Raw genomic sequence first — 71,707 nt, 5'->3', positions numbered from 1 at the left:
TATGTCACCTGCCATCAAATGGTAATTCACAGTGCGGTTAAAAGAGCCTTAGAAAAAAAACACCAAAATGTGTAGGACTTAAATAGTCTCAGATAATTTGGAGTTATTTTTCTTTGTATACTCAATATACAAAGCGGCCTGGTGCTAGGCGGGTCTCAGGTCATCTGTACCCTCAATGCTGAGCCAGGAGCAGAGCAGACACAGGAAGTAAATAGGCTCCACAACAAGACACACCGGAAAGATATGAATAATTAGAGGGAACCAGGAACAAGACAGAAGTAGAGAGCCCTCTAGGTGTACAGATAGTGACAGTACCCTCCTCACCCCCTTCAAGGGCGGCTCTTGACACCCAAAAAAGAGCTGCACAACACTGGGGGGAGTTAAACCTCATTTAACTGAAAGGAAACCTCTGGGAGTCCACGGCTAAGAGCTACCCCCTCCTCCGGGGTAAAAAACCTTTATTGAGTAGAGGAAGGGGGGGGCAGACTGGGCTCCAGACAAAAAACCAGACTGAACACGTAAAAAATCACACACAACAAAAAATAAACCCTGATGGAACAGGGGAACACATAAAAAATGACTGACAACAGATAGGGAGACCAGGGGGTGTGGGAGCCCGGGACAGAGGCGGAACACGCAACAAATATAAACCCTGACGGAACATGTAAAAAAAATATCTCAAAACAGACAGGGAGGGCAGGGGGCATGGAAGCCCAGAACCAGGAGTAAAAACAAATTCCAAAAACCAGAAAACAATTTTTTTTAAAAAAGGTCTAGTGTAGGCTCAGGATTCTGTCACGGATGTCAGAAGGGCATGTCGTAGAATGACTAGGGGAGCAGTAGAGACCCTATGTGTAGCAGTAAAAGGGGCAACACAGAGGTTAGCCCAGGCTCAGGGGGTCAGATGATGTCGGTATAGAAAGCTATGCCCTCATGCCACGGACGTGGGGCAGCCTGGTGCTAGGCTGGTCTCACGACATCCGTACCCTCAATGCTGAGCCAGGAGCAGAGCAGACACAGGAAGTAAATAGGCTCTACAACAAGACACACCGGAAAGACATGAATGATCACAGGGAACTAGGAACAGGACAGAAGTAGAGCGCCCTCTAGGTGTACAGGGCGTGACATTTTCATTCTTTATGTAATAACATGGTTCTACAGCAATTTTAAAGTGACATATCAGCAATTTTTGGGCTTATCAAATGTCTTAAACAGATCTGTTTCATGATCAGCCCTTTAAATTCATAGTTGTCATTCACGGGAACAAATTATAGTAATGGCAAGAACAACTGACAGTAAGTCAGTGGAATCATTCATATTGTCTGTTCATGTCCAGTTGACCTTGAGTTGTTGTAATCGGGTTTTTGAGGATTCTGACTAGTGTGTTAGTGTAAAATGATGAGCTCAATTTTTTCACCCCCAAACTAAGATGTATTAATGACAGCCACAGCCTCCACTAAACCATTGATACTCATAAAATACATATATTATCAATCCTGATTGTGTTTATGAATCATGAAGTGATAGCTGGGATGAAAGGGATCAATGATCGTTCATTGCAAAGTACTGCAAAACTAACAGGATCTTCAGCAAAAATGCTGGTGGTATTTAAATCTTTTTTTTTAGTTTTTAGTAGGGCGGGGAGAGAGGAAAGGAGGTGCTCTGTGTGTGTCTGGAAAATGTTAACATGATCTGTCAGCAGAATGAATTCCCGTGTTTTAGAGAAAGAGGGATGTGCAGATTGATGTGTGCGTGTGTGAGGGGGGTTTAAGGAACTGTAGACCAACCAATTCTGCAGCTACAATGTGCAGATGTTTTAACCTAAATTCCACACCAAAGTGTGAAGTTAATGCGCATCATCCAAGACATTCGGAAACTGCCGAACGAGAAACACGAGCACAATCCAACCGCAGGATTAGCCCATCAAAATGTAGCTCCCTACTCTCTATAACTGGTAACGCAGTTATGCCGGACAGATATGAGAGTTGCTGGAGTGCTCCTGAATAGACACTCCTCTTCTATGAGCTGGGGTTCCACATTGGCCGTCCTCTTGCCAAAAGGTAGGTTTGTTCTTTCTTACAGCAGAGTGTTAAAGGAAAGGCAATTGAAGGCTCAGATCTTCTCTCTCGTACAGTAAGAAAATAAAACACGAACTATAGCACAGAGGTTAGAAAGAGAACGTAGGATTTTTTAAATGTGGTGCCGCAGAAGTATTCTCAAGACCAGCTCGGAGGGCCTGATACCCAGAGAAAGGGTGCAGGGGATTATGGGAAGTGAAATAACCCTGACCGAAGATCTGGTGAAAGGGAGACTTGCTGGCCATGTGTCCAGAGGCCTCAGTGATAAACAGGCTAATACACTGCAGGAGTGGATGACCGAGGGCTGAAGAGACAGAGCATTGGGCAGTAACTGGGAACATAGCAGAGGTGCAGAGGTCGGCAGAGGAGAGACAGAGCCAGCTGCTACAACGTACAGCCTTTGTATCAAACACAACGCCGCTGGAGAGTAGTAGATTGTGGAATTTGTTGAAATATGTGAATCAAAATCACATCAAACACATATAAGGAAGAAGCAAGCACAGAGTGCCTTAGCCCTCTGCTCTGCAGGAAGTCTGGCATGCACTGGGCAACAACATCAGACGGCAACTAGTTCCTGTCAAGCTCCTTCTAAATAAGCACTGCTACTTAATCAGTTTCCAGACCTTCAATATTGGTTTGAGTTACTTGCTATATCTTAGATATACATAAGCCACAATAATAATATAATCACAACAAAAACTTGCATTGACCACTGGTATACAGTATGTGTGTTCTCCTGTAAAGTGTTCAAATGCATTTTCAAGGAAGGAATTATAAAATATAGCCAAACGTTTGGCTAATTAGCAATAATTTAATAAATAATGGATAGGTCGTATCTTGACTACAGCAGGCCATGGGGAGTGGCCTCTTTAAAACATAAAACTAATTTAAGAATTTGGAAATAGAAACCTTAATAATAATAATATGTCTGCCGGTCGGGCGAATAATCAGTCTGCTTCGGTGCAGGTTGCAGGGTAAAAAGGCTGATTAGCTCTGAATAAAAGGAGGGGCAGCAGACACTTTCAAGTTTTACAAGCCGATAAGAAAACACCTAATCAAAAAGCTCTCGCTTGAAAGGCACCTCCCCAGAAAGAAAATTCAAAAAGGAGGACCAGCTTGGCGACACTACTGATGAGCAGGAAATAAATCACGTTTATTGACTTTAGTCTGGTGATCAAAGAGTCCACAAGGGGCTGGTGCCCATGACAACAACAACAAAGATTTAACACAATTTATCCATGTTGGAAGAATCCCCATCTGATCAGCCCTCAGCTGTAAATAACCAACATCAACAGGTGGAGACACTTTCTCAGATAATTGTTTCACACCATTGCAGGGGGAGGATGTTTTCCCAGCCTGTCACTTAGCAACAATCAGCCATCAAGGAAAAGACTTTTGTTGGAGGTGTTGTGTTAAAAAGCTGCGCTCTAGAAAGCTCAATGCTATCAGCCTCCGCGATCTGCACACCCTCCCCCCTGCGGGCCTGAGTGTGTTATCAAGCGCCGGGATCAGTTTCGGTCTTCTGTGCCTTAATGGGCCTGCATCGCTCATTTCGAGAGCGTTTTCATCACCTTGAGAGGGAAAGCCTGGGCTGCAGAAATGGCAGATAGTATCTGCTTGGTGATTAGCAGGCTCGGAGCCGACAGACAGGAAGCACGGGACCAGCTCAAGAGCGCCCCCAGTGGCAGGAGTGAGAGGATCCCATTGTAGGAAGACATTTTAAGCTTCTGCAGCCGAACATATTACAGAAAATAACGGGAATGCGCTCCCCTAGCCACTCAGCGTTTTCATGGAACACTTCTATCCTCTCTTCGTTCCTAAGAAGGGAACGTTGATAAGCATGGATTTTAGATTAGATTTATTTGACGTATAACTCATGTTTTGGCAAAGTGTGCCCCCAGCATATTTTTTCTTCAAGAGTAGAGGGGGTGGGGGGACAAGAAAGAGATTATCCAGAAAATATCTCGCAACTGCCAAAGAATTTTAATATTTTCATGCCCTCAAATGGGCAGGATGTCCGCAGGAGGAGGAAAAAAAATAAAAAGAAAGATGGGGGTTTGAGGGCATTTTGTTTCATTTAATTACATTAACTTCCATCAGACGGAAGGGTTTGTGAAGTTACTGTCGGATCTGTCTCCTCCATATGTAAACTTTGTGCTCCATGATGACAGTTCAAAAGCCACAATCTATATTCGCTAAATCACAGAGACTAAAAATGAGCAAGGCCATGAAACAGCACAGCAATAAATATCTTCAATGCTGCATCACAATCGACCAGCTCTGCCTTTCTTGTGGGAGGGCCACCACACACAAAACATAAGCATAACGACTCGGTTTGGCTCTCCATACCTCTGAATTTACTTTTCATATTCCGCTGACAGAGATCGATTTCTATGTACAGTATATGACAGCTATTTATAAACAGGCGTAGAGGCACTAGTCTGGATTTGCTTTCAGAGGCTCAGTGTGCTCTCCAGAGTCGAGTGTGTTTTTGGGCATTCTTTATGACCATGGGAAAAGTGGAATTTTCTTCTCCTTCTTTTTCCTCTAAGGCAAACAGCTTCATCTATTTTTTAGGGGCAGGAAGTGTGTAGAACTAGCAAACAAACCACTCCATCCCACTTCTGCTTCATCCCCCACTCACGTTCGGCCTCACCTGGGAGACACACAGCAGCCATTCTGCACCTGTGGCCTCACTGGGCACAGCAGATCAGATGGAGGTCAGGGGTAAGAGTGGCACCTAGTGGTCCAGCAATTGCAGTAGTAATCTGTTTCTTAGAGGTCTCCTACCCCAGTACTGACACATTGTTGCTTGGCAACAAAAAAGGACTGTTAACCTTTTTTCATTAATCTGTGAACCCCTATTTCCTGTCTGTGGATTATTTTTGCATTAATTGAAACTAATAAAACTAAAACTAATACAAAAATCTTCAAAAGAGCACTATGCCAGACATGACCGTGCTGTATCGTTCACCTAATTTACACCTTGTCTATAGCAGCACACAAGCTGCATGTTCCCTAGGGGTGCTGTTCGTTATCAGCGTATCACTTTGACTAAGGTCTTCTGCCACATGATGGCCTAGGTTTAACTGGACTCTCTGCCTTTAACCTTTCAATCCCTCTTTTTTTTTGCATGTTTTACATGCTATTCAATTGTATATACAGTAGGTGACATTCTTGAAAAGTGCTCAGAAATGTAATCACATTGTTGTAAAAATGATTATTGCTTTTGTCAATGTGTTCTGAAGCCAGCTTCTGTGTTCTCCAAGAAGGACGATTCAAATGGAGCTTCTATTTTCTGAACTCATAAATTCTGAAAAACTATGAGTTCTAGACTGGGAAGAAATCACACCTTTCAGATTCATTCAAAACAGGAATGAATGAGCAAGCTCTGTTTTTTAGCAGTATGGAGAAGCAGTCATGATTCTGGACCTGTTACTGGAAGACTGTGGATTCATATCCCAGCAAAGACACTGCCGTTTTACCCCTGAGCACTTTATTTCACCCAGATGGCTTCAGTAAAATACTCTGCTGTATTTGTGTATCTGTATAGTGTATCACAGTAAAAAGGGACATAAAAGTCGCTTTGGATAAAAGCGTCAGCCAAAATAATTAGTCATCAATCGTAGCCAAGGATAGCTTTCAAGGCGAAGAAGAAAAGAATGAAGCTGTTTTTTAAAAACTATTAAAGGCAGCGAACTGAGCACAATCCTGATCTGATCATTTTCAGCAAGAGGAACACAAGGGCACAAATGGGAATTAGTTACAGTATAATCATCATTTGCGCTGATGCTAGGAAACACGTGTTCCTACAGTACAGAGCACATGGCGAGAACTAATGTCCCAGGCATGCTGCGGAGGATCCTTCAGATGTCAGCGAGACTCTGTTAGAGTCATTGAGTGCCGGGTGGCCAGCACTGGTCTGTCAGAGCTCTGCCCAGCACATTTTATAGGTCACCATTAAATCAGCAAATTGTGGGGACTCAGAACACATAGAGGTTTTAGAAATCAATTCACCAAGTTAATTGGATTGATGTTGTCAGGGTTGGTCAGTTCTGGTTAAAAAAAAGGGATCTGGCAATTTTGTATCCAGCAGTTTCCAACGCAACAAATCTGTCTGCTTAACTGGACAGAATAGAATTGTTTCAGGTTTTTACAAATCACTGGGTTGCGAGTTACATGTACAGCCAGACGGATTGGGCTCTCAGGAAAGCTCCCCCTGATTCAGTTTACAGGAGAAACACTGCCCTTAGCTCTTTGAAAAAATGCATCATTTTCAAATTGAATTCAGTAGAGTCCCATTATATGTGCTACAGAATCTGTACCACAGGACTGGGCTCTCCATGGTTTAGTGTCACACATTGAAAGTGCTTAACGTGGAGGGTTAAAAAATATCGTGATACGTGCTGGCTTAGCGCTCGGGTACCGAGTCATAAACTCACACTGCTTTAATTAAGGTATGCATGACTTTTCATTCGATTACAAACTCTGCGTGTCTACATTTAGCAAGCAAGGGTCAGCCAAGGTCCCCCGAGCTATGCTGTGTACAATTTAATACATTTATGGGTCTATTAGATCTCTATATTGTTTCATTTCCCCTGATCTGTGTTAAAGCTCTCCCATTACATTAATGAGTCCCTAGGTCTAGCAGTGCCTCTGAGGGATACCTCCTTCTGGATTGAGAAATCCAGGTGCTTAATACAGACTGCTGGAACACATGACCCATCTGGTGACAAACTGGCACAAACCCCACTTTCATATCGGCTGCTCACCAGTAATGTTACTTCTTTTTTTTTGCCTGGACCATCCAGAGTCAAGTCCTTAGCTGCATAATTTCTTAACCATTCAACTTCTCGGTCGTCCAAAAAAACCTGAACGTTTCTGCAGCCGGTTTTGATTAGCCACGCTATTTAATCCAGTACAAAATGAATAAAACACAAACCACGTCGGAATTACCGAATTCCTCTTCGAGTGCCTCCACAGCCCCTTGGCTCCTGCACACTGGTCTGTTTCAGGCTCGGTCTTTCTTTCTGAGATACTGCTACTACTTGGCTGCACCTTGACAATTACCCTCCTAATCTGTATTTGCAACTAAAACATATTGCATATCAACCCCGACCCAAGCATTATTATTAAGATGATGAGAATGAACAGCCTCTGCAATAGAAGCACTTTCCAGCTGTTTATGCCACATGGAGTTGTTCAATAATTTTGAAATAAATCTTCAAATCCCCTCGTTAGAGACTAAAGCAAGGGAATCAAAATCCTGAAGGAGCTGCAGACTCTGAACCCTAGTTTATTAATTGGTCTAATTATTCGATTAAGAAAAAAAAAATGTACCCATGCCAGGACATTGTTTAAACAGCAGATTTGGAAAGACTTTGAAAAGCCATTATTAAATGCGTCCAGTTAAGGCACCAGTTAAATTACCTGAAAGCTTAAGTACGAACAGAAAATAAGCAAATGTGCCGCCTTATGGGAGAAGGAACCTTTCCTTATCCCCCGGTCTCTAGACACTTGCTGTTTATTTGATCTTTGTAACACTGGCGTGGGAATGGGAGATGTTTGGACTTATGGAAACAGCCCAGTCTGTGGTTTGTGAAAGGCTAATAAATGCACATTAAATTAATGCCAAATTAAAGACAAACCTTACAGCAGTAATTAATAAAATATTAATTCTTTATTCTAAGCAACCACAGCAAGTAGCCTAAAATTCGTCTGGTTTCACACACTTGGGTAAAAATACACCGTAACAGACCTCTCCATGTCAAATTGATTTGCCTTCTCTGACATCGTCTTTTTTTTTCATGAGGCAGATGCCACGTTTCTGCCATGATCATTTTCAGAACTACTAATTAGCTGGTTTTCAAAACAGCTATGCAAATAGGAGCAGACATTTCCTGGGCTGGCTCGTTATAACCAAGGCAGAATAAATCTAGGGAAATTCTGTGACAAAAGGACAATGGACTGTTGCCAGTCTGTTTCTTCAAAAGAAAAAAAAAACTCAGCGTTTTAGCCTCCTTGTGCTGACACTGTTGTGAAAGAACAGCCTCTGCTGTATCTGAATCACTGTTTCTACTCTTGGAGTGTAAAATACAGGATAATTGGCTTTAGTGAGATTTCACAATGCCTGATGGAGTGGGAATGCAAGCACCAGCCTGCTCTTCTTTGACATTTCCATGCATGAATTACAGGAGATTGATGAAATAACAGCGAAATTCATTGAAGAAAAAATCAATTTCTGCGTAATTGTTCCTCTCATATGCATTCGAAACATATAATCAATGACGTCCTCAGATGTGGTCATTATTACAAAAATAGCATTTAAGTGGAACATATTCAGACTACTGCTCTCAAAACCAGAATGTTCAATATTAAGATCCGGCTATTTGAATAGCTGAAGAACAGCCCAAACCAGCATGATTATTTGAAGTTGCTTTTCAGATATGGCCATTTTTAAAAACAGCATCACCACCTGGTAGTTTGAGGTCCTTGAGGTCTTGTCAGAACTCAGCAGCTAAATACTGTTGGTCCTTGTCAGTTCTGGGAAGGGAGGTTTTGAAGCAAACCAGGCAGCTGGGGTCCCACTAGGTGGCGCTCTTCATTCTGAAAGTAGCCAATATAACGACAGGTAACAGAGTGCTTTAGTTGATGTTGAATTAAGGGTCTGATGGTCATTAAATCATCATTGTTCATGAGGGCTGGACTGTTATCCCTGATATACTGACTAAATTCCACTCTGGGCTTGCAAACTCCATGCTCCTTACAGGATTCTATCTTAATCCAGCTGCACAGGTCTCCATCTGATCTGCTGTGTCATATTGGTACTGGCGCAGAATGACCGCTGTGAGTCTCCCAGTGCGGCTGCTGGTACAGAATGATCACTGTGTCACCCAGTGGGGCTGCTGGTGCAGAATGATCTCTGTGTGTCTCCCAGGTGGGATTGCTGGTGCAGAATGGCTGTTGTGAGACTCCCATGTGAGGCTGCTGGTGTAGAATCGCCTCTGTGTGTCTCCCAGGTGGGATTGCTGGTGCAGAATGATCTCTGTGTGTCTCCCAGGTGGGATTGCTGGTGCAGAATGATCTCTGTGTGTCTCCCAGGTGGGGCTGCTGGTGCAGAATGATCTCTGTGTGTCTCCCAGGTGGGATTGCTGGTGCAGAATGATCTCTGTGTGTCTCCCAGGTGGGGCTGCTGGTGCAGAATGATCTCTGTGTGTCTCCCAGGTGGGATTGCTGGTGCAGAATGATCTCTGTGTGTCTCCCAGGTGGGGCTGCTGGTGCAGAATGATCTCTGTGTGTCTCCCAGGTGGGATTGCTGGTGCAGAATGATCTCTGTGTGTCTCCCAGGTGGGGCTGCTGGTGCAGAATGATCTCTGTGTGTCTCCCAGGTGGGATTGCTGGTGTAGAATCGCCTCTGTGTGTCTCCCAGGTGGGGCTGCACTTCAGTGCTGTATAAAGTGGGTATTCTCCTATATAAAGAGCTGCAAGATCTTTTTGGATGAAAAATGCTCAATACAGAAAACAACTTTTTGTTATTAAAAACGAATCCTTCAGACACACAATCATGAGAATTAACCTTAAAGAGACAGGACTGTGGGTAGCAGATTGTATTTCACTTCAGTAACACCAGATTCTGCCAAAACACAGGGTAAACAGGACATTTCTGAGAAATTTGGGTTTTGCTGAACACCTTTCACAGTGCAACTGCAAATGAGTGCAGGACACCTGAAGTAACAAATCTCTATAATAGTATAATACTATATATATATGTATAATATAATTATGTGAAGTCTCACTGTAAAAAAATCTATATACTGTAGAATGGGACTCAGTAGGGATAGCATAGCACAGGGGAAAAGCAAAAACCTGTTTCTGCAGGTGAGTCTTTTTATTTCATTCAAAAAACTGGTCCATGGGAAAAAACATTAATCAGAACATTTCTTTCCTCCACTTTGTGCTGTATACTCCTTCAGTTTTTAATTTCCGTTTACAGACCGGATTTTCCATATATATTTAAATAACAGAGCGTTATATTCGATTAATTTTTATTCCCCCCAAATAAGGCAGACTCCCTTATTTTTATGCCTGTATCAAAATCATGTAGGCCTCCCAGTCAGACAAATACAGATAACTTTCTCCCAGTCAGACAAATACATAACTTCGGCTCCCTGCCAATTGTTGGATTTGAAGGAGTAGTTTTTTTTTTTCTTTCACAGTGTGTGCGTGAGAGGGGAACAAAATATGTACAGTAAATGTCTGGCTTCCCTTACCAATATTGTAATTCACCCATCGTGCCAATAAAGCTCTTTGAATTTGACTTCGAAAGTGTCGAGGTCTGGGGATCAGGAGTACAGAGGAGGAACTCTCCTCCCATTCCCTTTATCTCTCAGATAGCCCATACTGTACGTCACAGGTTTCTGCTCGCTCCCAAAGAAAAAAAGTCCATTGCGCACCATGCACCGTGGTATTTGGGAAAACAAATGAAGCATTCTCATCCATTCTGCCTCACAATTCGTCACGAACAGCCACTAGCTCAGGAAATTAACAGCAGTAAAGTTTTAATGCAGTCACGAAACACTCGGCGGGCTGCTTGACGAACTGCAGAACCGCGACAGGTTGCCTGCAGCCTCCGGAGCTGGCTGCTTCCTGTGCTGCCCTCTAGTGGAAACTTGTAGAACCGAGCGAAAGAAACACGCAGGCCGTGAGTAACCTTGAAGAATTAACACGAGATAATACAATTGATTTATCGACTCCCTTACACCTGAAAGGACTTGTGTACTTATATCGAAGAGTCAACTATCGCATTAGAACATACTTGAAACAAGTCTTACATTTTATGTAAAAAAAATGCAGGTTAGACCCTTTCTAATGATAAGAAGAAAATCGCTCCCTGCGCACAGAAACCAGCACGTTCAATATGTAGATACCCTATGCAAGGAAACAGACATACTACCCAATTTCACCAATGTGTGAAGGACATGTCAATGTCTGAAGTCAGGAATGAAACAGAAGGGATATTTCTTCTGTGGTGCAAAGGTATTAGTTATTATTAATCCAGGGAATAAAGTTAACAACAATAGAAATTCTTGTTCTTTTCTCTAGCAGGTGAGCTGTAGAATGAACACTAATGCCAGCCTTAATTTCCAGCGCAGGGGGATGACACTGAACAGAAATAACATTCACCCCAAAACAGGCATGACATCAGCTGAAGACACACCTAAAGACAGAAGTGGGTGTCTGGCAGAGGAATCAGACAGCATGACTGTGAAGAGTACTCTACACGAACTACATACACAGAAATAAATTGGCTGGAGAACCAACACACGAGAGTGTGACGTTATAACGCGAGTGAGCGGAGTAAAATCGCAGAGGGCTGCACTCATAACAAGAAGACCAGATCATCCATCACTGGAGCAGGGAAACACTGACTAGGATTGTAGGACTCCGAACCCAGAGAAGAAGATGGCAAGAATACCTCTGCAGGAGCAAGATTCTGGATCAACGAAGGCTGTAGATATTAATGGTGAGGTTGATAGGTGATCACTTTCCTGGAGTTGCACAGCAAGAACTTTATCTTCCAGCACAACCACAACCAAAACCTTACGGACAGAGCCAGCTCCGGAGAGCACAGAGAGATCAGAGATAAAGCCCCTGTGATGCTCTTCGCCGTCATCTAGCCCTGCAGAAACCTGTGCACTGTTCTGATACGAGCTGTGAGTGCTGAGCCTGCCCGAGACTAAAGAACACGGCAAGGCAGAATTTCTGCAAGCAGATGTACAGTGACGATGATAATCTATATTTTATACTGCACCTTAAAAAGTAGTCACAACGTAAGAAAAGAAAATAAAATAAACTTTATTCGATACTACTCCTTTAAAAGTAGTAAGAACGTAAGAAAAACAAGTAAAAGTAAGCAAAGACAGAAGATAGCATTAGCACAATTAAAAACAAGGGTTTAGAATGCAATACATTATGTATACACAGACACAAATTAAATAAAAGCCTTTCTGAAAAAGAAGGTTTTGAGTCTGGATTCGACAGGAAAGGTCACTCTTCATTATACTCGTGGATAGAATTCCAGAGCTTAGGGGAATGTCTTAGACCCTGTCGCCCAGAGAGTGTAAACGAGCTCGGGGGACAGGCAGGAGACCAGAGTCAGAGGAACAAAGGTTGCAAGACAGGGACTAGGAATATAATAACTCAGATGGGAATTTACAGAGGTGCCAAGCCTTGAGAGGCTTATAGTGTAATAGATAGATCATTTCTATCTATCTACTAATGTGGAATACGGTTTGGAAATGTCTGCGTGTCTAAGACAAAAGAAGGCCAGACAAAGCATGGGGGGTGATGTTTTTGTCTTGAATTGAAAATTTCCTGAAATTTTACTTATTTTCTTGACATCCTGTTACAGTTCTAAACCCTTTATTTAGCGATTGGCGTTTACGGAATCAATATTCGTAATCTGTCACTTCAGTGATTTGTGGAGTGTTTGTGTGTGCGTTTGGACTGTGCATATGAAGTTCAAGAGAAAACGTGTGTTAGTGGAATACCTGCTGTGTAAGTCAATGCATAACTGTCCCTTGTCAACAAATGAAGAGTAATTGCTGTGGAACTGTGAAACAAAACAGAATTTCTAAGGCAAGGATAAATGAGAAAATTCCTTGAAGCTGCACGGCATTGATATTATTCAGTATGCCTTTTTCCTGTCATGGTCTCAAAGAATGAAAATAAAGTTGTGCAATAAGAAGGTACTACACTATGAAATAATGCATTCAATAGTTGTTTTAGTTGGGAGCTTTTTTTTTCTCATGCCCGTTTCTCATTTCGGAACTAGTGAGGCACCAATGTGTTATATGAGGTTTCTTAAGGAGAAACATTTGCTCAAGGCTAAAATCATAATACTGAACTACTTTGCACATCAAGAGCTTAGGCTGCCTGTGACAAAGTCAGAGAGTTGACTGTCAAAGCTCTGTGCTTGGGAGAAAAATGTGCTCAACTATTCTCTGAAAGCGCCAGCAATTACAAACATTTCAAAAATGTCTTTTGCATTTCCTACCCCTTTTGCTCTGTCACACTCCTTTGCAATTAAAAAAAAACAGCCATCTAATGTTACAGGAGACGCCAGTAAAAAGCCTACAGTAAATTACCCAAGGTAGCCTCTTGTAAGGTGTCTGGGTATTTATATCAGAACTGCCTTGGCGTGCAACAGACTAAACAACTTTGCCGAAGCTTCTTCTACCCTGGGATGGGAATTTCTTCAGAGAAGGAAAATAGTCGGAATGTAATGGCGGCAAATGTCTCCCAGCCAGAATATTAACTCAATCCCTCAATCTCCTACCAAAGCCATCTTTTGTTAACTTCTGAACTAGTATGGTGGAGCTGAGAACAAAAATATGCTGGCAATCAAGGGGAAATAATCATGGTTTCGAGGTACAGTTACCTCTTCAGGGAATTCAATTTTCGAACAAAATTGTATTCATTTGTGCTGAGGAAGCAGAAGTGACCCCAGCTTTAGTTGAAATAATGGATGTGGTTTTTGGCTCCTGTGAGCACTCTGGGATGAAGGGTAGCGAGAGAGAACGAGGCAGAGTAGGATCCCATCGTTCCTGTAATCTGTCCTCATGATCTCCATTTTTAACCGTGTTGGAAAAACGTACCGTAGCTGAACCATGGCAGTGACAGGCGAGGGATATGTCTTTGTTATCACACTTTCTCGCTGCAAGATGATGTGCTTGTGGACACAGCTGCTGCGTGTAGCCCAGACCAAACTGACAGGGCGCATCCTAGCAGGGTCCGTGGGGGCCTGAGCATCCCGACCGCACTTTGCATTGCAAACACTCTCATCCAGAGGGCGGGTGGTTAGCGTTCCTCAGCTTGTGTCTTTATAATTCCCTTCGGCAAAGCATGGTCTGGTGAGGGAACTGAAGAACAAGATATCAGCCAATGAAGAAGCTCCGCTTGAATGTTTTCCATGCAATGGCACATTAAATCTAATCTGTAATAACAAGGTTGGCCTGTTACTCCATCTGTAGAAGATCTCAGGCTCAATGACATGCTTCTAAAAGACATGGAGAATTCCTTAAAGCAAATCTGCTTTTTACTACGGAGGATTCAGACCCTCAGCCTAGCAAATAACTCCCCTGTAACGCTAAATGTAAATCAGCTGTCTGTGCTTGGAGGTGCTTCATTTGGATTGGTCATGGAGTTCTCTGAAAAACCAGTCAGGACATCCCTTTCAAGATGTGCCCCGCTTGCATGTGTTGTTCTTGTCTCACAGCTATCTCACATATCTTCCCGGGCCATTCACATTCTCCCCACTCTCCAGACACTGAATCTCAGCAGTAATTATATAGATTGCCTAAAACCCTCTGATTTCACTACCTAGTGCGTATGTGTAAGCATGTTATGACATGTAAAGCATGTTAGATTTTCTTTCTTGATTGCATCAAAGCTTGAGTCTCACGGGGTTAAATATAGAATATGAAGAGCACAGAGTTGCTTCTATTGGGAAAAGTCCACATGTTATACACACTTACTGTCACAGATGCCGGGGACTAGCCGTGGAGAGAGACCGGCAAGACGGGAGGACCCTATGTGTAGCGACAGGAACGGAGCAAATAAGGGGGTTCGGTCCTGGCTCAAGGTATCGGACGGAGTCAGGGACGAGACATGAGCCCGCAGGTAGTGGACGTGGGGTGACCTGGTGAGGTGAGCCTCTCGACAACCGATCCCAATGCCAAGCAAGGAGGATAGGGAAACCTGGAAATGTAAAGCCCCAGACTACAAGGCACACCGGAAGAACAAGTAAGGCACAGGGAAACTAGGAACAGGACAGAGTAGGAGCGCCCTCTAGATGTAGAGGCGTGACAGTACCCCCCCCCCTCTTCAAGGGCGGCTCCTGACGCCCCCAAAAATAAATGAGCTGCACAGCACTGCAGGGAGGAAAAACCTCATTTAACTGAAAGGAAACCTCTGGGAGTCCACAGCTGAGAGCTACCCCCTCCTCAAGGGTAAAAACCTTTATTGAGTAGAGGAAGTGAGGGTCTGGTAGGGCTCTGGGGGAGCGAGACAAAAAAACAGACAAAACTCATAAAAAACAAAAAAAAATAAGCCCTGACAGAACAGGGGATCAAACAACACATGAAAATGACTCACAAAATATAAGGAGACCAGGGGGCATGGAGGCCCAGATCAGAGAGGCCAGCGGACATGGGAGCCTGGGACAGGGAGACAGCGGGCGTGGGAGCCCAGGCGGACAAAACACGAAAAACAAATGACACACAAAAATAAACCCTGATAGAACAGGGGGACGAACAACATGAACAATACCAGGGAGACAGGGAACCAGAAGCCAGAAAGGCCAGGAAACCAGAAGCCAGAGCGGCCGGGAAACCAGGAGCCAGGAAAAAGGACAAGAGAGACCAGGACCAGAAGCCAGGGCAGCCAGTAAAACAAAAGCCAGGATAGAAGAAAAGGGAGACAAGGAACAGAAGCCAGGGTGGCCAGAAGACTGCTCGCGGGGTCCAGTGTAGGCTTGGCATTCTGTCACGGAAGCCGGGAGCTATCCGTGGAAAGAGACCAGAGAGTTGGTAGGACCCTGTGCGTAGTGGCAGGAACAGAGTGAACGAGAGGGTTCGTCTGGGCTCAAGGTATCGGGCGGAGTCGGGTTGAGACATGAGCCCTCAGGTAGCAGACGTGGGGCGACCTCATGAGGCGAGCCTCTCGACAACCGATCCCAATGCCGAGCGAGGAGGACAGGGAGACCTGGAAATGTAAAGCCCCAGACAACAAGGCACACCGGGAGAACAAGTAAAGCACAGGGAAACTAGGAACAGGACCGAGCAGGAGCGCCCTCTAGATGTGTGGAGCAGAGGTTCACATTATGTGAAACTAATCTCTGTCACAGGAGTATAGCTAAGCTTGAACACTGTGCTTGTGTCTCAGGCGCTTAATTAATCTGTCTCCAATTCACGGCCTTCTAAGTGTTTCAAGGAATTTTCAATAGAAACACATTTGAAAAGCAGAATCCTGTTCCTTAAACCTTGGTTTTACTGTATGTGTGTCATCATTTTACTCTGGTTATTCTGAGCTCTCGGTCCTGAGGGAGCTGCTGCCTAACCTGGAGCAGGTCCATGGATGGAGGCTGTGTCTGCATCACCGAGACTTCGAGGCCGGCAAGCCCATCATGCAAGTGGGAAAGGCGTGAATTATGCCATGTGTTCAGCGTTCTCCCTTGAGACGAAGGATAAAGCAGTGCTTCTGTGGTGTACAGTACATGCTCCTGATCAGACAGGACATCCTGCTGGGATGCCCGGGGAAGTGATGTCACTTTAACAGTCTCGTTTTCCACCAGGTGACCCGTTAAACTACAGAACATCACACACCAGGAGTCACCAGCTGGCCATGTGCCAGCTCCGGAATGTTGGGGTTTTTCACACACAGGGATCATTTGCTACAAACTAGGACTTTAAATTACAGCAGGTAAGCTCCCTAAAATAGCTTAGGGAACCCTAATCTTTTTCAGAGCGCATGCACATGTATATTTAAGCTCGTTTGTTTCAAAGGTAAAAACTGCTTTGAAATATCAGGAAAGGAATCTCTTTAATGCACAGCATCTGAGATTAATTGAAGGCATTAAATTGTCAGACTGTACACTGAATGAGACTAAACTGTACACTAAATTCCACAAATCTAATGAGACATTAACTTCTAAACAGTCAGCTCTGCTGCCTGCACATTGGCTTTGCATGTAAATCAACTAATTAACTAAGTTACTCTTTGGTTTTATATCAAATTGAAAAAAAAGTCTGGATTCATATTTACAAAAACAACTTGCTGCCTGTGCAGGTCCAGACATGTGGGTGCAAGATCTCAGCAAGTCCAAAAAAGTGTTTGAAATTTTTAAACAGATATAACACATTTTTTTACAGTTTATACAGACACTACATTACAGACCAACTTTCAAACACTTTTGTGCCAGAGAAAATTGCACTCTGTGATCCAGAATTATTTTAAGTGAATTAAGTATCTTTTCTTTCCTACACTGCATACTCACCCTTTCTCAGCCAAATGGTGCACTTTTTAACCTTCGCACTTATCTTCTGAAAATGAGAGAGTGAATTTTGTAACAAAAACTGACAATTATCCCACCACTAATGCAAATGTAACACATTGTTAAAGGGGAACTGCAACATTATTTTTATATTTCGGGGTCAGAAAGAATCAGCATTGATGAGTGCATTTCAAACCACAATAAAAGTAAAATGTACACAACTAGTAAAACCTCCAATTTACAACACAAAATAGATTCGATTCCCAGGTATGCACAGCACCACATGTTTCAATTCAGAACGAGGCCACAAAACTTCCGGTGAGGTGAAGCGGCCCTATTACAATGTAAACAAGCAGGCTAGTGAATACATCTCTTTTAATCGAATAGAAATATTGCTTTTGCTTTCAAGACGGTTTTGCCAACAAATACTACTTACATGTTAACTCTGCCTGCAGGTCATGTTGAAATGTTTCTGCGGTGAAAGTCTGCTGCAAAACCCGTACTTATTCGCTCGTACATCGCATTGCGTTAGTCATGACAGTGACTAGAGAGCAGGAAGGGCCGCTTCACGTCACAATTCGTGGGAACTCACACTCTCGCCTGTGGCGAGACCAGGGGTTTGCGACAACACGATTTTGTGTTTCATTTGAAATCTGTAACATTTATCCATGCTGTCGATGAATTTATCTTCTTGCCAATATTTAATGACCGGCCTGAGACTGCAGTTCCTCTTTAATAAGTATTGTTACAAGTACCCAAGTAATTAACCACAAGACAGCATGAACAGAGCGTTGTTTCCGCCGTCTTCATTCGTTGTTGCAGTGGAATTGAAACTGTCAATACCTATGCAGAATTAGAAGAGGTGAAATACAGAACTCTTCCCCCCTCCTCAGCTCTGACCTTGTCCAGGCCTAGACAGAGAGCAGCCCAGGCTCTGAGGCTGAGCAAGTCCACTTGCCTTGTCAGTCTCCATTTGTCCCAATAGAAAGACACTCAATGTGAAACAGTTTAAAATTGAAGACTGATTTGTCAGCAGGAGAGCCTGGAGTTTGAATTGTGATTTAGAATTCAAAAGACAGCTGGTTTCACTCCAGCAAACATTAAAGAAATTATTAGGCGGAGATATTGTTGTTGAAGAGAAAAAAAAATTATGATAGGGAGAAAAAATTATAACCATCTGTTGTTTGAAAAACGTCTACCAGGCATAATTCCTGATCTGGAACATATTAGTATGATTATAGACCATTTTCTTTTTCGATCCATTTAAAAAAATAAAAAAACACAAAAGGTTTTGTAAATTTAGGAAAAAAATAATAAATGTTTCTTTGAATAGTTGGTTGATATATCCAAAACTATTTAAAAATGACTAACAGAGACAAATGACATCATAATATTTCACCACATTTCTCATTCTCATTGCAGACAGGTTATCTTCTAACAAATACTTCCCCAGAGCAGTATAATTGTGTCCGCATGTAGAGAACACTGCATTCACTCACTAAAACGTAGGTGTCAGAGCACATGCACAAAAAGTGCTTTATAGTAAAGCATCAATGTAACACTTTGTTTGAAAATCGAAAGCTGTAAAAAAGCCACTGGGCATATTTTTTTTAGAAAGGCTTCATTTTCTGTATCCGATTTGGTTTGGACTTAGTCGTTTTTCATTTTTATTTTAAAGTGCTCTGAGACAGATGTTTCAAAAGATGCTATTCAAATAAAGTTTATTAAAATATATAAAAGAATCAAGGTCTGGCTTCTGAAAGATACTTATTATGGGGAAAAAAGATCAAGTCTTCAAAATAAGGGAGGCTCTGAAAGTGCTGCTCAGAACAGCTTTCAGAAAGTAGAATTGATTGTCATGATTCAGTTTGTATTTATTGAAAGGAGAGAGGAGTGATGTAGAGAGCATTGAGTACACTTGAGGATACCAAATGCCCTAATTCCCAAATGGGAAATATGCAGCTGGAGAACAGCACAGTTAAAAGGGCTCCCAAAAGAGGAGAGAGGGAGAGCGTTTTGGCTGAGTTAGAGGGATGTGTTACTGGTCCATTGAAATTAGAAAGATTTGCAGGGGTCCAGACTAAAGACAACAGAAGAGAAATTAAGTGGGCCACCCAAGTTGTTAAAAAATGATGGAACCTGTTGACATATGACAGCCTTTATAAATGCATATGTTTATGGTGTTTGTGGTTAAAATAACACACATGTTGAAAATACAATTGCAAAAATAATATAGACTTTTTAAGACATTGCAAAGACAAGCTTTGAGGAAGATCTCTTATTATACAAGCAGGTCCATTATTAAAAGTCTGTCAGCATGCTGCTGGTCATTGGTATTGCAATTGAAAAGATTGCAGTTCTTTTCAACAATTTTGTATTGTGAGCTCATGTGGATTTAAATAGAATTTAAATGGTAAAATTGATCAATATCCATTGTGCAATTAAAGCACAAATTTTTAATTATCACGGTTAAAACATTTCTTTTTACTGTGATGAAAAAGTGTTCAAGCGTCACTTGCAAGGGGTTCATCGTAAGCTGCTGGTTTTTATATTCTCAGCTGGGTTGAGTACGTGTCGCGATCGTAATCCCTCCTCTTAAGGGTGCTCCAGCTCTTTCTTATTTTGCTGATTATGTGCACCTGCCCACATTCCTGCCCCTCCTTATTTAAGCCTGGCGCTCCTGCTATTCCTGGCTCAGCATTGGGAGATGGACGCCCCGGAAGCCCACCTGCCAGCGACATAGGCTTCATCACGGCGTCCTGACCATCTGAGTCCAGGGTTGGAGCGCCTGGCCTCGTCTTCCTGTTTTTATTCCCTGTCCCTGTACCGGATCCCGTTCCTGTTTTTAACCTTGTCTTGTCTTCGTCTCGGATGGATCACCCGGTTTTGGACCTTGGACTTCGCCCCGGATTTCCCCCTGGAATCCTTGGACTAGTTCGCCTTGGCCATGCCCCCCGAGCACCAGTTCACCATCGTCGCGCCCCCCTGTCTGTCAACCCTTCCTGATCCTCGTCATCTCCTCCCCGTTATCCTACTCCACTCACTTCCGGATTATACCGTCTGCATAGGGTCCAGAACTACGCTTCACGGGAGACTGGACCGGCTCCTGCTACAGTACACAGATTTGGGAAATGCTGCTCTGCAGACAATTTTGAAAAAGGCAGGGGTGTCTAAGGGAGGAAATATGGTGTAGCTAGGATGGAGAGGAAACAGTGGTAGATTTCTAAACCAAAGTATCTAATATAATACCGTATTTTATAATATCATATAATTTACAACAGAACAGAATCAAACATGGCAACAGTAGGCTTCACAACAGAATGTGACCTTTGCAACAGCAGAATAAACGGGACAGTCTGTCCTGGGAAATGCTCAATATAAGGGAGACTCCTAGGAAACAAGGGGTGCAAAAAGCAACACACCAGTGGGACCATGTGCCTGTGGCCATGGCTTTGCACTGAAACCTGGTTTCATACTGTACATAATCCTCTTGGCTAAACTGGAAACTGAATCCGCGTTGTCAGGCTTGATCACCTTCCCCCCAGCTTCAGCAGGGAATTGAGGACGACAGAGGAAGGCTCTCCCATTACCGTGGCTCACAGGGTGAAGTCATTCTGCGTGGGGCAACGCAGCAGTAATCACACATGCAATGTTGTCGTGCCATTTAAATTTAAACCACTTAATCACTTTCACTCAGACAGTTAGAGGCTCCTCAAAACATGTTGGAGAGTTGAAAGGAATCCTCACGCAGGACTGGAATGGAATTTGAATGAGTGCAATGGGCTGTCACCGACTTTTGTGAGCTGTTTCATCCTCTTTCGTCTCCTCCTACCTACACACGGGAGCAAGCCAAAACTGAATAAAGCACGTGAGCCGACAGCTGTTTTCAAGAAAAATGCCATGATGGCAGTGTTTTTGGTTTGTGCCTTGCTGAACCAGGGAAAAAATCTGGAGTGTTTCAGAGTCCCCTGCAACAAGAACCACAGCTTGATCATTAACTTGTAAACAATCCCACCCCCTCCCACCAGAGGGAAAAAAAAATTGTATTAACTTTTTTTTGTGAAACTTATTTTTCAATTACATCTTGCCTCAATGTAACATTAAGGCAAAGACACACACACACACAAAATAAAAAACAGACTCCACAAACTGAAAATGGACATTACATTTTCCAGCCACAACGTAAAAGCTATGGCAAATATGGCTTATTGATCTCTTGAAAATCAGATTTTTGGTTTCTGTTCTGTTAAAGTGATGTATTATAGTTAGTGTTCCGCTGCATCATGTTCGGTTTATACACAACTATGACAAATTACTTTATGATTTTTATGTTTATTTTTTCAGTTTCTACTGATTGACACCCCTTCCTCAGTTCGCTCAAAACTATCTTACTGGGTATTTATTATTATGAAGCCACAGGCGGTTTCGTCTTGCTGTCCTGATGCTGAACAATGACATTTATGACTTACTCTTACAGACTCAGTGCAACCTTCTGGTGAGTAGCTGTAAGCAGAAGAAGAAACTAATCATAGATGAGCATGAATTGTCAAAAGGATAAGCATTTATTATTTCCTCCACTTTGTGTTTGGGACAAAAGCCCTCTGTTTTCTGGCGTTTGTTCAGAAATGATTTCCTTAGTAACCGACCCAACAATCAGTGCAAATTAGATCACATAGTGGAAGTCAGTACCCAGTCCTAGTGCTGAGAGATCCCAGTGTTTGCTAGTTTTCATTCCTGCAATGCTGCTCATCACTGCTGGTAACCCATTCCTTGTTTAAACGTTTGTCCACCCTTTTCTGCCCTCTAACTTGTCCTTGGTTTCACAGCTAACAGACAACTGTTCTAACAGCTCAGTAAACAGAACATTATGTAATCTCCTCTCGACTTGTTTATTTAGAGCATGCTACCTTATTTCTGTCTAAATAGCTTGGAATAGGTGATAGATTCATCGTGAACACACACAGTTGGGGATGAAAACATATCAATCACTCCCATAATGAGAGATTTCATTGCGGAAGTTCATCTGGTTACATTTCAGTAAACACACCGGTACGAGGGCAGTTCCAAAACTCAGAAACTGGTCAAGGGTAGATACCACTTACAAATTCCATTAGACCTGTTAAGAGCGAAAAGCATGTTTAAAAATTATGGCTCAAATAGAGAAAAAAATGAAATTGTTAACAATTTGGCAGGAACAAACCGAAGACAACAGAAGACAGAAGACAAGGTGTTCCCCTAGAGCCAGGGCTGGGAAAGTAATTGAGAGCTCAAGTGAAAGAAACACCATGCTCTGTGTCCTGGAAGGTGGATATTGGAAGCAATGAACATAATTCGGTACAGGATTTATGCTATTTCTTTATTTTGAGAAATGTTGTGTCATTTAAATTTGCCTCTTGGCAGAGGCATTGTCACCATAACACTCTGTGAGTCTTGTTACATTTTTACAGTAGTCTCAAGCCCTGATCCTGGAGAGCCCCAATCCAGACAGTGCTGCAGCGCATGTTAAATCACCTGTGTTGCAATATTATGAACACTTGGAAGTCATTTGTTAAGGTAGCTCTGGTTCTTGAAGGCCAGAGGGTATTCTGTTTTCTGTCCCAAGTGACCCCTAAATTACTTATTCTAGTTGTTCCATCGATCCCAGTAAAATTTTTCCATGTCTTTAGAAAGTGATGATTTACCTGTTAAGTATAATATCTTTTGGACTGCTGTTCTCCAGGTTAGATTAGAGACCCTGTGCCCTCACGAATGAGACCACAAGAAAGGTTGCAAATGAGAGGAGACCATTTGGCCTGTCTTGCTTATTTGCTTGCTGGTAGCATGTTGATCAGAGTATACTGTCCAGCCAGAAAATGTGCTGCAGCATGGGTGGGCAGGTTGTTCAAGACCCCACGATCACTTCAGGGATTTCAGGTACGGATGGGAGCTATAAACAATATAAGGAGAAGGCTTCCATACATTTAGCTGTGCACAAAACACCTTTAGGACTTTTGTGCCAGAGCTGACTGAGACACTTGGCAACTGTTTTCATGGTCTGTACTGAGGCTAAAGAGTGAACTTCATTATTTTTCTGCACTAATCCCCAAATCAAGACTGCCTCAGATTTAAAGAAGCCACGTGTCTTGCCATTTCTGAAATTTATTTAATTTCCATCTGCTATTTGTTTGAAAAGGTAAAGAACACTTTAAATCATTAAGCACTCAGGCTCAGTTAAACAGCTCACAACAAGCAAGAAAAGAGCAGTGTTTCCTGGCGATATTTTGTGTGCAGTAGAAATGTCACTAAATTTGCTCCCTTAAGATGTTTAAAACAGAAACAGAATGCTTGACTTGTTGGTTTAGTTCAGGGTTTTTTAATCCTCTTCCTGGGGACTCAATCGCCTGCTGGTTTTAATTGCAGCTGGGCTCTTGAATTTTTAATCGAACCAACAAGTTACTTGGTTGGAACAATTGCAAGTTTTTTTTTTATTCAATTGTTGAAAACTTTAGCTTTCTTATGTTGAAAATGCCATGAAAAGTAAAACTATGCAAGAGTTAAAAGGCAACCTCCAGCATGCTCTGGAACTGAAATCAATTAAAGGGTTTTAGTTGATTAATTCAACTTATTAAACTATGAAGGTTCAGTGATTTTACTGAGCGCTCAGGTGGTAAAAAATCCAGTAGGTATGGTGTCTCCAGGTCCAGGCCTGGGAATCTTGCTGTCCTTAAACTTTTATATTTCATAAAACCAGAAACAAACGTCTATAGATCTCTTAGTAAATCCACAAACTGCAGGAGCTGATCACTCTGCTGGGTTTTCATACAGCCACTGGAACTACCTTTCTACAGAAATGTCATTCAGAAGGAGACCAACTGAGGAATCCTCCCTTCCAACCCCAACACCACCAACCTCCACCGAGCAAGAGAACTAAACGTTTCATTTCAGCTTCGAAATACTTTAAAGCTTTCTTTGCTGTCAAATAAGGACAGTCTTCTGTTACTGCTCGGATGAAGTAACAGAAACAGGAAAAGGAACTTGCAAATTCATGGTTCCCCAATGAGAACAAAAAAAGATCTGACCTTCAGACAATATTCTTTTCCCAGAAATTTATTTTACATGGAGTAAGTGTCCATTGATGATGTTTCCAAAAAGTGGTTTCCAAAAACTGCAATACGTACGTCAAACGTCCCACCCCCAGCACTGCACAAAAATGTTTTTTTACAACAAAATATCCTACTGCACATTTTTCTGAATGTGGTCTTTTTTCCAAACAGATATTCAGCCATTTAGATAGTGTATAATACAGCAAGCGTTGTGTAGCTGTGTTGTCAAGCTTTAACTTAAAAGGTCTAAACATATTGTAACTGTAAATATAAATAATTTATTAAAAGTAAAGCACAACATTATGATGCATTAAAAACAGAACATTCCTTAACACTTCTTATTTCAACTTCATGGTTGACTAAATTGAGAAAGCAAGCTAAAATTGCTCTCACATGGCTGAATGATCCTTACCATGTAAACTGCCATATGATCTGTGTTACTGATACAATAAAAAGTGAATGAGAAAATAAAACATTGACTTTACTCCAAAAACAAAAAAGGACAACCTCAGGCGAGGTTTATGACATTAATTTTTACTGACTGAGGTACTACACAGAACAGAATTCAGGAAATAAAAATCTGAAATGCAGTTAATGTCTCCATGTGGTAGCACCAGCAAGAACTGCATTTATTGCTTCCATTACACACATGTATGTACAATACCCACACTGGCCACAATATCAGAAAACTCCACTGAACAGCATGTTGGGTCTCTATGAGCAGAAATAACAGCCTGGGTAGTCTGGGCCTTTCATACCGAGCAAGGTTTCAAAATATCTTCATTCCAGACTTGTTCCTTTTTTATCTGGCAGGATCTCCTGCAGCTGAGGTCACAAGCTTGTGAGACTGAACTGCCCGTTCCAGTTTTAAACAGGGTCACGCACAGCCTGCCACTGGGACTCTGTTCTTTAGATCTCATACCATTTCGTCTAGCATATATAAAAAAGATTATTCTAATAAGACATCCCCATGTCTGTATGTTGAACACATGTATGAGAGGGGGGAACCAACTCTGTCCAATAAAGCTAATTAAGTTAATGAAGGGCCGAAGAGGAAGGAAGACCAGAGAGCTTCTGGCCCTCCAGGACTGGCGTGATTTCCCCTTGATGTACGAACACTACATTGCATAAAGTTGTAGACAATGAAATAGTGCAGAATTATGGACTCAAGCAAAAACCCTTCTGCATGATGGCAAAACTAAAGCACTGCTTTGGGTTCTTTTGCAGGAAGCACCTGGAGGGGGGGAGATCCGCCAGGAGCAGGATGGAGAATCCCTCATACCGAGCAAGGTTTCATAATCCTGTTCTCCGACCATGCCCCTGACTTCTAGTTTTTATTTCAGCTGAGCTCTCGATGAAACCTCAGTTTATTCAAATGCTTAATTTTAAGCCCTGGCTGTACCCAGGTCTGAGTTTCAGAAACGACCTCTTTTACAAGCATTATACTGTATACAAGCAATAAAACAAACAGATCTGCAATTCAACTTGGTTTACATTTTTATATAAAAATTAGCTATAAAAATGTATCAGGAAGTTCTCAATTAATGGGCAGAGTAACAGGTAGGAATCACATTATCAAACACTACACTGCCAAACATTCTCATTAGTAAAATTCACATGGTACCTACATTTTAAGAGCTGAAATTATTTATAAAATCTTTTGACAATCAAATAATTGATTGTCTAATTAGCTTAATAAAGAAAGAGCTCCACTGAAGATCTGAACACGTATACCTCACAGGTGTACCTCAGGACTAATAATGAGAAGCACTTAGTAAGATCTCAATTTAAGTCCCGGAGAGTACCAGCCCAGCAAATTGCATAGATAATCATTAAAACCTCAGCTTTTAAAGTTTTTGCTAAGGTATTTTGTGATAATTTAATGGTCAAAATTCATGATACCAGACAGGCTTTAACTACCAGAGTTCCCATTAATGTAACAAACTACTGTACTACTTAGTTGTCTATAAATTTACATTTGTCCCTGCCCTAACCTTTATAACACAGGACTCGGGCTCTTGTGATTTGCAGTAGTTGGAGACTCCTGAATTGGAGAGCTCTGGCTCCTCCTTGTGGCTCCTCCAAAAGTTAATGTAACATGGGTGTGTTTCAGTATTGATCCAGTTTATCCTTGTCCGGTTCTCTGTTAGCTTGACACCTTCATTCAACCACTAATTAAAACAATCAAAATATCCACCTTCAATCTGTTTGAAGCTTTAAGTTCACTTGAACCAGGAACAGCTGTGAACACTGGGTTACAGTCCATTACTGTCTGCATTAATCACAGAGATGTATGATAACCTTAGAAAAACATTCCTGCTCATCGAAGGTTGGGCAACCAATTGTGAATTGTTTAGAATAATATTCTAACACGCTCCCATAACAAAATAGGAAAATAACACCCATCCACATGTAGGGCTTATCCAAAAAGTTCTAAGCTAAAACTTCTTTGTTGACCAGCATCCATATCACCCTGCAACTCACAACTGGCATCCCACTGAAGCTGAGCAGGTATGAGCCTGGTCAGTACCTGGAAAGGAGACCTCCTTGGAAAAACTAAGGTTGCTGCTGGAAGAAGTGTTAGTGGGGTTATAGTAGGGGGAGCTCACCCCACGGTCTGTGTGGGTCCTAATGCCCCAGTATAGTGACGGGGACACTACATTGTGAAATGGCCCCATCTTTCGGATGAGACATAAAGCCGAGGTCCTGACTCTCTGTGGTCATTAAAAATGACTGGCCCTTACCAATCATGCCCGTCTAATAATCCCCATCTCCGAACTGGCTTCATCACTTTGTTCTCCTCCCTACTGATAGCTGGTGTGTGGTGACTGGCACACTATGGCTGCCGTCGTATCATCCAGCTGGGAGCTGCACACTGGTGATGGCGGGTAGCCCCTTAACTGTACAGCATTTTGAGTGGACTGTCCAAAAAAGCGCTATATAAGTGTTAGGAATTATTATTTTCAAGAGCTCCTCTGATTACATACAGTAGAAAACTTATGGCCATTTTTGCACATGTTCAATCCTTTTGTCTTCTTTTGAGAGCTGAGAATTGAATAGAAAAGTATCCTTGGAGAAAGGACTCCATGTTTAAAAGGGTTCTTTAATTGATGTTGTGTGCCGACATACTGTTTTAGACAGCTTAGCTATAATCAGGTATTCCTAAGTAAGACGCAAAGTAAATCCGTTTCAGTCCTGGGTATCTAAACCAGACAGGAGCGGGTTTTCTTCATCAGCTTCTCCCCTAGTTTGGAGAGCAATGTTAAGCTTGTGCCAGAACATCCTGGTCTCTTCTCTGTGTCCGGGCCACTTCAGGTAGGTCCTCTTCTTGACCAACTTCCTCATCCTGTGGTATGGGGACAGCTGGCAGGCAGGAATGTCCTCCAGGAAGACCAAGATCAGCACGTCCTTCTGCTCATCGAAGAGACGGAAACTGGCCACCTGGATCTCCCTGGAGCACCACTCGCTCTCCAGGTAGTGCCGGCTGATCAGGCAGATGGTCTTGCGGCTGTTGTAGATGCTGTCCACGATGTTGTCGATGATGGGCTTGCCGGCCTCGAAGTCTCGGTGATGCAGACACAGCCTCCATCCCTGGACCTGCTCCAGGTTGGGCAGCAGCTCCCTCAGGACCCAGAGCTCATCATGCGTGTTGTACGAGACGAAAGCATCATACTGGTATTGCTGGACAGGCCTTCTCCTTTTTTTTCTGTTGTCATAGAGGAAGGCTAGGAAGAGGTAGTAGGCATAGACCACCTGCCAGCGCAGGAATCTGTAGAAGAAAGAGGCCAGTAGGGTCAGGGCGACCAGTGTGGTGCTGGAAATGAAGCAGATGAACTCCAAGTCCACGCTGCAGGAATCCATTTTGAAGTCAATCAGTTTCATTCCCCTCAGGTTCGGCGGATATTTGCATAAATACGTGTTCATGTAGATGACTTGAGCATACGTGTCATGCAGAGCCCATTTCAGGAACCAAGAATTGTCACAGTCACAGGAAAAGCTGTTCTCCCGCAGGTCCATGTATTTCACCGATGGCAATGAGCGGATGAGGGATTCGGTGATCACGGTCAACTCGTTGCCTTTGGCTCGCAGGATCTTCACTTGGGTGAGATTGGCGTGGATCAGGAAGTCTAAGGTTTGCAAACGCCCTTGAGTCAGAATGAATTCGGTTAGGTTTGGGATTGGTTGAAACAGCTGTGGAGTAAGATTGCCAATCGCATTTCTGCTAATATCAAGGAAGGATAATTTAGGAGTGTAGTTGAAAGTCTGGGGGTGGAGGAAGTTTATGTTCAGACGTCCAGCATGAAGTTCTATTAGAGAGTCCAGACCTTCTAAAAAGTTTGAAGGCAGATTGAGAAGGCCTTCGTGACCCTGGCTGTTGAGTGACAATGTTTTCAAGGACTTCAGTAAAGAGAAAGGTGGGCTTTTGAGCTTTGCTGTGCTCTCATACGATATAAAATTATCAAAAAGCTGAAGCACTCTCAAGGCAGGCATTCCTGAAAAGACAGTAGCTGTTCTTAGGATGTCTCCTGTAATCTTATTTGAGCCCAGTAGCAGTGTAGTTAGGTTAAGCAGCCCCTGAAAAGCACCTTCTTCTATTTCACTAACCTGATTATCCACCAGGTTCAGTAATTTAAGGGAGTTCAAATTTTGGAAGGTACCATTCTTGAGAGAACTAAGTTGGTTTGACTTGAGGTCCAAAACCACTAGCTTGCGCAGGCTTAAAAACATTGGATATGTAATCATCCAAATGTGGTTCTTTCCCAATCTAAGGCTTCGAAGATTTATCAGGTCCTGAAAGGCAGAACCATTAATATCTCTAATAAGATTGTTAACTAGGTAGAGCTCTTTAAGCATGGTCATCTTGGCAAAATCTGAGCTCTTCAGCTCGCTAATGCTATTGTAACTGAGATCCAAAGTTTCCAGGCTGGTGATGATTCGTACTGCAACCGGGACTGCATTCAGCTGGTTGTAAGAAAGGTTCAGAGCATGCAGCTGGGACATGTTTTTGAATACAAAATCTGCAAGCTGAACAAGTTTGTTCCTCGATAAATCCAAATCACGTAAGAGAGAGCAAGGCTTAAGCCCATCTCCGAGAGAGCCCAGACTATTCCCTTGAAGGTTAAAGACCCGCAGTACAGGAAGCATCTGACAGGTTAGTTTCAAAAAAGCTTTGACTTTTAGATGTTTCAAGTTGCTCATTGTCAGGACTTCCAAAGAGCTGTTCAGGCATTGCAACACAGAAAATAGTACTTCTTCCGAAATGTTGGTACCATTTAATGACAGTTTCTTCACATCTCTCAGAAGAAAACCGTCTCGGATGTACCATTCTACACTACCATTTGTACCTGAATATGACAGGTCTAAACTCTCAAGTTTAGGAAGGATGTCGGTTGTAACGTTAAGTTTTGTTAACGGATTCCAGGATAAATCAAGCACTTTTAGGGCTAAAGGAAAATCTGACAAGTCTTCAGTTTGGAAAGTGAAAAGGCTGTTGTTTCCAACATGTAGCTGCTGCAGGTGAGGAAATTTCAGAATGGGTCTGACCTTGTTGAGATGTTGGAGCTCATTCGTGGTCAAATTCACAAATCTGATGCTCAGAAGAAAGCGAAAGGCCGTGGATTCAACGCTCTTAATGTTGTTGTCACCCAGCTGTAGGACTGTCAGATTGCCCAGCCCCTCAAAAATGTTTTCTGAAAGTACGGATAGCTTGTTGCGGGCCATGTTCAACTCCTGCAGGTTAACCAGGTGCTTAAAGGCCCCTTCAGCCACCCGCGAGATGAGATTATGGGAGACGTTCAAAACTCTCAGATTGGTGAGGTTTCTGAAATTCTCGAGCTGGATCCGTGAGATGAGATTATCTGAAATATCTAAAACTGTGACATTGGGGGGTATGTTAGACGGCACAAGGCGTAACTGCTCCGAATAGCAGAGCACCTTCAGTCTGTTGGTATAATTGAGAGAGCCATGAGCCACGCAGCTCCCCAGGGAGTACCCAGCTGTCGGTGCAAAACGAACCCAGGTAGGCAGCAGGCAACATGAGAACAGATAAATAAAATACATGCTCTTCCCCAAAGGTACAAATATTTTTTATTTTGTAGAAAGTCCAGCAGTCTCTGCAGCTGACGATGACTAGAGAATTTCCGGTAGCGACAATGCCCGTGACTCAGATATTGCTCTGTTTTGAACTGTTGCGGAACAAGTTTTGCTTTTTAGGGGTAAACTGCGTTAATCATCTTCATCCTATTATGAAAACTTCCTGTGAAAAAAAAGTGGAAGTGTATGAATGTATCCTATAGAATATCTGTTTACAGCCCGTTGCAAATAGATGGGGAACCAAACATCAGACCATGTAGAATTACATACAACTTATTTTTAATGGAGCAGAAATGAATTTGTTCTTACTGTGGGCTAACTCAGCACTCCGATCTTATATTCAGTAAATCCTAAAAATATCCTACAGTGTGTTTCAACTGAAACATTTAACTAAATGGTTGAGCCTGTTTTTTCATCTGCAAAGTATGTTACAGCACTTCTTAGTGCAATGATAATTGCTTACACTTACATAGCACTTTTCTGGACACTCCACTCAAAGCGCTTTACAGGTAATGGGGATCCCCTCCACCACCACCAGTGGATGATGCGACGGCAGCCATAGTGCGCCAGAACACATCAGCTATCAGTGGGCAGGAGAGCAGAGTAATGAAGCCAATTCATAGATGTGGAGGCCATGATTGGTAAGGTCCAATGGGAAATTTGGCCAGGACACCGGGGTTACACCCCTACTCTTTTCGAGAAACGCCCTGGGATTTTTAATGACCACAGAGAGTCAGGACCTCGGTTTTACGTCTAATCCGAAGGACGGCACCTGTTTATAGTATAGTGTCCCCGTCACTATACTGGGGCATTAGGACCCACATGGACCGCAGGGTGAGCGCGTCCTACTGGCCCCACTGACACCTCTTCCAGCACCAACCTTAGTTTTTCCCAGGAGGTCTCCGATCCAGGTACTGACCAGGTTCACACCTGCTGAGCTCCAGTGGGGATGCCAGTTGTGAGTTGCAGAATGATATGGCTGCTGGCTACACTGGCTAGTTTAGACAAATACCCTTTGTTTGTACATGTGTACAGTCGAGTGTACCTTTAATTATTTTCTCTTAAATTCTGATTATTGGGCAATGTACTTATAGCAGCCTTCTCGGGTGAAGTATTTGCGTTTTAGTTTCGTTTCCTTTTTTACCATACGTGGGGCCTGTTAGAAATTCACTGTAACCTCCCTGCCGACGTTTACTTGCATGATCCTGTCCACATATGGAAGTGTTCATAATAACCAGTATCCATTCCAACATGTCACCATTTAACCTGCGTTTTTTAAACAGGTTGAATATTTTTTTAAAAAGGGGCAGAGTGGTGGCACTGTGTCTGGAAGGTTGCCGGTTCGTATCCCGCGGCCGGCAGAGGAATCCTACTCCGTGGGGCCCCTGAGCAAGGCCCTTAACCCCAACTGCTCCAGGGGCGCCGTATAAATGGCTGACCCTGCGCTCTGACCCCCAGCTTCTCTCCCTGCCTGTGTGTCTCATAGAGAGCAGGTTGGGGTATGTGAAAAGACAAATTCCTAATTCAAGAAACTGTATATGGCCAATAAAGTGATCTTATCTTATATTCTTTGTGAAGGCTAATTGAAACCATGTAGTTTCTTAATGTGTGCAATTATCCACGAGATTGATGCTTTTACACACAATATAATACAGTACTTGTATTTATGTCTACATATTATACAAAATCGTTTGGGGAACAAACTGAAAATTGTTCTGTTTCCCATCATCATTGCTAGGAGTTTCAGAAGGCGAAAAGCCTCCTCTCTTGTGTAACAAATCTTATTCTTATGCAGTTCCTACATACTTATTCAACATTAACTACCTTCATGGAATTGATTTATACATATTTTAAGTAAACAGTCAAATGCAATAATACTCACCATCGCACTTCTGAGCACAGCTGAGGCTGGGATTTACTGCTGTCTTCACCCGTCTCTGCACTGACAGAACAAGCACAATTACCTTACAGATAATATCTTTGATACCTTACAAATACCAAAATAACAAAGTAAACACTGGACTGAAACTTGAAACTTGAAACACTGGACTGGAACTTGAACGTCCATCCAGCCGCTGCTCCCCGCAGAAGATCCCGGCAGTCCGGGTCCTCCCCAGCTCCACCGCGTCTCCGCGCCGTCAGGGGGGACGGCAGTGAGGAAGTGCGCTTTAAGGAAGCCCTCCCACGGCAACAACACAGCGACAGTCTGCAGAGGCTGCCAGGATCTTCCCTTTGTGTTTCTTACTCATCACGCTGCCCGAGCTAGAGGCATTAAAGTGATGCAGAACTGCTCTGGAACAAAACACAGTGCCTTTCCACAGACCAGTTTAAAAAAATAACTGGCTTGTTTGTCCAGAACATTCCACTACTTTCTGTCTAAATCTCTCTTTTCCTTTGTTTAATAGCCAAATGGCAGTTCCTTTTTTTTCTTTCCTTTTAAATTGAGAGAGGAAGTGCACTAGACAATTACCTTCTTTATTTGACGATTTATGTTTTCTTGTGTTTGTTTTTTAATGTTTTCTTCTTTTTCATGACGGCTTCTTAAATGGTCTTAAGTAATACATGATGCAACACAAAAGCATAAAGTCATTCAGTTAGGACATGTAACTTCATTAAATAGTCTAGAAAAAGTGCTCGTGCAGCTTTTAATTCTTAACGGTTCCTGTTGCAGTATGTGCCGAAATGCTTTAGAAACACAATATGCGTTTTCACCGCTAAGTACTAATTTTGAAACGCTAAATGACCTGTTATAGTATAATACAGTGAGAAGCTATGATGTAACACATAATGTTAGAAATGCAGCCCCTTTTTTACAATTCTTAATTCTCTCCCTAGTAAGAAATGACATAATGTGGCAGCACCATGGTAAGTACAGAGTACTTGTGAATCTGAATGTGTAAATGGGTTGCTTGCAAGAATGAAAGGCACAGTGCTCTGACCATTCTACTGTCACCGCAATGATGCTGTGGCTCAGGGAAAGAGACGCAGCAATGCTGGGAATGGTGCTGGCAAACACCATGAAGTTCCCTGGACATTCAGGCTCCATTCATCCATCTTTACGCCTTTAAACACATGGAAGGACTGAATGAAACACTCCCAGGGGTTACCGGGTGGATCACTTCCACACAACAACCACTACAGCTGCTAAAGCTGCTGAAACAAGAACCACCAACCGGCAACCACGAGACGTCCTGCAGCAGTCCCTGCCACATCGTGGCTCCGTGACTGCTCTCCAATAAGGATGATCACACTTGAAATAAAATACTGGCAAAGGGTGGTATCTGGGTGGATGCCAGCTCTTGGTCTCAGCTGGGAACTGGAGAGCATGTCTACCTGTGAGAATCCATCGAATTGCTGGCCGAGCTCTGTGAAAGGAGAAATAATGCTCAGGTTGCTGTAGCATGATGGCGTTTTGGGCTGTTATTAGAGCTAGAGCAAACGTCTGGAGCTTGGTGGTAATCTCACAGGAATGCATTGTGTAGGCTAGGTTTTCAGACCTGTGCTCCACGCAGATTAAAGCAACACAGGTGCAAACAGTATGTTACACTACATTTGTATCCAAGAACAGGAAGCCCTTCTTTACCCTGCGCGGCCCTGGAACAAGCTACCCAGCCATACTGACAAAGTCAATACCCCGGCTTCTTCAAAGAAACAGCTGGACGAGATTCCCGGATCAATGAGCTGCCGAATGAGCTAGACGGACCACATGAGCCCCCTCTTGTTTCTAACCTCTGTCATGTCCTTACCAGACTCGGATATCAGCTCCAAATCTCTGGAAACATTAAACGCCGAGCCCCACACAGGGAGGGCCACTCAAGAACCTCTGGATCAGTCTGAAATCACTCCCACCCACCACACCAAACCAAGACACGGCCCACATCACCGACCACCCTGTTAAACCGATGTACCCTAGCCTCCTTGTGCAAGGTTACCGGGGCTCTGTAACCTTGATCCGTATTTACTGTGGATGTACCTACCTGTGCATAACCTAGACACCTTTTACTCCAGTCATATATTGGTATTACCCCACTACTATTGAAGTGCCCACAGAGCACTGGTAATAGCCTTCCACGCCCACCCCAGAGTTATGGACACTTGCCCCATGACCTTGAGGGTAGTAGCATCTACCCCCCCCTTCTCCACCAACGCTCACCTTCTTTGCTGTGAGAACTCGTGCCTGCCCTTTCTCTCTCTCCTGTAGTCTGGCCTGCAGCTTCTCTCTCCCCTTATCTCTGCCCGGTGAGCAGCACACCTGTGTAACCAGGAAGGGCCAGGAGCCCTCTGCCTGCGTGAAGCTGCAAGCCTGCCTATTCTCTGAGGCCGTCCTCTCCGCCGAACCGCTGCAATCCCCTCACCACGTTACAGCACAGTACAGTACTGCATTCCTCTCTACTGCCGCCCCCCCACCACCAACGAGCTTGTATAATGTCAAGAGCCAAATTTTCTGCTTGCAGAAACGAACTAGTGACCTGCAGGAGAAAAAAACAAACAAACAAACATACATCCGAATTGAAAGCGAAAGGGAAAAAAATTAAAGAGACCCGTATCTCTTATCTTAACACCATTTCGATTTCAAGGAAAATTGTGGTATGTGCGGTATGTGCGGAATGTGCAGCGACGTGCACAACCTGTTTCGCGTCAGCAGAGAGCAGGTGAATTCCGGTTTGCGTTAAGGAGCGGCGACAGCTCTTGGTATGTGCGCTCTGACTGGGCTGATCATCCCCGAGACACGGCGACACACCTGTAGCCAGGCAACGTGAGGACATGCGAATTACCGGGACGCGGAAAAAAACACACACACACAGCCCGCAGTTTGTGATAACGTGCTGGTCTAATCGGTGCGCACACTATCCTAAAGGTATCCTTTAAAACGTCTGACGGCTCAAATTACCGCATTTTCCCCCGCAGAAGCGCAAGTGAGGAAGGCCCGTGTCGGCTGGCTGGTAGCTGGGTTATCCATCTCTGATAGCTCCAGCCTACCAACCGGAGCGGCCGGCGAGCTCTCTACAGGTAGGGCTTGCTTACTGATTGACTGCCAGTGTGCTGCTACTAGCCCGCTGTTTTCATCATCGTTCATTGCATTTACAATCGAGGAGCCCACATTTTTCCATCAGCCGTGCCAGGCCATTGTTTTGTCGAGCATGAGCGAGAGATCTTAAAACATTTCGGTGATTGGTTTGGTTTGGTTGTTTTTTTTTTTTAAACGCGATTACGATGTTCATTTTTCTCCAAATACCTTCAATGCGCTGTGCGCTTTACGTTTCTGCCTGCTGTAATATTCTTGATTTGAAAGATGTTCTTGGCATTTAGTGAGAAAACTGTATATACCTGTATATAATGTAGTTCAGTTCCATGATGCTGTACAGAATTCAGCCTGACGCGTATCCCTGTCTTTTCCATGCAAAATATCACGATTTCTATAAACTGCAGATAGGAAAATTCTCCGCGTACGCAGTTTCCTATGGAAATAAGAAGTACTGTGTACAATGTCTTTATTTAAATAAAATTCATGAGAAATACTCATCTAGGCTTCCATTGCAGTTTTGGATTCCAATGGTAAAAAGCAAACCAGTGATCGCAGAAAACGGATTCTAAAATGTTTTTTTAGTGCTGACACCTTGACTACATTAAATAATTTAATTTTTATCAATTTGAATTAGTTTAAAATTTCCTTACTGATTGAATTCCTTAGATTGATTGGTCTATGGTTTGAAAATTCATTAGCCTCGAAGGAGAATAGTAAAAATATATTTTTCAAATAGTTTAACAGCTCATACTGTATATTATATTTAAAATTAAAATTGAGATATATTGTATATGTTTGAGCTTTTAAAATTATTTAACTCTAGGAGAGGTGAATAATTAGGCTTTAAAATACCACCCACTGGGATGTATTTATGCAAGCCAGTATGATATAGGGAAATGTTTTTTAATATCAGCCAATTGTAATGAAAAAATACAAAAAAATTATATAGTTAAAGTGAATTTTAATTATTCATACTACTACAGAAAGGTTGTGCTATTTATATAGAATACTGATGCTGTAATAGTCATATGGATAATGTTTCCATGTTCAAAGAATAGGACCATATCTACACCATGAAGTATAAATCATACAGATTTTACTATGCATTATCTTACAACAATCTTACTACTGCCAGTTCATTATAACAATGTATGTGCAAGCTAAGAAATAACTATTACTTGCACCTATTATTGTTCTATTAATTGAAGTTATCGGAGTTAATTTGTCGTGGATAGCCACTGATCAGAAGATATTGTATTATGGGCTACCAAATAATTGATACCCAAAATCTTGAAACAAGCTTAATTTGTTCACCTAGCTCAAGCTGGTAACTGTGCATCTGGAAAGCAGACATGAACACAGCTGGGTAAATTGTTTGAAGACATACAGTACTGTACCTGTGTGTTCCAGGACATTAGTAGTTGATTATAAATTTGATTCTAAAGGGTGACTTCTCATGGTTTCTGGGCAGTGTGGCTGTACAGTAAGAGATTTGGCCGCCCCTAATTGAACAATTTTAAAAGGGTCTTGATTGCTGAGGGGGTTACATTTCAGCATGTTCAAGGGTGCATCTGCTGTCCTGCAGCTTCATTGCTATGGTTTATGACAGTAGAAGACAATCACCCCTCATTCAGACAGACTGAAGATCTCTGAAGTTGAAACCATGTTTTTGTGGTTACTGGTACATATGATTGTGATATACCTTAGTGCTGAGTATTGTCTAAAACAGTATAGTTATGTAATTTTTCACATACATAGTTCTATAGTTGGTACAGATTTGGCACACATTTAAAATAAAATTACAAAAATGTATTCCACTTTTTGTCCCAATAAGGTAATAAAAAGTAAACCTTCAATATTGGTGCAATTGGGCATTTTATCCAGAGAAATAGCAATAATCCAATTGGCTGTCATTTGATTTTGATTAACATTGAACATCATCGGCCTGGTTTGGAGTCATAAGATTTCATATGGAAATCGTGAACATAAGGATGGTTACAAACATGATGGGAACATCTGGTACAATTAATTAGAAAATGGTTCTCTGAGCTTAAAGAAAAAAGTTTCCTGGTTTGACAAAACACGCTAACAGTGTCATCTTTAGTACCAGAGATAGGTTTCGTATTTTATTCAGTTTATCATCCAAAGGCTGTCTTCTACCTCCTGTGAACTCTGTAAGATTTAGAATGGAATGGAATATGACTCTTCTATTAACCAATGTTGGAGGACCTGATCAGCAGGGTTAGGATGAAAGCGATCCACATTCCTAGTGCTTGGGCAATCCATCATGACAAAAAAAAACAAGCAGGTTGTTAGGAAGAGCCCCGCGCTTGAGTCATTCGCAGCAGGACTATGTCCTTTATTGGGAGGAGTACCCAGCCATGCTCTTGAAGCTGACACCCAGGCTTCTTTCAAGAAACAGCTGGATGAGTTCCTTAGATCAATCAGCCGGGTATAGGTCCATACCAAATGCCCTCCTCTCGTTTGTAACTGTTCTTATGTTCCTGTCTGAATCAGTCCTATTTCCTGTGTGTTGACTAGCTGGTAACCATAGCATCATGACCGTCAGGCTCCAGGACAATGACATTAACACTGGCTCACCACTTCCTTGGGATCTTCTGGCCTTTTTAGAAACCAAGGCTCTGTAAGAGGGAAATACAAAATGAGAGTTATTTTTACCTAAAATGAAAATTAACTGTTTTCTCTCAATGTTGTGAAATGTAATTCATTTTTGGCATCTTCTGTCACCAGGTCTTTATCGGAGTACATAAACAATTAGCTAAATAAACAGATAAATAACAAACAATGAGAGAAAATGGAAAATGGGAAGATCATAGTTTTATGGTAGAAGAAATGGTTATGTAACTATAGATCTTTAATATACGGATTTCAGCAGCCTGATCAAAATCTAATAACAATAAAATGATCTGACATATAAAGGAATAGCTTAATTAATACTTTGAATTTAAGTATTAAATGTTTAAGTATCCCTGGCTGAGGAAATGAGAGTCCTGGGTGAAGGTCAGTGTTGTTACAAACCCCCTCCCTCACGGACGAGGAATGACCCAGGGAGGCAGCTGCATGGGTGCAGTTTGAATGGAGGGAGGGGTGTATAAAAAATCTGTGTGCAGAGTTGTGGGCAGCCAGTGAGTATGGATGAGAGAGGAAGCACGAGATTAGAATTTGACCTCCTCCATAGCTTCTATTAAATAACGCCGTATGAAGCTGAAATGAAAAAGCTCATAGTTGGATGGGAGTTTAAAATAAAATCGTGAGCTTTAGATATTTGGCAGCAATGCCATCACCCCTGTTGCCTGGTTTCTTCAGGTCTCAAAAGCCGAGCAGGACTGGGCCTGGTCAGTACTGGGAGTCCTCTGTGGACAACCATGGTTAGGCTGTAAGGAGTGAAAGGTGGACCAGTAGGTGGCACTCTTTTCTCTGAAGCAGTGCTCCCTGTGGCGATAGAGAGCACTGCTATAGGAGGTTCCATCCTTATCCTTTTTTTAGATAAGACATTAAACTGAGGTCCTAGCTACTTGCTCATTAAAGATCACACAACAGGATTGAACAGGGATGTCAATCTTTCTGCTTAATTAAAAAAAAACAGATCCGTTTGCTTTTCATAGTCACCCATTTTTTAATTTGCCAACATTTTATATGTTTTTACCGTATGTGCACCAGGTGGTTTCTGAGAAGGCATCATGTATCCAGTAATTCTATTTTGACTGTAAAAGCAGGAAGACTGAAGCAACAAGCTTCTGCATATTTTAGTCACAAATTGTGAATTGCGTAGCATTATGCTTGAGATACAGTGATGATGAAATAAATCCCTTACAGTTAGTGCCAGTGGTTTCAGCAATAAATAGAAAAGTGTTGAAATGGCATTGTGCATCTCCTGTATTAAAATAACTTTTGCCCATGAATCATTGTTGCCATTTAGCTACTTGTAGGCCTTTCTGAGGGATGAACTTGCTCATAGGGTCCAGGCTCTGTGTGAGCCAGCTGTCTTGAGACCTACTCAGTGTAAGTGTTCGTTCAAGCACAGACTTCTGTCTTCATCTGTAATTATATGAATCTTTAAGCAGAGCACTGTAAGGAAAAATCCCAAATAGGTACCTCAGTACATAGGTCCTCCAGACACGGGGAATAAACGCTTCAATGCCTGAGGTTAACAGATGTCATATTACATCATTTGCAGTGATCCAAAAATGTTTTTATCTGACTTGAAAACAACTGGTGTGCAAGTCTCGTGCGTGAGATAATGGAGATAAATATAATAATTTAATCTTATTTAGGATATCATCTCACTCAAGTAGCTTTTAAAAGAGAGCACCATTCTTGTCTATCTATCACATTTACAGTATGTATTTAAATTATTTATCTGATTTCCTTCCCTTGTGTTTTCAAGTAGCTCCTTGTATAAATAATATTTAGCTCAAACTCATGCAAACACATGATGTAGCAGTCATGGCTGTGCTGCTCCTTCACAGCTCAGCGTGGTGATGGTGTACTGTGTGATTTGTGGTTGTGGACAGTAAATAGTACAGCTGTGTTGTACATAAACACGTCTTGTGTACTTCCACATGGAACAAAAACATTTTCCTGGCCAGGCAGTGGTGAAGACTTAACTCATGCTATGACATCAAAACAACATGTCATAATTACCTGTTGCCTTGCTGGATTTATTAACCTGAGAAAGATATAAGAACATAACGGTTCCAAATATAAGAATGATCTTGTTCATCTCCTGAGTTTGGTATTAAGTAGCTTATTAGCCCAAGGATCTCTCCCAGTCGTGTCTGCCTCAACAACATTTTGGGTGAAGAAGTGCCTCCTGTTCTCAGTTTTAAATGCACTTCCACATGCTGTAGTTCCTTGGTACTGTTGGTAACCTTAGTAAAGCTGGCACTGTTAAAAAACCGCCTGGGACACTCCTGTTTCTGTGCACTGTTGCACGAGATTTATTTCTGGAAAAGCTGACCAAGCCAGTCCTGCTTTCCAGTGAAAGGTCAGCGTTAACATCAGGGTGGCACGGAGTTGGATAACTAGCCAGAGTAATGTTTACAGCCCCTCTCTTCAATTTATCTACCTTATTAAGAACAACCAGATGAGGCTTCTAATCACATCTGATCACCCAGGGTCTTGACAATGCTAATGATTGCTGGCTTGATGTGGCAATTTTTATCTAATACAAATAACACGGATGAAAAATATTTGTTACGGCTTCTTTAAAGATTTTTTGGGAACAGAACTAGTAGCTAGACAGGTGAATTATTTTATTACTTTACTCAACTCAAAGAGGCCATTGTCGTTCTGTAGTAGGTCACATGAGTCTTAGCACACATGCGTAAGCTGAAGTACTGTGGTATTTGGACTTGAACAGTTAAGGCACTGTGGTGTGGGAGATCATGGCTGCAGTATTGAAACTGGCCTAATACTTTTCCTTGTGTGTGTGTGTGGTGCCGCGCTGCAGACAGCAAGTGCAGCCCTTGGTCCGAGGCCAGCGAGTTGCATGTCGCCACAGTGGGCGTTATTTTTATTTCCCACAGCTCCCTGCTGCCATCAATCAGCCCATTCATCAGCGGGGCCGAGCTGTCCTGTCCCAAACAACAGCCCAGAGTACACCCCCCCCCCCCCCCCCCCCCCCCCGTGCTGCAGCAGGCTCAGCAGATAGTGCGTGTCACAGGCCTGCTTGTTTGCCAGGGCTCCTGGCCTTCCTGCAACTGCTGGAGCGGCTTTCTGGGAGAGCGCAAGGTAATGATCTCTCCTTGCAGCTGTGTGTGTTTACTGGCTTGCCTCTCTCCTCCAGCGCCGCGCTCGCAGTGCTCGATTGCGTGCTGTGGGAACCTTGTGATCGGTTTCACAGCAGTCCTGAGGCAGCTCTGTGCTCCCTTTCCCTGGGAAGAGGTGTTTCTGTGTGTGGAGACGGTGCGGATTGTGACGTTCACTGCAGTAGCTGCCGGTGCGGCTATGAGCAGTTCTGCGTTTGATAGCTTTCAGTGATTTGAGATTGTCAGAAATTGCTGCTGATCTTCTATTTCCTACCGGGTAGAGCTAGATAAATCCAAACATTACCATCTTCGGGGTAATGTAAGATGTAGGATGTTTGTTAAAATGAACTGAAAACAAAAGCTCCACAAAACAAACAAATTAACAGCCCAATCCTCCACTTCCCCTTTCATTCACTTTATTCAGCTGCTCTTTCTCTTGTTGAGGCTTCGGATAAGATTCTGCTCAATTCTGATCTGCCTTTGACTTTTTGTCTTCTTCGGAAATTTATGCTCACTATTTTATGTATCACACCGATTCTTAATTTACCTTAATTTAATCCAAAATTCACCATCAAAGCAAGATGTCAATAAATGGTCAGGTGCTGTGATTTTATTTTATTCTTCCTTGTCTTCACTGCAGGCCAGCGGTCAGGTGTCTTCCTTTCATTTAGACAGAGACCCCACAGTTGTACCTCTCACCAGTACAATGGAACAGCCCTGTTGAGCTGTCTTCAGGTCCTCTGCCTGTTTCTGAGACACACTTCCTCTCTCTTTGCTGCAGACCTTTGCACCATGGACAGTACCCCTGGGGCTCTTACTCCCCTGCCGAAGAGCGGCGAAAAAGAGGAGGAGCCGGCAGAGCCAGAGTCCATTGTTGACACGATGAAGCAGAAGCAGCTCCTGGCTGTTGAAGAGCTCCTTTCCACTGAAAGAAGCTACCTGAGAATGCTGCAGCTGTGTGCTGTGGTCATCAGAGGACATCTGAAGCAGCTCCAGGTACAGGACTCGCCTGCAACTGCAAAGCCAGAAAGAGACTCTCTCAGTAGACTCTTAAGGTAGTGATAAAATCCTCAGTGTCCAAAATAAAACATTGTTTTTTCTTTGCTGTGCTCCAGTCTGTGCTGTTTCAGCCAAGCTTTGTCTGGCCAAGCAAAAAAATCTTTTCAAATTATATTTTCATTGACCATTTGAGCAAACTATTGTTCCATGTCTCTAGATTTACTCAACCAAGATGAAAGCAAATTGACTATATAAATAGATTTGTATTTATATTATGAACAAAGATGAAACCAAAATTGTTAAAATGTAATACAATGGGGTTTAGATAGTCAGCACACAAAGTCTGCTGTTATTTAACAACATCAGGAAACACCTTTTCGCTTCTCTAAACGAATGAATTGGTTGGTGTTTCCTCACAGCCACCCCTGGGGAACCTGGAAGGGGTATTCTCGAATGTGGACAATGTTATCGAGGTGTCCAGCTGCCTGCTGAGCCTCCTGGAGCAGAAGGAGCCCACTGACCCAGAATTCCTCAGTGCTCTCTGTAAATACCTCAGGCCTGGGAGGGAGGGGAGCTTTACTGACGTCAGGTCTGCTGCACCTCACCAGTCCTCACTTCCGTTCTTAAGTTGCAGAATCTCTCAAAGCCACATTATCTGGGTAAGGATGTTCACAAGTCCTTGCACAGAGTGTCTTGGGATGCCTCATTGTTTCAGAGTTTCAACATGAGGTGTAGAAACTGGAAACAAAAAAGGAAACACAACACAACACAACAGAACAGGATCCAAAACTAGGACACCTCATGGGAAGTGGGACCAGCATTTTCATCATCTTCAAATGATTCGGTTTCGGTGAAACGGTTTTTCACATGGTGGGAGGGATGACAACACTGTTCCCCCCTTTGTAGCATCTTGAATCCCGTAGTCAGCAGCATAGCTTGAACTTGCACAAATGCACATTGTGAAGTTCTTACTTTTCTACACCCTTGTTTCCTGCTCTTGGAGAGGTGCAGTGGACACGCCTTCTGGTGAGATCTGCCCTCAGTTAGGGGCACAGATGCGGTCCACAGACTTTAATGCCTCTGTTTGTTTCGTAGGCAGTGCGTTTCTCAGTCTGAGAGAGGACATGGAGATGGTGTACAGGGAGTACTGTGCCAGCTACAACACCATAGTGGCCCTGGAGACCAGCTTCAGGCAGAGAGAAGGCCTGTGGCAGGCAGTTGTGAGCACAATAAAGACGTCAGCGTAGGTTCACCTCTTTACCCATCTCTTGTTCCATTAAGACTGTGTATATTGTTTTAGTGAATTTTGTGTTTTAAAAGATAAGATATTTTTCCTTTTTTTTATCACTCCTGGTTCAGCTGCTATCCTTCTGAGTCATCTAGAGACTCCCAATAAGGAAATGCATGAGTGTCACGTCCTGGAACAGGGTGTCATTAAATAGGAATGTTCATAGGCAGGTCAAAATAAAACAAACACAGATAGCAGCCATCAGGAAGTGAAAGTGCTCTTATTTACAGCGTAAAGCCAAATCTATTCCAGAACAGAAACAAGCAAAAAAGCAAAAATTAAAAAAGCCTGAACTTCTTTGAGCTTTTAACCACACTTCTTCACAGCCCTCTCACACACAGCTAATCTACCTCCTGAGTCTAAAACAAAGTCTTTGATACTTCCAAAATCTACAAAATATGACTGTTGCTCATTTGTTCAGTCTAGTGACTGGCGGTACAACTTGAATAATGAAGGATCTGCCTTCTGTGTTCAAGTGGCAGACAGAGACTGACTCTGCTTCCTGGTTTTACCCAACCAATTGTCTTCTGGCAACCAGTCAGGTGACTGAGGATGGCAGGTCCTTCCTCACAGCCTTCTGGGGAATGTAGAGACAAGAGTCTCCACCACAGTGTGTCTCTACAGTATGGGAGTGCTACAAAAATGGCTTGCCGCATGCAGCTGGAGACTTTTGTCAAAAGATGCACACGTGCAGTACATCCATAAATCAGGCAAAACTGGAAGTGATACATAACTGATATTTGGACGGGAGGTGGGAGGGAGAAAAATACAGACTGTAAATATGATTTGGGGGAGCGGTGGTGGAGGAGGTGCATGCGTGACTTTTCGGGACTTGTCCCGAAGTTGAAGTTTAAGCCGAATGCACGCCAGAGTGTCTGAACTGAAGTCCTGCTCTTTGTTCTCTCCCAGCCCAGACGTCAATGCCACCTCCCTGACGTTCTTCCTGGTGATGCCAGTCCAGAGGATCGCCCGCTACCCTCTCCTCCTGCAGACCATGCTGAAGCACACGGACGCCCAGCATCCAGCCGCCCCCGCCCTGCGGCAAGCAGCGGAGGCCGCTGTCGCGCTCAACTGCAGGATAAACGAGTACAAGCGCGTCCGAGAAGTGGGTGAGGGTCCCTCGGTCCTGCGCGGCCTTCTCCTCCTTCCTTTCTGTGCACCTGGTACAGAAACGCCCCCTCGGCGCCGCTTCGCAGTTCATTACCGCCACCTGTGAGCTGGCACTGAGATCAGATGGGATAAAACTGAGGACAGGAGGCACTTCTTTACATGAAGGGCTGTGGGAGTGTGGAACAAGCTGAAGCCGTTGCCCTGGCTTCCTTCAAGAAACAGCTGGATGGATGGATGAGAGCATCCTTTTATTGGGAACTGTTATGTTCTTATGTTTTATAAATCCAGCAAGGTCCAGTCTTTAACAAACAATTATGGTATGATTTTTTTAATATCACAGCGTGAGGCAAGATTTTAACATTTTCTGGCATTGTGGAGCTACAGTGCAACAAACTGTCATAGCCTTACGCTTGTTTCATGTGGAAGTACACAAAGCTTGTTAATGTGTAACACGGTACCATTTACTGAACGATTTACTGTCCACAACCACAGATCACGTACTGTGCATAATCACCATGCTGAGCTAGATGGGCCAGATGAACTGCTCTTGTTTGTAACAGTTCTTCATATGTTAGAATTCACTTGAAACCTTTCTGGGCATTTTATCTCGAAGCAAAGCTGTCCTGAAATCCAGAAGGGAAGAATTCAAATTTTATTATTTCAAAGCATGTACTGTACCAGCTTACACCTGTCTCATTAATGTAATCTTTTCTTTTTTGTTGCTCTCAGCTGACAAATACAAAAGAACAGAGAACCTGACAATAAGAGACAAAATTTCCAGACTCAGCGGACACAGTATCGCCAAAAAGACAGCCCGAATGAGCCAGATGATCAAACACGAAACCGGCATTAAACCCAAAGTAAGTACCAGCCTACAAGCCCTTCCTGTCCATAAGGAAAACTTTCTTTCCTGTAGCATCACTGGCCACTGAAGGGAAGCTGTTTTCTGTGTAGTTCATTACGTATGACCTCAGAGAAAGATGCAGCTGTATCACCCTGGAGCTGGTTACACAAACCCTCCTGTATTAATGAGCACACCTGCCCCAAAATGAACACAAGACGCATAGATTGGATCAGTAGCTTACACTGCGGACCCTTCACAGTTGGGTTCAAGTCCCTAGCCCTATCCATTAGGTAAGACTTTGTAACACCCAATTGCTCCAATCAAACCAGGTGTATAAGGGTATCAGAATTGCTGTGAGCTTAGCTTGTGACAGAGTTGTGTCCCATCCAACAACAGTGTTTTCTGCTCTGTTTGCTTAATGTTACACAGGCTGGAATAGTGTCTGACCCTGTGAGCCACTGGCAAAGTTCTTCACAATCCTAAATCAAGCGAAAAACGGTTCTGTTGTCATGAGTATTGGGACGTGTTTGTGCAGGCCACCTGCTTTATCACCAAATGATCAAGTGTTACCCTCTTTTCTCACAACACTTTAGTGTCTATCAAAACCCTGTGTCCATGCAGAAAACGGGGCTATTAAATAATGTTGTATTTGTGCTTTTACATCTGCTCTGTGTTATGATTCATTTGTGTTATTTCTGTGTCAGTAGTGTTCATTTGTACTTGTAAAGGCTCTGCACAGTAATATCTAGCTAGTTTTTTCAGAGTTTCCTGTTGTTTCTTTGTGATTCCAGATTAGAGACGAGGAATTTGATGTCTTGGAAGGATATTTCTGTGTCCTTGAAAAAGGGATTATAGAACTGCATGAAAATGTGGGAGCTTACCTCAGACACCTCCAGGTAACCACACTTCTAAGATTATGAACATCCCCTTGAGCAAATAAATACACCAAATTATGCATGAAGAGCTCAAGCAACTAGTTTGTATCTAATTCTTGTTCAATAGTTACCTTTTTTTAATGTGTTCGACTAATGCAGACACATGTTTTCCTATTCAATTTAAGATAGAAGATACAAGTATAGCCAGCTGCAACACATGTACTTATCATGGAGGTGGGTTGCAGAAACATTTCTTTGCAGGATTTGTGCCTCAGTCCTTTTTATTGAGGTCAGAGTTCTGATAAAGTTTCGCATAATGTTTGATTTTGTTTTATGACTTCAGCATATGTCACTGAATATTGATTATTAGCAGAACAACCTGTAAGCAGTTCCTCTCTCCAAAGGAATCATGCGGTTTAGAAATAATGACCAGCTTTTATGAACATGATACAAACAAGCACAAGGTGCTTCCCACCACAGTTCTGTACGGTACACAATGCTTTCTGGCTAAAAACATGTTCTTATAATCCTGCAGGATTTTTTCATTTTAGGATCACCAGCTTTTTTTTTCTGCTCACACTCGTGCTTTCCGACTTCGCTGGTTCTCGGTCAGCCCAGCCCGGGTCGGGGCTCCTGGTTAGTGAATGGTGTGTCTTGTCTCGCTCTCCGCAGAATTACCTGAGCTTTCGCCCGGAGGAACGGGAGCTGGAGCTCGACCACGTGCGGCCCGTGCGCTGCTACAAAGAGGTCACGGCACCCCTGCGTCAGTGGATGTACCCCGCCTTCGTGAGTCCGACACTCTGTCTTGACACTTTCACTTCTCCTGCAGTTCGACGTCTCTCGGGAGCTTGTCAGTATCGGTTCCCTGTTGGGCATTAGGCTACTCATAAAATCAAAGGAAAATGGTGTCATATTTCAGCAGCAGCATTTCTCCACTGGCTAGAAATCGGAGGTAAAAAGGCGTGACTGCAGAACCCTGGAGTGTGACTGTGGTGTGAGCAGGCTGCCGGTGTCTTTGTCCTTGGCCCTGTTCCTTTGCCTTCTGTTTTTGCATCTAGAATTTTTCATTCATTTTCAGTTGCTCTCATTGTTTCTTTTACTCGTTTTCCACTCTAGCTATGCTTATTAATAATAGTAGCTCTTCAGCCAGTGCCCTTTTCCAAGAGCTTGAGTTTGTAAAGTTTGACGGTAATAATAACAACACATTGTGGAAAATACCACCAGTAAGTAACAGAGTAATGCAAAAGGCAGAGACGTTTTCTGGTATGTGCTGAGGGAGGGAGGAACAGGTCTATTGGTTCAGCCTGATCAGGAGAGAGCTGCCTGGCCGTGTTATTAAGGCTGATTCCCTTGGATGATTGAAGAAATGGCTGGACGATATCCTCTGAGCTGTCTAGCTATCTAGTTGGGTTGCATGTCCTCCTGCCCTTTTGAGAACCCCTGATGAACTTTGAAGAAAGGGCTGGAGCGGGTGAATGGCCTCACTGAAAGAGGGGAACTCCCTGCAGAGGGGTGCTGGCAGGTTGATTGCCGCCCCTCGTTGGCTGAGCTCTGTCTCTTTGCCCCCCGCCTCTCCAGGAGCGCCGGCTGCAGGCCCTGGTCTACCTGCCCCTCTGCTCGCTCAGGGAGCTGCTGGCCGGCCCCCGCAGCCTCATCCGCAAGCGGCTGCACAAGCTGCTGGACTACGAGCTGCTGGAGGAGAAGCAGAGCCTCAGCTACGAGGACGAGGCCGTGGCCAACACCTACAGGACCCTCAACGCCCTGCTGCTGGCCGAGCTGCCCAAGTTCACCGCCACCACGCTGCAGCTCCTGTGGGGAGTGCTGGGGTCCTTCAGCTGCATTCACAGAGACCTGGCCGAAGACATAGCGCAGCTGGCCAGCGGCTACCTGCCACAGGTACGGAGCGTGCCCTGAAGCTTTTTCCCATCTCTCTCAGAAGAGCTTGCAATTGGTGAAAATCTGAGAAAATTAGCACGACGTTAAGAAGATATATCACCGCTTCAGGGTCCAACATGACCCTGAATTGGATGAAGCAGTTAGAAAATGGTTGGATAGATGGATGAACTTATTTGAAAGATGAAAATTAAACTACAGTAAGTAAAAGACAGGACAAAGCAGCAGCTAATCAGGCAGAGGGCTGTGGACTGTGCAGTGACCTATATATCAGAATGTGAGGAAAAAAGGTTTTTCTGACAGGGCACGGCATCAGATTCTCTTTAAAACAGGGAGATTATAGTAACTTGAACCACATGCAGCATGGCTTTTGTTGGCAGGGGTACGTAGTGCAATACATGTCATGGTTAAGACCACAGTTCTCCCTCGGCTTCTTCAAGCCAACAAGCAAAGGTAACAGATGTAGAATAAATAAGAAAACTGTAGGAGTTTTAATATCCAAAGCCCCTGCACACACAAGCACCAAAACAAAGTATCCATTCCATTAATTTGAGGCTGTTTGCTTCAAAATGCAAGTTGTCTGTTTTCACAATTCTGGGTATTTTGCCATGTTTTATTCCTTTGAGGCTGTACCAGACATGTTAGAAATGAGTGATTTCTGAATTTACAGTGAACTATGAACCAGAGGGCACAAATGAAACTACACAAGTGAAGCGCCTTTAAAACTGAAAGCAGGAACCACTTCTTTTCCATCTTCAAATCATTGAGTCCTGAATAGACCCAATAAGTTTAATTTGAACTCTTTTAATTGTATTCGTTTCCTAAACATGGAAGAGGTTTCCCTTTTAACTACTGTTTCCCCTTCCTTAAGTTAAGATTGTAACTTAAAATCTCCCAACCTCTGAGTAGGACAAAAACATGCAGAGGTTCTAACCAAGAGACTAGTGGGTTCAGTTAAGGACTCATTGAAGTAAAGAGCTCAGCTGCAGTGCAAACGAGCAGATGCGTGATTCCCCTGACCAGGACTGGGAAGCCCTGATATGACCTACCTTCGTCGTACTTCGCTGTAGTCTGTCGTCTTCCCACAGGGGTGAAAGTGTGGAAGGGTCATTGAGCTCCCGTGAGATCGGTGCCCACGCTGAAGCAGTGAGGCCCGGCCAGTCTGCTGGTAGTGCTGTCTTGTGTTTCCCCAGCTTCCCCACAGCCAGCTGGAGCCCAGCGCCTTCTGGGAATGGGCGGAGGAGTCCGTGCTGCAGGGGGCTGAGAGGCTGGAGCGGCTGTGCCACAGTGTGGCCGAGGAGCTGAATGACCCTGTTGTGCAGGTGGGACAGCCGCTGCGAAGGGCCCTTTCAAATCTTTCGCCTCTGCTCTGGGCGATTCTTGGTAAAAAATCAGCCGGCGTTTTTCCACCTTGAGCAGGACCTGGTCAGATTTCAGAAGCAACGCCGGAACAGGTCACAACAAAGATACAGTACGTGTCTGAGGAAATTATTTATGAAGCAACACAGAAGGAGTTAAAACACGGGGGTGCGTTCCTTCATTTCCCTCTTCATTCCGCTGCTGAAGTACTTCCCCTCTAGCCGATGGGCTGTGTGGTGGATGACTGCACATGTAGTCCAGTGTTCACAGGATTAGTTTCAGTTGACTAATATCTGTCAATTCCTAATTAGAAAGTTGGAGAAATGACAACGTGTCAATGAGAGATTTTTATAAAAATCTAGGATTTTTTTTTAACCTGGTATCTACCGTGTAGAGAAAGAACTACCATGTCATCCCCAAAGTGACTTTGTCTTCCTCTAGGGGTCCTCAGTCCTGGTCCTGGAGGATTTCCAGAACTTTCCCAAGCAGGAGCACCTGAAGAGCTGGGAGAAGCTGTTAAACTGGTTCAGTTAAGCCAATTAGGAGCTGATCCAGGTGTTTCAATCCTAGATGACCTAAACACAGTAGATGGATTGAATCCAGGCCCAGGACTGGGGACTCCTGCATTAAGCCTCTGGTTGTATATCCAGACACCATACAGGACAGGAATAGAGTTCAGAAGCAGAGAGGGTTTGTGATGAGTCTCTGAGAATTGGAAGACCAATGTTCACAGATTTCTGTTATTTCATAAGTTCTTCAGTTCAGAACCACTGGTGTCAACAGTGAAAATTGACCTTTGTAACAATGCAACATTAGAATGTGGGTGCAAGCCTGTCCAGGGAGATGTGTCCAGTGATAAAGAGAGAGCAGAGATGTGTGTGATAAACTCTCAGAGCTATTACAGTACTTCTGCATTCACAGGCTTGCACATACACAGTAATGCCTTCTGACATTTCCTTTGGCAGTCTCTTTGCCAGATCTGGCCATGACCTACAAAATCAAATTTAGAACAGTGCAGGTTAGACAAGTTTTTTTTTATCCAGCAGTCATACAAACGAAACAATAATCCACAGCCAGTATCAACAAGCAGTTTTCCCCCTTTAGACATCAAAGCAAAGGTGAAACACATAATTAGAATTCCTGGCAACTTGCTCATGACAGGAAAAAATGTCAGCTGTTATCCTCGTGTTTTTTTCTTTTAGATTAAGGTTGGTGTTTTTAAAGTAGTTTTTGCACTTCTGAGTTTTTCTGAAACTTTCTGAACTTGTACCAGTTCAGTTGCACCCATTTTATTTTTCTCTTAAACATCTGGGGAAGATCCCTGCTTATAGTTGTGCTGCTGAGACATTTACACACAGAATACTCTAGGGATCAAAATGAGCAAATAAAACCAGACTTTTAGGGTTGAAAACTCTTAAAAAGATTGGAGTCTCAGGCACCCAGCAGCCTCAATCATACTAATCTACTGACATTACTCTATCAAACATTACTAACTATTGAACTGTGGGGGAAAAAAAAGTGAACACGCATACAGTATTTCTGCATTCCAAGTCAATTGTCATAATACCATTAGCGAGCAGTACGCAACAGGTGAGCCACTTTCCACTGCTGCAGTAGCTCCCTCTAGTGGTGCACCCTCTGTCATTACATCCCCTGTTCCACAGGGGAATACATCATACCATGGAATTTTAGCTGTTTTTTATTTGGAACGTTTACATGGAATGTTTACTGGTTAGTGAAAGTGTCTGAACTTTGTCTTGTTGGTGTTGTGTTCGTGAGTCACTAACGGGTATGGGTCGGTATTGTGTTCTCCGGTTGCAGCCCCTGAGCCCGTCCTCTCAGAAGCGACTCAAGGTTCTGACGGACAAGCATGGCGTGGGGCGCATCTACCAGCTGACGGGCAATGTGGGGGGCACCCGTGAGCTGGACCTGACCCTCCAGCGGGGGGACCTGGTGGCGGTACTGAGTGAAATGGACACCAGGGGAGATCGCCGGCGCTGGCTCGTGGACGCCGCAGGTACTCTTGACGCGGGGGGTGGGGGTGGGTGCAGTGCCGGGCCACGAAGAGGAGCAGTCGCAAAACACAGCTGTGGCTGTTGGGCTGGCCTTGCGTGTGCTGCAGGGACAGACACGGGTGCTCTTTTCCAGGAGGCCGACTCTTGCAGTCTGTCAGGCGGGTGGAAAGACTCCACGTTTCCTCTGTGTTTTCAGAGCAGCTCTCGTTTCTATTAAATTTCAGTTCCTCCCATTTTCATGGAAGGGGACTTGTTCTTTAAGTCGGAAGTTCAACCAAACTGCAGGGTCCCGGGACCCTTTCTTATCATTGCTCCTCAGCTAAGCCTGTGTTTGTGCACTGACGAACAGCCAGATCCCTCCTGGAACATACAGTATCACAACTGAACAACTTCTTTGAGCTTTTTTTTTGTGTGGATCAGCAATTCACACTTCTGTATCCCTTCCTGGCCTGTTAGCAGGGTCCCTGTAGGGTTTTTAAAGATTTATTAAAACAAAACAGTCAGGCTGAAGGAACTGAACCTTTTGGCTATTGAATAGACAAGGCTATGAGCAGGCCTGATATTATTATTATTATTATTATTATTAAAGAGATAATAAAGAGTTCAGAATCCTCCACCAACTGATGATCTCCACTGGGTTGATTCTCTTCCGTATGAAAAGAAAGTAGAGTCCTTGTCTTGTATTTCTTCCAGGTCGCAGGGGGTATGTCCCAGCCTCAAAGCTCGCGCCCTATCACCAGGTGACACAGGCCTCATCCTCCTCTCCATCCCCAGCCTCGCTGCCGCAACATCTAGCTCCCACCATGGGCGGAGCCGAGTTCAGAAGACACTCCTTCTCCCCAGCCACCCAGCCAATCGTCATCAGGACTCCGCCCTGCCTGCAGGTGAGTGGCAGGAGGGGGGCGGAGCAATGAATCAAGAGGGTTATAGGTTGGAATTTAAAGTCTTGCTGCTTTCACTCTAGCACTTCAGCCTGCGTTGGACACAATGGCAATCTCTTGGAACGGCTTCACTTCGGAGTAGCTGCGTTGAATCCTTTCGGATTCTTACCTGCATATTGAAATATACCTATGAGGTCTTGTGTAAGAATCATATGTACCCCTTGTGCAAGACAGGAAAAAAAAGTGTCCCTAAATCTTTCAATGCATAAAAAGCAAACTTAGCAATTTGTTTTGCTTAATTAAAATGCACAGTTTGGTAAAAAGAGCGAGAACATTCTTAATGTGAGACGGTAGTCATTAATATGTGGGTCATGCAGTAGCTGACCAGCTGGGTGGTGTCGGTGATAAATGCCCATCCAGTTTCGCGTACTCCAAAACATGATCTTCATCAAAATGCCTGATCATCAGATTAGAAGCAGGAAAGGGCCTCCTAACTCTTTTACAGATGGAGGTAACACTGGACTGCTTTGCATACAGCTCGTATGCTCTTAAACCTATCTAGTATTTTCTAACATGCTGCTTACATTGCAAAGCACACTTTTAATAAATTACATTATATCAATGTTGATATGCAATGTTTGTGAAATAAGTACATCTCACATTTTCGTCTCAGTTTTTGGACAGCTTTATAAATGGTACGTCTGTCTGAATTGTCTAAATCTCCCCATGAACTGCTGAAGTCATTATTATGGAGACAAATTAAGTCAGCCACAAATGGGCTCAATATCCAAGAAAGTCTGGTTTATGGGCCAATTATATTTTTTGGAAAATCCTCAGGAATTAACAATCTACATTTTTCTGAGGCAGACAATTTGATGTTAAGGGATTCCCACTTTCAACCAGCAGGTGGAGCAGGTGAGCTGTTTACACATTGGCTTGAAAAGTCTCCCGTTCATAAAGGAATTCATCTAATGAAGTTAACAAAGATTGGCTAGGGAGCATTTAATCATTGATTTTCCCTTATATTAGTTGACATTTTATTGCACATTTCACCCATTTATTTACTACTTTAATCAAAAACGTCCTTGCATTGTATTGACAATATGTGTGTAGAGAGCTTTTTCCTCCTGACTGGGTGAATTAGCACCTCTTGTTTGTCGCACAAAAAGTGCAAAACAAGCAGCACAAAGTCCTGCTCCCATTTTTACAAGCTAATTCGCCTCAGTCAGTCTTTGGGAGCCATCGTGGATAATGCAATTCCAATGACATCGTCTAGTTTATGCGGCTTTGTTTAAAATCTTCCTGAATATTTGTTTAAAGTCGTTCTTAATATAATGTCACAGGTGCAGGCTAATTCCTTGCTGTCACGTAGAAAGAAGAGACACAACGTTTCGGACTCTGGGCCTTCTTCAGAGGATGAAGATGAAGCCACTCCTGAAGAAGGCCCCAAAGCCAAGGCCTTGTGTCTCTTCTTACTTTTGAGCGCGGACTTCGCCTGCACCCGGTCCTGTGTGGCCCGCGCACACCGCCGCTCGGCGACTCACACGCCCTCCTCTCGCCGCAGGTGTGCGCGGGCTACGACTTCACGGCCCGCAGCAGTCACGAGGTGAGCCTGCAGGCCGGGGAGCCTGTGAGGGTCCTGGAGCCCCATGACAAGCGGGGGAGCCCCGAGTGGAGCCTGGTGGAGGTGCGCGGCCAGCGGGGGTACGTGCCCTCCAACTACCTCACCGTGCAGCTGCCCGGCCCCGCTGTCCAGCCGGCGCCGCCCGCCCCCTAGAGCCGCCTGCAGCCCCGGAGCGCATCATTCCACCTCCCTCCCCCTGCAGAGCCCCGGGAGAAACCGGAGCGCGAGTCCTCTCTGGCGGAATGGATGGTCCCCAACTGTGAAGCGAAGAGGAATAGAGGAAGGGATCGTATTTGGTTTGGAGGAATGTTTAAAACCCCGAAAGCTAACGTGGGCATCACCGATTCCCAAGAAGATACGCCAGTAGCTGCCCGATTTGACACTGGAAGTTGAGATCGAAGCTGGTTTCGCCCAGGTGAGGTCAGAAACGTGTGGCTCGGCTGGAGAAGTTCTGTGTGGACCCCAGGCCTCTCTCTCCTGGTCCATTTTTTGAATCTGAACAGCACCTGACTGTTTTTATTTCTGTTCTGCTCTGCTGTGTGTTGCACACAATATTTGCACATCTCATGTTTTAAAATGAAAGAGAAGATGTTTGTGCTTTATATGCAGTGTAAAGTGTTGTTGAATTTTTAACTGGATGATCACATGGTGATTCAACCCTGCAGAAGAAGACTGACAAATACTGAGTTGCATAATTAGACTAATTTGAACTGCATGAAAATGAAGACTTTCATTGCCTAAAAAGCTGCTTCTGTTGCTTACTCACAGTGTAAAGAAATAGTTGGTCGCAAGCTTTCAAACATTTTGGAATGTATGTGGGAAGGATTTTAACAACTCTGTTGCGAGAACAATGCAGTTTGTTAATTATGCAAACTAATTTGCATATTTTTCATACATTGTTCTTCAGTTTCAGTTGCCTTTACTAACCCTCAACAGCAGGGCTGAAATCACTGATAAACCGCTGGTAACTCATGCCAAACTAATAAGTAAACTGATATGTAGTTTTTGCAACAAATACAGATAGAGGAGTGCCTTTTTCAGTATGGTTGGCATTTCATTGTTGGAATCATGTATTTGAACTGCACAATTGAATGTATTTATTTGTGTACTTATTTATTTTAAAATAAGGATTTAAGTAAACATGACTGATCTCAATTCCTTGCCAGCAGATTCAACTGTCCTCACTTATAGTGAGGCCCAAGCTTAAACCCCTGTTGTCAATTGCAAATTGGAGACCTGATACTGGACAGCAGCTTTATTTGGGAGGTACAGTGGGTAAATGCAGAAATTCAAGTAAAGCCAGAATCCTAGCCAGCTTTTTGTTTGAAGCTTTTAAGGAAAGGTTTCTTGTTACTGCTCAATAGAGTTCTGTCGATCTTGGGGGTTGGGTGGACTGAAGACATTGAAAACTGCTTTTATGACCAAAGGTGCTGGAATTGAATTTTAGTTTCATGTTGCAGCTATGTGAAAAGATCATTATTGTGCACAAGACCATGCTATACCACTTTCTGTGGTGTTGCACTTGCTCCTTTGTGTGCTTGGTCTTCTGTCTCGCTTATGTTTTACCTATCTCAGGGTGGCTAGCTTTATGAAACTGAGGACTGGCACACTCATCCAGGGGTTTTGTTTTTTTACAGAAAAGGAAGTGAACCGGTGAATCTAGAAATAAATTCTAGAACAATATTGAACCAAGTCTAAAAAGAATCTGGAAACTCCTGAGTGGGAAAAAATTGTAAATATAAATGCCAGGTGGAATACTGCTGTTGTGCTCCTGACTCAATATTCCTCGCTCAAATTATTCCAGAAAAAGTCACTAGACAGAGAGACCACACTGCCTGCCAAGGAGGTTATTCACAGACAGGCATCCTACTTTTTTGTGAACATAGCTGTACAGTGTATGAGTGGGGGTGTATTTATAAGAGTTGGGGATGATCTGTTCAGTTCTGAGTTGTATAAACAGCTTCAGCAGTATTCAATGTAGTGTCTGCCAGGGATGGAATTGATAATGGTCAGTCCCAACCTGTTTATTGCCGGTCCTTCAGCCGATCTTACACAACCTCTTCAGATTTAACAATGTGTATCCCCCGTGAGACTGGGAACATCTCTGGTTACTAATTACTTTGCTGACTATGGCAGACATCAGGCTCACTCTGTGGCATGGGCAGTATGCTGTTCATGCTGTGGTCTGCAGCGACTGGAGGGTCTTTTAATCACAATTGAACATGGAGGCTCAGGAGAGACACCAGCCGGGGAAAGACTACTTACTGCTCCAGGCCAGTAGTTCTCTCCTGCTCCCTGCAGTTTGTCCCTTCGTGTTCTTGATGGGGAGCTGATTGATTTCAATTTTCCATCTCTTCAAAAACAAATTAAATGGGATCAAAAATTGTAATCCATTTCTGAGTTTCAGATTACCCCTTATTCATGGGTGTTAGCAGACATATAACCACGTGGTCTTCTGCTGACAGAAAAGCAGGCTCATTGTGGGAGAGTTAGATGTACAGTTTCGTCACTCCCACCTGTGTTAGTCCACCACATTCTGATCCCCTGCTGGGCGCTGTTGAGGAGAGGCCGCAGAGCGCTCTGCGTGCTGACGTTGTCAGAAACACAAAGCGCTGAAGCAGGTAAACAAAAGTCCAGACATGCAAGCCAATCAATGAAAGGCTTCAATTAGCACTGGCGATTAAGAGCTCCACTGGAAATGGCAGATCTTGGGTATTCAAGGGGCAGTGTGTAAGCATCTTAAAAAAAAAAAACAACAAAAGAGGGTCAAAGCCAGCACAGGAGAGTTTTAACTTCAGATTTTCAATGCTGCTGCCCTTTGGCCTTCTGCTAGAGGTTCAGCTGTCCCATTAGAACGGTGGTCTTGAGTGAGGAAGAGTCTGCTTTTCTCTGGAAGGGAGATGGAGGCTGAACAAACCTGATGGTGTTTATGCACGTTTCACGATGGCCCAGGCTTCCCTTACTCCTCCGACCACCAGACAGAGTACTGGACTGGGGCTCTGGGCTCCCGAGCAAGGCGATGCACCTGTCCTGCTTTATATACTGTAACTGCGTTGCCATGGCTAGCGAGAGCTTTTGTTCTCTGAAACAAAGAAGTTCTTTTTATTTCTGAAAGTGTTACAGATCTGAGTTACAAGCACATGATAGCAGTTACACCCTTTATTCATTGCTTAGAAAGCAGACACTGTCTTTGTCGCTTAACATTACTAACAGTGTTATCGTATAATAATCTATTATCTTGTAATAATGACCGATGATAGATTTTAGATTTAAATTATTTTTGTGCTAATCGTGGATTTGCCTTCATTTCTAGGAAATTGATCGTGTGACAGATCCTAAGGCTGCTTTAAGAACCCTCTGTTTTCTTAACACATTGTGTGATGCTTTGTCTTATGACAAACAAGTTAATGTAGCAAAAACATTGTTAAACCTACACGCAGTACTGTAAGTGTCCTATTCAAGTGACTAAAGCCACAAAAGGCACCTTTAAAGGAGTCATTGCTCGCTCTGCTTATTTATGTATCAGTTTGCAAAAATATTATTTCTGTAAAATCTCTTAGTGTAGGGTATACTTAAATTTTAAAGAGATTTATGCATTCAGATAACCCATGCTGCCTGTCCAACATCGGGTATTTTTGTGCCAATGAAAGGTGTTCAATAAAAGTTGAAAACACACATGCATCTCCTTGGACTTTTGTGAGAGTTCTGTGAGAAAAAGCATGACTGTTTTTTTTTCCTCAGTTAAGAAAATTCTACCTTCTCTATGAAGTAAGCTCCTCGAAGTTAACTTTTCTTTCAAAAAAACTTAACATTACAAAATAGTTTGTCAAGGATGACCTTGTTATGGAAACGGCGGACCTTAATTCTTTTGTATGTGTGTGACCAGCTAGCATGATGAACAGACGTTTGTGTCCTGTGTTTTGTGAGATCCGAAAATGAACAGCTGGAGTGCCTATAAACTAGAAACACATCAACCGACAGTATTTGACATAAACAACATAACGTCCACCTGTCTTCTAAGATGAGCGAACTCCCTTGACCTTTTCTCCTGCTGTGCTCCATGAGCCGGTGTTTCATTACACTTCTTGTTTAACAGGCCATCCTTCTTTTCCAGCTGACTGTGAAAAGGAGCCAGTTCTTCGTCTGCCTGCGCTTTGAAACTGTGGCATAACGGCAGTCTAATGAAGATCTCATTCAAGGCACTGACAGGCAGTGTGCCATTCAGATCCCATCTCCATCCCATCATTTTCCCTTCCGTCCGCAATGATGGGACTTCGATGCTCCTAATCACACTGCTGCTGTACTTCACCGATTCCCGGAGAATGGAATGTGGTGGAATGTCTGTATTCCATGCCAACAGCAGCTGTGCAGCTCTGCAGCTGTCTCTCTTCTTGAGTGCGTAGTTGGTTGCAGCACTCTGAGTGGCATTTGTCCGCAGCTCACAGAAAGTCTCTTTGCATATGTGCTGTGAAACAGTCAGTATACTAATATCCCAGATGGAACTGTCTGCAGACTACAAGGAGCTGTGGTCGCTGTTCCACAGAAAGTGGGCGAGTGAGTTTTCTGTTGTTCTCTCATGTATGGCATTAATAAATAGTATTGGAGGGCATTTTCCTCACACGCAAAGGTCTGATTGGCAGACTGCCATCTTCCTTCACCATATGCCTGGACAGTAACAGGTACTACATGTGACTGCTAATCTTTATGCAAAGTACAGCGGAGTTTCACGTGGCCTAAAATGGAAGGAGAGTGCTGAAGAGGATGGCATGAGTGTGACTGAACCACCCAGTCTGCCTGTTCAGGAGCTCATCCCATCCTCTTCAGCACTCTCCTTCCATTTTAGTCCACGTGAAACTCCGCTGTACTTTGCATAAAGGAGCAGTCACTCCTGCTCTGTGCTGTAACTGTGCCCGTAAGTGTCCTCAGTGGGAGCCCAGGAAGAGAGGTGACTTTCGCACAGAAAAGACTTTTCATGAGGACTAACTACACCCAAGAATCCAAGGTATTGAAAAGTGCTGGGGACCCCTGGAAAGAGGAGGCCACGGGGCAGCTGCTCAGGTGACGGGGAGGGATTCTCTGGAAGAACGCAAAGGAGAAAAGGCTTGCGAATGGTATTTGTAGTTTTTTTTAGATTTAGGAACTGATTTGGGTGGTGTCATCCCTCTATGCATCAGGCCCATTATGAGAAATAACACCCGATGGCTCTTTGGTTGTCAGTGGAGTTGTTTTCTTATCCTTTGCGTCTCGAGGTAACATCCATCCATTATCCAACACGGGTCGTGGGGAAGCTGGAGCCTGTCTCAGCCATCACCGGGTGCAAGGCTGGGTTCACCCTGGATAAGGCGCCAGTCCCTTGCTGGGCAGACACATACACTCACACCAGGGACAGTTCTTCCACGAGCTGATTAATCTACCTGGGTGTCTTTAAACTGTGGGAGGAAACCCAAAAAACTTTCAAACTCCATGCAGGTAGCTTCTCAGGAACTGAACCCAGAGCCCCAGCACAGCTAAGCAGCAATGTTAACCACTGCTCCACCATGCCGCCTGTGATATAGTTCACTTCTTCTGTTGAAAAGCCATCTGACAGAGCAGCTCATGAGTACCGATTTGTTAAATGTGATACACACCAGATTGTGTTGAATACATTTAAAAGCGTATCAGATAATGTCGCCTTTAAGTCCCTAATCTTGCATAGTGATCTGCCTTTTTGACAAAATTGATAGAAATGGAAACTCCTTTGATTTGTTATTATTTATTTTTGCCTTTGGCCCCTCTCAACTGATAATGTAAACAGTCTTTTGATCAGGCCTATTTCTGATAGCCCCATTAATCCCAGATCCTGGCACGTGTCTCCATGTGCTTTGACCACTATCTCTTACTAGCAGCGCTCTGACTTAGCAGCACAATCCATCTCGAGGCAGACACGCGTCCAGCTTCTCATCTTTTGACGCTGAATGCCAAACAACCAGTAACTAAAACACTGGCTCAGAGAAACTTAGACTTAGGCTGGCCAGGTTGCCAAAATAAAAATTAATTTGTAGCGTCCAGCCAAATATTTCCAAAGCTGGGTTCGCTACGAACGCCTTCAGTGAAGGAGGGATGGGGAATGCTGAGAAGGGAAGGTGGGGCGTGATTCTGGAGTAGAAGAGAAAACACAAAACAAAACCATAGAAACAAGATTCGTCACTGCTAGCCATGGAGACAGAGCTGAACAGCTATGGAGAGACAAGCAGGCAGGCGAGGACTGAAAAGATCAGAGGGCAGAGACTCTGAAAGCAAGACAAGCAGACAGAATATGTGCAGGGGTATAACAAGCAGAAGGTGGCAGCTACCCTTTGACAATGACATAGAGGGTTTTGTAGCCATCAGAGTGACTCACCCTCCCTGCCTAAAGCTTAAATGCAGATCTGAGATTAAACACAGATGTAAATGATGTGGAATGTAAGTATGAGAAGTGTGTGAGTTTTACTCAGAAACCTCAAGGGGTGCATACAGAGCCATGAAAGACAAACTGCTCTGTTCTCTTTTCCAAAACCAGGTTTATGGAGGATAATTCTCAGGTTTATAACTCCAGCAAATGTCTTTCTCCTTGGAAATTATCTGACAGGCTATATCTGAAACACTTTGCCTAAAAAAAATCAGAATATTAGCGAGTTAAATGTGAGCTCACTATTAGAGAATGAGTGGGGTTTCTAACCCCGTTTCATCGCCCTGCAGATCTGCACAAGGGTCAGTCAGAAGACATGAGCTAAGGCACTAGAACACCCTGTCTCTTGGCAGTAGGTCCTGGTCTCTGGCATTCAGACCTTGGCTCTCAAAACAATATGCTCAAGGCACCTGTCTTGCTCTTGGTGTACACTGGGTGAATGGGAGGATTTGACCTTGCAATGCTGCTATTTAGGGTGGATGTTTTGAGGCAGGGTGTCTGCAGGCAGCACTACATGGTGCCGAATTCAGAAGATTGCGCTATGAATTCGGAATTCAGAACTGGCCTTCCAACCAGTAATGTCCACACTTGCACAGCACTCTTACCACTCAAGGACAATCTGGATAGATGCTCATGACATTGATGCCTGCTTTGAGATATGAAGTGCCTTTCTCTCTTTGAGTGATTACTCAGGTTCATTTCAGATTTGTATGTAAGTTGCTTTTGAGCTCTTATTCCTTATGCACAGAGCAAGCATGTGCTGTCTCTATCTTGTCAATTTAAATGATTTCTTGGGGAGGAAAATGCTACTTTAGTGGAACTCAGATATTTTCTGTTATTTACTGAAATGTGCATGGTGATATTTCTCCTGATGAAGACTAAGAGATGTAATTTCTAAGAAAAAGCTGACTGGTTGCCGCGGCTGTCATTATAAATTTGGGTTTAATGTTCCTTCTGCCCGGAGTGTGTTGCAGTACTTAATCTACACCACTAGAGGGAGACCCATAGTTTGCTATGAGTAGAGGCCACTTTTAATCTGTCATATTATACTGTATTACTATTTGTATTGTTCTAAATATGAGAAGAATTATTTCACAGGCTCACATTAAGCACCATCTGACGTATTTGGGTGAAGAGTTGAATATGCAGCTGCTGGAGGATTAATCTGCTGCAATTTAAATCAGGGTATCCGTCGCAGAAGCTGATCTCTTTCTTTGCATGTGGTAATTTTGTTAAAAAAATACTTTTTAGACGCTTTGTGAATACTGTATCTCATTTCTGTGTGATCCAGGAGAATATATGACACAATGAAAAAATAAACTTGAATGCGCATTGAAAAATAGTTTTAAATGCATTTTGATCCCAAAATGGATTCAAGTTAAAGCTCATATCTATGCAGAAATACGGTGTGCTCACTATTCTTACCATCTTTGGGTGTTTTACTTCACCTGACTTTCACTTGATGAATGTACAGGGTAAAGCTGAACGCTGTGTGTCAGGAGAGAGGCTGCACACAGCAGCCAGCTCTGCAGTGATGAGCCTGCCCTTCGAACCCGGCCCAAACACTCTCACTCTGCCCCTCAGCCTGGAACAGGAAAGGCCAGCTCAGACAACGGCTAAAGCGATGCCCGCTTTGTTACTCTGTTCGGCCAATTGAAGCGGGACATGGGGACAAGCGTCCCGGGACACTGGGCTTTGCCTCGGAGGAGGTGTTGCTCATATGAGTGTTACTTTAACACTTCACCAGGCAGCTCTCCTTCGAGCAGGAAGAATTTGGCCGTTCAGGTTACACCCAGCCAGGCAGAGGCAAAGGGGGGCAGCTCTAGTGCTCAACCTTGCGAGGTGCGCTTAATCCTTGTTTTATTACACCCTGATTCACCGCAGTCCTGGCCTGGACACACAAGTCTAAAGGCTCTGGTGAGTGTGTGCGTATGTGTCTTTGTGTGTCCTGAGTGTGTGTGTGCGCATGTGTCTTTGTGTGTCCTGAGTGTGTGTGTGCATGTGTATTTTTGTGTCCTGAGCATGTGCACGCATGTATCTTTGTGTGTACTGAGTGTGTGTGTGCATGTCTTTGTGTGTCCTGAGTGTGTGTGTGCACGTGTCCTTGAGTGTCCTGAGTGTGTGTGCGCATGTGTCTTTGTGTGTCCTGAGTGTGTGTACTGTATGCACGCGTCCTTGAGTGTCCTGAGTGTGTGTGCGCATGTGTCTTTGTGTGTCCTGAGTGTGTGCGCGCATGTGTCTCTGTGTGTCATTGTGTGTCCTGAGTGTGTGCTCTTTCTCTTTCTCTTATACACACCTGTTATAACCCAATCGCATTTCTGGCCCAGGGCTCGGAGGTTGTCTTTGAACCCCGTCCTACAGGCGAAAGGGCCGGCGTTTGAACTGCTCCAGTAAATAAAGGACTTCTGTTCCAGGCCCACAGATGAATTCATGACACCACTTCAATCAGATGATTTTGACAAACAAGATGCAGGACTACACACAGGGAAAAAACGCTATGGTAATTGAAAGGCTCTGCTCTGTTCAAAGGGGAACAAAATGCATTTTTGTTGCTAAATTTAGGCTTTACTCTCCTTTATTAAACATGAGGCTGTACCTTGGCTCTTAATGCCCAGCACCAGTCAAGCCCGTCATGCTACTGAAAGCAGTACTGACAAGCTTGTCTTGTCAGCAGTTAAAAGTCCTAAGAGACTTGTTGTTTTTTATTTGGTACAGTATGTTATTGGCTACAGTGAATGACCCTCCTTCCTGAAGTAGTGGCACTCTTGCATACAGACTAGAGCAGTGGGTTCTCCTGCCTTCCCTTGAAATAGCCTTCCTGTTTTCAAGTTTTCATTTTAAGTTTGTTATATCCTTCTTGATTGAACTACCCTCTGTGATTCGATCTTTCTAAACTGTTTTCTTAGCACTTTAAAAGTGGGACTGGTTTTGTAAATAGCTCTGCATTTTTGGTGTGCCTGTACTGTTTGATCTTAGGACACTGAGGAGCAGCTAAACCTGCAATTATATAGATGAGGAGCATTTACTACGGTGCTCTTGGTTCACTACAGTAAAGAGCAGTAAAGGGCCCTAGAGGTGTAAAAATACATTCCAGCTGGGTTTGCTTCAGACGCAAACTAGCTCCAGAACTTCTGTGAGATACAGTGCACTGTTTCAATGATGAGGAGTATAAAAATGAAGCACCTGTGTCTGAGCAGCTTGATACAGTGTAATCCACATTAGCGACAGAACATCACTAATGCTTATACAGCTGTAAGATAGTAGTGAGCAGCCTAGGTCTGCTTGCTCAATATCCTAGCTACTATTCCCCTAAAGCAAGGACTTCAGAAGAAGGAAACAGCAGAGTAAAAGAAAAGATTTAATTCAGAAGAGAGTTCAGTTAAGGACTCGGAAGGCCTGAGGGTTCAGCTGGAATGAAAATCACGAGACACAGAGGGGGATTCCAGAACAATGGTGAAAGACCCCTCAAGAGCAGGAAGGAAATGTTTCCTATTGGAAAAGAGAGACAACGCAAAATTCATGTGAGCAGAGATAGAAAGGAATGGCGTTAGCTCCATTCACAAGCGAACACTGTCGTAGCCCAGACTGCCAGCGACACACCGCTGAAGACATCACTGTCTTAGTTTCACTTTTGAAAAACTGTGGTGCACACAGACCTGCTAAAAGCTACTGTACTCGCTGGCAATAAAGTTGACAGCAGCTCCTATTTCTGGGTTTGCTCTAGTTTCTGTGATGCAGACAAGAACAAAAATCACCCTTGTTTATATTTAAAAAATATTAGGTTTGTCTTTTGCAGTAGTCACAGGTTGCTTTCTAAGCTAACCACAATTGATATTAGAAGGCTAAAAATCAAAAAGGGTCTATCAACCAGATTTGTTTTGGGTCTGTAGTTTTTGCTGGAACTCTAGTTTTGATCTAGTGTTGTATGTGCTGACGACGGCTTGCCTCAGTCACACGTGTGTAATCCTGGGAGACGCAGCCCTGAGGATGTGAATAATGGATGTGGGCCTCTGCAGTCCCACAGCCTGTTAGTCACAGGCCTGTCTCAGCTCACGTCTGGCCTGCTGCATCGAGACCTAATCACCATTATAAACCACTCTCCTCAGGTGAAATGAGATCCTGCCTGAAAATCATCTTTTTTGGAGAGATTTATACTGAGAAAAGAACATCCCTGGATATTTTTTTTTAAATACCAGTCATTGGATAAGGGTGTGGTTTTAGTATCCTGTCATATTTAAATGAACAGTCCCGACAACAGTGGCGCAAGACCCAGCAGAAACACGGAGCAGGCTCAAACTCAAAACTCAGCGGCTCCCAGCAGCACAGTCTCGTGCGGCGCTTGTATTGCAGGCTCAATGGACACAATTTCCTGTGAGCACACCGCAGCCCAGCTCTCTGACACACCAGGCTCTGAACACAGTCCTAACCTGATCTCAAGCACATTATTTTTACTGCCAGATTCTGCTCTAATGACATGCTTTACATCAAGGTCAGAAAACTTTTAAGCAGGTTCAGTTACCATAGGAACCACACCCTCTCAGAATTATAATACACCCTTTCATGTTTGTTTCACTCTCCAGTAACAAACTGTGTATTTATTTTCAGGGCACATTGCGTTACAATAAATCATTACTAAGGAATGAGCTTTGTTTTGACTGTCAATAACGGCCTCTGATCTATACAGTACATCAAAATATGCCAAACTTTTTGAGAAGAAAAATCTTTAACAAAGTGATCTGCAAGGTAATATTACAATTAAAGCTGCTACTACTAACATTTTTACTGAAGATTTCGCTTTAGAGTCTTGGACTGAAGTTTAAATACTTCAGCAGATTGTATTCAGAAGCTCATTGTTAGATTGCTGGGCAACAGAGTTTTAAGTAGCTCAGCGTTAAAGTAAATTAGACTCTAGGACAGGAGCATATTGTTTCCATATAAACATGTTTCGTATAAAATATGTCCTCTCACGTTCATTACAAACAAACTATGTATTTACTTTATACGGCACTTTGTGTTACTACAAAACATTAACTAGGAATGTTTAATAGCTCAGTGTCAGAGTGCTGTGCTACAGTGTGTTCAGTAGCTCAGTGTCTGAGTGCAGGGCTGCAGTGTGTTCAGTGTCAGAGTGCTGGGCTGCAGTGTGTTCAGTAGCTCAGTGTCAGAGTGCTGGGCTGCAGTGTGTTCAGTAGCTCAGTGTCAGAGTGCTGGGCTGCAGTGTGTTCAGTAGCTCAGTGTCAGAGTGCTGGGCTGCAGTGTGTTCAGTAGCTCAGTGTCAGAGTGCTGGGCTGCAGAGTGTTCAGAAGCTCAGTGTTTGAGTGTAGGGCTGCAGTGTGTTTAGCAGTTTGGCATAACAATAGCTCTGTGTTCATATGTTTTTTAAAAGTGAATTGAGAACAAATTTTCATTTAGAGTCATTTATATGGAAGGGTCTTTACTGGAGCAGTTTGACTGAAGTACAGCAGCAGTGTCCCAGCTGGGAATTGAAACCATGATGTTACCTTACACTGTCAGTCCAGAGCCTTAACCACTTCCCCAGTGTCTGAGCAACACAAAGGTTCGAGTGGGCTGTTTTGAAGAAGAATTAATTATGCTGCACTTTGCAGACAAAACATGTAAAACTTTTAATATCACCGTATGGAGAAACTGCCGATTCACGCTGATGAAGAGTAACTGTATGTGTGAAACCTGGCAGCAGACATTTAATGTAGACAAACACAGAGTGTTACAGGCGGGAATCAAAAAACGGAAACTATAAATTTAAGATGGGACACTTTGCTTGAACATGCAAACTAAGAAAATGATGTAGGTGTATGCACTTATGTAAACTCATCCCTTTCATCTTCTAAAAAACATAGTGTGATAAATAAGTGTATTGTTAAAAAAATTATACAGTCCACTAGTAAGACTATTAATACAAATAATATTCATTTACAATATTATGCATGATTTTGTTCACCATGTTACTAAAAAGAGGTTGTCGCTCTGGTATCAGTGCAGAGAATTCCAACTGGATACTTTCCTGGGTCAAAGAGAGTGTCCTACACTGACAGGCTAAAAGAGAATAATTTTATTAACACAGAAGTCCCTAGACAGTAGTTTAGATAAAGTAATACATAAGGAGCACAAAGAAGCAATTGGACATAAGACTCAAATTGCATAGCGGTTTGATCAGGTTTAGAAACTGCAAGGTCGAACACAAGTCAACATGATGCTCTAAATAGTACACATCTGCTATTGTGTTTTGAGTACATTTGCACAGATGCTTAACACAATATTTTCCATACTGCTTCTTGGCTTTTTCACTATAGTTTGTACAACAACCTGCATCCAACAAAATCGGAAGTGGATCTGCCATAGAGGCTCGCTGGCTTTCCAGTGGTGCAGGCGCGGAGATGCTGAGAAGGGAGTTGAATTTTACTCTGCATCGTTACCGTATTTACGTATTGAGTCAGAGTCATCCAGCAGCCGCCCACCTGCTGTACTGTATCAGCTCCGAGGGCATGTGAGCGGAGTGGGCTGGTGGGTGGGAATGAGTGAATCACTTGCTTCGCCGCAGAGCTAGAAACCACAGAGCGGTTCGACAGTCCGTCTTGTCTGGAAGAGTTTCTTTTTTTAAAAAAAGAAATGAACCAGAAAAAAACCTTTCCTTTTTTCCACTCATGCGGTTGTTACCAGTTTATCGAAAAAGAAGAAACCCGCCGTCGGCCTGCAGATAACGACGGCTGGGCTGCGTGCCGCTCGCCAGCGGCTGAGTGACCATTAAGACACCGAAGTCCTGGCTCTGTGGAATTTTAAGCTTGTTCTGGAACACAAGCTCGGGCTGTTCCAATTCAACGAGCAGGGCCACAGCAGGCGCTGGGTGGCTTAGAATATCGCCACGCTTTCAGAGAACAAGCACGTTTTCCAGCTTGGCCTCTCAAGGAGGGTGATGGAAACCACAAGAGCTCGCGCAACAGGCGTCAAGATGGTTCCCACCCCCCCCCCCATCTTACGTGCTGCATGCTCATGGCTCCCCCTCACACAGAGCCCACTGACAAAACGAGCACGGTGACACACCTGACAGAGGGCTGGCAACAGGGCCGTCCCAGAGGTCCCCGACACACCACCGTGAGCCCTGGTGAAAGCGTTTAGGGACTGAGCTCCAAATTCATTCACGGCCTCCGTGGACTGTAAAATAAGTTAGAATGAAAATCACATTTTTAATTTTTGATGTCTTTTTTGTATTTCTGATTTGAGTGAATTCGTGGCTTTTTCTTTCCCTGCTGCCTCAGGCCCCAGACCCATGTGTAACTTGTGGGGCAGACCTGAAAACGTTGTTGTTTCCCAATTGTTGCCCCTGGGTGCAAGTTATCCACCCAAACCACTTCTCTGACTCCACAGACTTTCTTACAGCCTCTTCCCGGCAGGGAGACCAAGTGCCCTACTAGCCTTCAGCTCCTTGATGATGCACACCACACTCGACTGGGACTTTGAGGTCCAATATCTTAAATGTTTCGCCAATTAACCTCACGATGGGTTGATGCCAAATTTTTTGCCTCTGTGCCCAATTTCCTTTAACTTCCAGTAGCAATCAAGGAGCCTTCCAGTAGCTTCCAAAATCTTCCTTTGCTGTTTCCCAGCTCTTTCCCAACTGAGGCTTTGTGAAATGCCAGATGGCCAAAATCTGTCGGAGGGTTAAAATGACAGTGTTTGTTTTCAATATATTTGATGTTGTGGCAATAGCCACACAACTGACAGCACCTGTATTGTGCTGTAAACAGGCAGCAGTCACCAGATTTGGTCATTAATCATCCCTCCACCCCTTTTCTAACCTCTTTATCTATTCAGGGATAGGTGTAGGCGAGCCACAGCCCACACTGTCACAGGGCGCACGCTGACACAGACACAGACAAGCACACACTCACACCAGGGCCAATTCACCTACCTGCATGCCCTTGGGCTGTGGGAGGAAAGCAGGACACCTGGAGGAAACCCACATGAACACAGCGAGAACATGCAAACTCCACACACACAGCACCCCAAGAACTGAACCCAGAGCCCCAGCAGTGCAAGGCAGAGATTCTTACCACTGCCCAACCATGCCACCTGGTCATTAAACAATATGTGAATGAATTGGAAAACTGCATTTTGAGATATATGGGATTATTTTTTACAGCTGTGTTATTCACATATTGCATTTTCCTTTTCACTTGTTTATGGTGCATTTTAACTCGTAAACATGGAAAACTGTTGTCGTCCTCCTGCATTTTCTTTTCTGATTCACCGTCTACTTACAGTAAGTTGAGAGTACAAGCAGCATGTGAGGCAGAAGTGAATGGAGCCTTCTTTGGACAAGGTTAAGTTGTGTCAGAGCATAGCTGTGCACCTCGGGGCCACAGTGACAATGCACAGCATGAACTTCCAACACTCCAGCATGCATGTTGTATGGAAAAAGAAGGAAGCTGGCTTCCCCCTGAAAGGGCATCAGAATGTGTTTAATACTGATAATTATAATTTAATTATTTCGGTAACCGTCCTTTTTATCATCTCCCTCCCTTCTCCGGCTTTCGGTGGCGGATTCGGAAAGGTGACACAAATTAATTGCTTTTTTCCATGCAGCTGCCGTCAGCGTGTGAGCACGGAGCACGTGTGGAAAAACCGGTGTGCTGTACAGGCCTGACAGGAGTGTGCGTGAAGGGCTAATAAATCATTCTGAGTCAAGATCTATTCTTATTCCATCGTTCGCCTTCTATCCAGCGGCAGGCTGCTTCACTGGCTTTCCTTTACTAGCTGCAGAGAGGAGATATATGCCACCAGATATTTATAGGGCCCCAGAGTGGTGCAAATCTCAACACAAGGCTGCCCTTCAAACCCTGTGCTACTGCTGGCATCACACCTACATTCAGTACCGGAGCAGCTTCTAACTTACTGCATCAAGGCTGCTCTCCGACAGATTGCCATTCCAAGCATAGGTCAGACGATGGATGGGTACTGTGTGCCCGTCTGTCTGTTCACCAGCAGTCAGAATGGAGCCAAGTTGCACACATAGGCCTCAGTGTGTTTTTCACTGATAACACGGCACATTCTGAGCAATGTCATTGCCGGCTCCACCTGCCTGGTACAAATCTTCAGTCTGAGAGCAAACCACAAGGCTGCACAACCTTCAGCATCATGCATCCATATGTGCTGGTACACCTGTTTAAGTAACATACTGTGCCAGAATTCGCCTTGATATCGAAATGTCTCTACGACTTAAGATTAAACAAAGCAGACACAAAGACTGCAGTATCCAGCAGCTCGACCATGTGCATCCTGAAGGATATGACTGAGATTTTCTTCCAGGGCGTCCTATATATATACCGCTCGTATGAAGAAGTGGTTTGATGATTGTGGGCAATTCTGTGGTGTTCAGGCGGTTGCTCAATTCAATGTGCCAGGCATTTGTAGTGCCACAGTGATAACCAGACTCAGAGCTGGCCATTGGTGACGGTCAGGAGGAGATAACGTCAGTTAGACTTCCCAGCCTAGGAACTAATATATCACTCCCAGAGTATCTACAGCCAAAATCACTTTCCCTCTACACACCACACTGGGCTCCGGGGCTCAGACAGGCACGACTCTCCAATTACAAAGGATCATTAAAGAAACACTTTATATATCAGGCATATCATAGCACAGACGTACGTTTTATTGCTGCATTAGAGATTGGCAGAAAAATATATCGTAATACATTTGAAAGTGCAGCAGTGCTCTCTTAACCATTCAACAATATTGCAGTAACAACCTAAAAAATTATTTCACAAGATGTTGGTTCAGACGTCTGTTTCAGGGGCACTTTAACGACAGCAGCATCGGGGCACCATCAGGACGGTCAGCAGAATCAGTTTCAACCTAAGCAAATCCATTCACCTTTATGTAATTTTCAGCATTGCCCAACATCAAACTGTACAGCTGTGTCTTGCCTCTATAATTTGCTATTTTATATAATACAATTGACTACCACAACAATAATAATATTAATAATTCTTCGTGCTCATACCCGAAGAAGGCTCCACAGCTGAAACGTTCTGTTTCCTTTCTTCTCTTTCCAGCAGGGAATAAACCTATTACTTGTTCCTTTGCAGCCTACGCATGCTGACGCAGCTCCCTACTGGAACTACTTCATAATAATATTGCCACTTTGGTGCAATAAACAGTTCAATTCATTTTTACAGAAAATACACAGGTAGGTCTTTCGGGATTGTTTTTCATGCCCTAAATACAGAGGTATCTTCATTCCTCTCTACTTTGTAATCGCCTTACTATAGTTCTAGATGGGATTCCCCCAGCCTACAGAAGAGAGACCTCACACTGACTCGGAGTGTTTCTGTGGTCTGTAAGAGATTTAGGAGAGCTGCAGTGTGTTGAAATGTAAATGGTGTTTCAAGGTCACCTTCTCCTCAGCCACAGACACCTGGCTTACTTGTCTTTGAGGAGAGAGACCTACAGAGTGTTGGGCCGTGGGGAAGGAATGGGGCTTCACAGGCAGAAATTTCTCTCTAGTCAAATAAGGACATACACAGGCTGCTACAACTCTGTGATCAATAAGAACCTGCAGTTGAACGTTTACACTGGCAAAGCTTTGTGGGATTACATAGTAGAAGTGGGCTATGAGGCAAGCCCTGTCTGCTGTCAGGTGGCTGGACAAAGCCGTCACATGCTGAGGACCACAGCAGGGAAATAGTCCCACAGTGATCGAGCCAGTAGCAGTACTGTAAATGGGACAGGTTACAGTAGTAGGTCAGGTTAGGGGACTACAAATGCTGAAAATGGTCAGTTCTGGAGGGCCCAGTGTTCTGTGGGCATGTATGTACTGTTGTCCAATGGTTATAGATATATTAAAGATTTAATCATTAAAAATCTTGTCGCTTTTCATCACTTTCTTAGTCTTCTTAAGGCCAAGATTTCAGTCCTCCGTATTCTACAACTTATTTAGAGCAATAGTAAGTGTCTCTGTGTCTGATGCCCTTAGCTTCCATAGTAACTAGTCAATAAATAACACAGCCTTGGAGAGGTAAGGGTTCATAGGGCCTTAATAATTAATTTCCTTTTAAAGGAAAAAAAGAATTCACAGTCACATCTGATCGGCCTTCCATTACAGCCTTTTCTCAGAGGTGCTGTTTTTGCAGCTCTTTCTTGTGTGTTTGTATAGCATGTACACCACTGTGGAACAGGTGAAGATTAACTCCACGTTGAAAAGTACCGGCACAGCTTGTATACGCTGCTGTTACTGCCACTGACTGAGGATATACACCTGCCACCTCTGCAA

At 43.6% G+C, this 71,707-nt stretch overlaps 2 protein-coding genes across 4 annotated transcripts; one reads left to right on the top strand and one right to left on the bottom strand.

Annotated features, from left to right (window-relative positions):
* Nucleotides 1-24,203: 24,203 nt before the first annotated feature.
* tlr22 (toll-like receptor 22) lies at nucleotides 24,204-34,286 on the bottom strand. Its single transcript, XM_088933169.1, has 3 exons — nucleotides 32,776-34,286; nucleotides 32,188-32,247; nucleotides 24,204-30,468 (listed from the first exon to the last, which is right to left on the bottom strand). Exon 3 carries the CDS (start codon nucleotides 30,270-30,272, stop codon nucleotides 27,402-27,404), a length of 2,871 nt encoding a protein of 956 aa, XP_088789295.1. The 5' UTR covers nucleotides 30,273-30,468; nucleotides 32,188-32,247; nucleotides 32,776-34,286; the 3' UTR covers nucleotides 24,204-27,401.
* A 209-nt stretch (nucleotides 34,287-34,495) lies between these two features.
* On the top strand, nucleotides 34,496-58,579 carry arhgef37 (Rho guanine nucleotide exchange factor 37). 3 transcript variants are annotated; one of them, XR_016094156.1, is made up of 14 exons: nucleotides 34,496-35,315; nucleotides 41,884-42,098; nucleotides 42,521-42,644; nucleotides 43,197-43,344; nucleotides 44,299-44,498; nucleotides 45,229-45,359; nucleotides 46,135-46,239; nucleotides 46,891-47,004; nucleotides 47,797-48,114; nucleotides 49,305-49,433; nucleotides 51,292-51,487; nucleotides 52,179-52,369; nucleotides 53,931-54,405; nucleotides 58,105-58,579. XR_016094156.1 is itself a non-coding variant. In XM_088933313.1 (13 exons), the coding sequence occupies exons 2-13, from the start codon at nucleotides 41,895-41,897 to the stop codon at nucleotides 54,141-54,143; spliced, it is 2,073 nt and encodes a 690-aa protein (XP_088789439.1). In that variant the 5' UTR covers nucleotides 34,496-35,315; nucleotides 41,884-41,894; the 3' UTR covers nucleotides 54,144-57,665. The 3 variants fall into 3 exon arrangements, 2 of the variants coding, with proteins under 2 accessions (XP_088789439.1, XP_088789440.1); XM_088933313.1 differs by lacking the exon at nucleotides 58,105-58,579 and having other exon boundaries at nucleotides 53,931-57,665; XM_088933314.1 differs by lacking the exons at nucleotides 34,496-35,315; nucleotides 58,105-58,579 and adding an exon at nucleotides 41,027-41,085 and having other exon boundaries at nucleotides 53,931-57,665.
* Nucleotides 58,580-71,707: the final 13,128 nt, after the last annotated feature.

This window comes from Atractosteus spatula, chromosome 14, assembly GCF_055471065.1.
Source record: "Atractosteus spatula isolate fAtrSpa1 chromosome 14, fAtrSpa1.hap1, whole genome shotgun sequence".
Taxonomy (NCBI): Eukaryota; Metazoa; Chordata; class Actinopteri; order Semionotiformes; family Lepisosteidae; genus Atractosteus; species Atractosteus spatula.
This window is presented reverse-complemented; position numbering and strand designations above follow the sequence as displayed.

What these genes read in the sequence shown, in the direction of transcription:
- tlr22 (XM_088933169.1), bottom strand. Translation starts at nt 30,272, where the DNA reads ATGTATTTTATTTATCTGTTCTCATGTTGCCTGCTGCCTACCTGGGTT.
- arhgef37 (XM_088933313.1), top strand. Translation starts at nt 41,895, where the DNA reads ATGGACAGTACCCCTGGGGCTCTTACTCCCCTGCCGAAGAGCGGCGAA. An exon ending in AGAATTCCTCAGTGCTCTCT is followed by an intron (nt 42,645 to 43,196) that starts GTAAATACCTCA and finishes TTTGTTTCGTAG; the next exon opens with GCAGTGCGTTTCTCAGTCTG. An exon ending in CAAGCGCGTCCGAGAAGTGG is followed by an intron (nt 44,499 to 45,228) that starts GTGAGGGTCCCT and finishes TGTTGCTCTCAG; the next exon opens with CTGACAAATACAAAAGAACA.